The 69,862-nt window shown below is 35.9% G+C and overlaps 8 protein-coding genes and 1 long non-coding RNA gene across 13 annotated transcripts in view; 6 read left to right on the top strand and 3 right to left on the bottom strand.

Annotated features, from left to right (window-relative positions):
• The first annotated feature begins 4,122 nt into the window (after positions 1-4,122).
• Positions 4,123-11,638, top strand: LOC111791045 (methionine aminopeptidase 2B). Its single transcript, XM_023672227.2, has 12 exons — positions 4,123-4,283; positions 4,377-4,532; positions 6,093-6,129; positions 6,240-6,347; positions 7,618-7,717; positions 7,815-7,960; positions 8,036-8,127; positions 8,219-8,313; positions 9,805-9,901; positions 10,171-10,314; positions 10,401-10,618; positions 11,231-11,638. The coding sequence occupies exons 2-12, from the start codon at positions 4,406-4,408 to the stop codon at positions 11,339-11,341; spliced, it is 1,275 nt and encodes a 424-aa protein (XP_023527995.1). The 5' UTR covers positions 4,123-4,283; positions 4,377-4,405; the 3' UTR covers positions 11,342-11,638.
• A 695-nt stretch (positions 11,639-12,333) lies between these two features.
• On the top strand, positions 12,334-19,235 carry LOC111790466 (NADH dehydrogenase [ubiquinone] iron-sulfur protein 1, mitochondrial). Its single transcript, XM_087122554.1, has 5 exons — positions 12,334-12,949; positions 13,564-13,810; positions 15,111-15,405; positions 17,323-17,697; positions 18,061-19,235. Exons 1-5 carry the CDS (start codon positions 12,526-12,528, stop codon positions 18,958-18,960), a joined length of 2,241 nt encoding a protein of 746 aa, XP_086978680.1. The 5' UTR covers positions 12,334-12,525; the 3' UTR covers positions 18,961-19,235.
• A 10,887-nt stretch (positions 19,236-30,122) lies between these two features.
• Positions 30,123-31,621, top strand: LOC111789896 (aspartic proteinase PCS1). Its single transcript, XM_023670614.2, has one exon. It carries the CDS (start codon positions 30,175-30,177, stop codon positions 31,468-31,470), a length of 1,296 nt encoding a protein of 431 aa, XP_023526382.2. The 5' UTR covers positions 30,123-30,174; the 3' UTR covers positions 31,471-31,621.
• A 2,947-nt stretch (positions 31,622-34,568) lies between these two features.
• Positions 34,569-36,554, bottom strand: LOC111790015 (Pentatricopeptide repeat (PPR) superfamily protein). The gene has a single exon (XM_023670774.2). It carries the CDS (start codon positions 36,487-36,489, stop codon positions 34,624-34,626), a length of 1,866 nt encoding a protein of 621 aa, XP_023526542.2. The 5' UTR covers positions 36,490-36,554; the 3' UTR covers positions 34,569-34,623.
• Positions 36,555-37,478: 924 nt separating this feature from the next.
• LOC111791780 (protein ABA AND ROS SENSITIVE 1) lies at positions 37,479-43,498 on the bottom strand. Its single transcript, XM_023673255.2, has 7 exons — positions 43,258-43,498; positions 42,728-42,827; positions 40,436-40,646; positions 38,843-39,047; positions 38,121-38,196; positions 37,981-38,027; positions 37,479-37,895 (listed from the first exon to the last, which is right to left on the bottom strand). The coding sequence occupies exons 1-7, from the start codon at positions 43,344-43,346 to the stop codon at positions 37,712-37,714; spliced, it is 912 nt and encodes a 303-aa protein (XP_023529023.2). The 5' UTR covers positions 43,347-43,498; the 3' UTR covers positions 37,479-37,711.
• A 1,808-nt stretch (positions 43,499-45,306) lies between these two features.
• Positions 45,307-51,539, top strand: LOC111790077 (uncharacterized). 2 transcript variants are annotated; one of them, XR_002814437.2, is made up of 5 exons: positions 45,307-45,478; positions 49,664-49,968; positions 50,100-50,167; positions 50,413-50,537; positions 51,195-51,539. It is a non-coding gene; the product is annotated as an uncharacterized LOC111790077 (long non-coding RNA). The 2 variants fall into 2 exon arrangements; XR_002814438.2 differs by having other exon boundaries at positions 50,277-50,537.
• Positions 51,540-52,749: 1,210 nt separating this feature from the next.
• On the top strand, positions 52,750-57,588 carry LOC111791510 (homeobox-leucine zipper protein HDG11). 4 transcript variants are annotated; one of them, XM_023672888.2, is made up of 11 exons: positions 52,751-53,174; positions 53,628-53,759; positions 54,113-54,230; positions 54,319-54,510; positions 54,643-55,104; positions 55,209-55,310; positions 55,406-55,609; positions 56,083-56,263; positions 56,353-56,621; positions 56,710-56,799; positions 57,022-57,588. In XM_023672888.2, exons 2-11 carry the CDS (start codon positions 53,629-53,631, stop codon positions 57,406-57,408), a joined length of 2,136 nt encoding a protein of 711 aa, XP_023528656.2. In that variant the 5' UTR covers positions 52,751-53,174; position 53,628; the 3' UTR covers positions 57,409-57,588. The 4 variants fall into 4 exon arrangements, with proteins under 4 accessions (XP_023528658.2, XP_023528656.2, XP_023528655.2 ...); XM_023672890.2 differs by having other exon boundaries at positions 52,750-53,759; positions 56,972-57,111; XM_023672887.2 differs by having other exon boundaries at positions 52,751-53,759.
• A 2,397-nt stretch (positions 57,589-59,985) lies between these two features.
• Positions 59,986-67,023, bottom strand: LOC111791723 (elongation factor Ts, mitochondrial). The gene is made up of 10 exons (XM_023673192.2): positions 66,836-67,023; positions 66,324-66,646; positions 66,074-66,246; positions 65,818-65,907; positions 64,521-64,695; positions 63,965-64,149; positions 63,041-63,166; positions 62,583-62,671; positions 60,932-60,983; positions 59,986-60,502 (listed from the first exon to the last, which is right to left on the bottom strand). Exons 2-9 carry the CDS (start codon positions 66,643-66,645, stop codon positions 60,938-60,940), a joined length of 1,206 nt encoding a protein of 401 aa, XP_023528960.2. The 5' UTR covers position 66,646; positions 66,836-67,023; the 3' UTR covers positions 59,986-60,502; positions 60,932-60,937.
• Positions 67,024-67,681: 658 nt separating this feature from the next.
• The window catches only part of LOC111791633 (uncharacterized), a 4,931-nt gene continuing 2,750 nt past the window's right edge, over positions 67,682-69,862 (top strand). The window contains exons 1-4 of the mRNA XM_023673039.2: positions 67,682-68,033; positions 68,810-68,941; positions 69,408-69,608; positions 69,773-69,862. The exon at positions 69,773-69,862 is cut by the window's right edge and continues 7 nt beyond it. Of these exons, the coding sequence (XP_023528807.2) occupies positions 67,831-68,033; positions 68,810-68,941; positions 69,408-69,608; positions 69,773-69,862 (626 nt within the window). The 5' untranslated portion in view covers positions 67,682-67,830. The remainder of the gene's footprint in view (positions 68,034-68,809; positions 68,942-69,407; positions 69,609-69,772) is intronic.

Genomic DNA, 69,862 nt, shown 5'->3' with positions numbered 1-69,862 from the left:
CATGGCTTTCCTTTAGTGTCATTAGCTTTTTCATGTTTTGATCAGCTGGCAATGGGGACGCTGTGGCTGCCTTCTTGCATAGCACAAAGTTTCTTGCATGCTTTGATCCTATGGTTTCCATTGGATTAAGAGCTGCCACAAAACATGAACCCAAACCATATCATTGAGTAATACTTGTGTAGCTACACATCAAACTTTGTTGTGTATGTTTTGATATCATAAAGATCATAAGTAGATTATTTGAAGCGATGTTGTACGGGTCAAGTATTAGGGGTGGACACACGGGAGCTAACAGGAAAAAAAATCTCTCCACCCCTTTTATTGTCTTTTTAAACGGAAATTTTTGGCATGATATGGAGTAGATTCTTGAGGGATTTGGGTCTCGTAGGTTAAATGTAGAGATGCTTATTTGACTTGTAGAGACCCGTCTCAAATGAGAAGGAGATTCTTCGTTTAGACGGAGAATAAAGAGAGAGTGAAGAATTTTTTTTTTTCCCTTAAATAAATGGAGCTGGGGACGAGACTATATTCCTCGTCCCCACCCTACCTAATATAAATATATTTTCATCACACACACGTATCTATATACACACATTTTTTTGGCTATATTAAAAATCTACTTAAGATTTTTTATAATCTTTTTTAAAAAATTATATTGAAAAATAACAACTTTATAACAAACTAGAAAAAATTATCTACTGAACCCAGATCCCCACAAAAATAAATGAAAATTTTGGCATGAAATAGGTGGCGGGAATAGAACGGAGAAGTCTTCCCCTCCCCGACCCATAAACATCTCTAGTAATGATTTGTTATTTAGAAATATTTTTTGGGTTCACTCGTCTTTCTTCTTTCCTTCGGAGCTTAAGCTTCATTTTATTCTAGTCTCCATACGGTCGGAATACGAAAACCAAAACCAAAACGAGAATTTAACCCAAATTTAAAGATGGAAATAAACAATAAAAAAGGAAAGAATATTAGAGAAAGGGTAGCAGAAAGTACAGGCATATGGGTCCTCAGAATTAGAAGAATAGAGAAGAAAGTTGGAAGCATGAGTGCCAAGAAGAGGAAGACGAGCTTGACGAGCATAAGATTTGAGCGCAGCATGAATAACTTCACACACCAAATCTTCCTCCTTCGCCACAAATCTTAATGGACCTGAACTTCCCACAACATTTACACTGATTAGCAACCTCTTACCACCTTCCTCCACCCTTTCCTTCTTCTTCAACCCTAACCCCTTCATCCCTCTCAACAACACCTATGATGCCTCTCCCAGCCACTCAACACAACCGTCCAATATTTATAACACAACAACTTTCAATATTTTATGTCTTCCTTTATCTTATTTTAATATCATCGATTTGGGTACGGTTATAAACTTATTTGGGTTGGGTTAAGTTGGGTTCAAATAAATAAAAATTTTATGAACTGGGTTGGTTCAATTGTAACCGTCCATGCCCACCGCTAGCAGATATTGTCTTCTTTGAGATTTCCCTTTCAGGCTTCCCGCTTCAAAACGCGTCTTCTAGGGAAACATTTTCACACCCTTATAAAGGGAGTTTCATTCTCCTCCCCAACCATGTGGGATATCACAATCCACCCCCTTTAGGGCCCAGGTCCTTTGCTGACATACAAAAACAAAATTTGAATAAATGACCGGAACAACTTGAACCAATCAATTCAAATAATTTTATGAACTGGGTTGATTCAATTGTAACGGCCTTCGCCCACCACTTCCAGATATTGTCCTCTTTGAGATTTCCCTTTCAGGCTTCCCGCTTTAGATTTCCCTTTCAGGCTTCCCGCTTTAAAACCCGTCTTCTAGGGAAACATTTTCACACCCTTATAAAAGGTGTTTCATTCTCCTCCCCAACCATGTGGGATATCACAATCCACCCCCTTTAGGGCCCAGCGTCCTTTGCTGACATACAAAAACAAAATTTGAATAAATTACCGGAACAACTTGAACCAATCAATTCAAATAATTTTATGAACTGGGTTGGTTCAATTGTAACCGCACACGCCCACCACTAGCCGATATTGTCCTCTTTGAGCTTTCTCATTCGGGCTTCCCGCTTTAAAACGCGTCTTCTAGAAAAATCGAGTTCATAATTTACCGTTGGGGTATTGTTATGAACTTATTTGGATTAGATTGAGTTGAGTTGTCAACGTTAATATGAAAAATAAATATTTTGTATAGTTTATATTATAATGTTTTTATAGGCTTGGTGTGAGGTTGAATTTATAATTCGTAATATTAAAAGATAGGGTTGGGTCATGTAAACAAAAGGGCAAGGGTCATGTCTACAATTATTATTCCATTTTATAATGCATTTTATTTTTATTTTTATTTTTTAATGATTTTTAGTCAATTATTGGTTTCAACTATGACGACCATTTTTAATAAACAAAGCCAATAATTATTTTTATTTTTTGAACAATAAAAAATGCCATTATTTCAAACATTATTTCAAACAAATGCAACTAATATCTAACAAACTTAGGATTAAAATGAAACAATATAAATTAATATTTATAAATTGTTAAAATTCTATTTTTTGAACGACACGACGCCGTATCCGGCGAGATGATCTCCATTTTATTTTTTTAAATAATCAAACAAGCGGATTTGAAGTTATCAAAAGTCAAAATCAAGTACAAATTGAAATCCGTACATAAATGGCTATTCCATCCAATCAATCAACTCTTTCGTATATTTATTTTTCTTTTAAATTTAATCTATTATTGACGACACCATTTTATAAATAAAAGGTCTTTTTTTTTTTTTTTTTTTTTTTTTTTTTTTTTTTTTAGTTAGTATTAATTAACTAAGCGGTTGATGTGCCGAGTTGACTTAGCGATAAACGACACGAGAGACCTGCAAAATAGAGATTTTGCTCGGGTGTGGTACTTTGTACAATAAGCTACAGTGTTTGTGTTGATATCAAATATAAAGTGGTGTCAAGTTTAACACAGGTAGCAGAGTCTTGATTGAAGTGGACTACTATATTAGTACTTATTTTATATGATATTGTTGTCGAGCCGATCATAGGTCGGCGGGAGAGATATGTTGGGATCTTTGACTCGATCACAATTTACTTTTCATTTTAAATGAATATTGATACACTGCGAATATACTTTTGATATTACTACTTTAAACATTAAACGGATGAAGCTTTAACTCACCTAAAGCATCGGAAACTTATTTTAAAACTTCATGCACGCTTATTGGAGAGATATTTTGATCAATCATCCGAACACAAATTTCATAACCTATAAACATACAAGCAAAGGGGGAAGAATAAGCGCGGCTACACACATGAATAGCCATGTCTGTCTAGGTAGCGTAGCGGACCTATTGCACGACGCATGGCACGGTGGGGAGAGGAGCTACAGAACCAAATTGGGTCAGGTGGGCGGTTTGGGTCGCATGCAGGTTATCAGGTTGGACTACATTTGCATGTCGGATCAAGTCAACTGCTAATGTCGTGGCGTGTTGTGTTACGGTCCTACATTTTTTACCGTGCGGCATCATGATCTTAACATGCTCATGACCAGCCTTGAGGGAAATTAAGCCCTATATATATTTTTCGCCCCGACTTTATGTCTTCGTCGGACCTTAGGCGAGATTTGTCTTTGCCAATCGAACTAGTCATCGTCCTCAATGACATACTTGGGGGCACAACCATTGTTGGGTTGTGACACGTTGCATATCTCACAGTCTGACGCGTGTCCTCCTTCATCATTGAACGTGCGTTCCACTCTTAGACTTCCATACAAAAGATATATCAAAACCTACATAAAAAAAGAACCACAAATGGAACAAATACAACACAAGATCAAAAGAATTGACTAATATTGAACAAATACAAATAAGAACATAACAAATCTAACAAAGTACAAACAAATCGCAACCTTAACAGATAACCATATCAATGAAATCAAAACCACAAAGAACAAACGACAAATCAAAACCAAAAAAACATTTTAAAAAAAATAGCAAAATAGCTAACTCAAAAGAGGATGATGGAAAAGATTTGTTTTTGAGATGTTCAAGTTGAAGTGGTTTGAGCTAGAGGATCCAACCCAAGAGGGCCAAGGCTCGCACATGTCAATAGACTATATATGTCCCCCTCGTCACAAAAGGGTTTAAGCCTTAAACAAAACCAAATTTTGGTAAGAACCCACCAATTTTCAACTCTTATTTTCCCGGCGCAATAGGGTTCTTTCATTCACAACTTTCCTCTTTTTCATCGTTCAAGCCAAAGGAGAAAAAATCCGTAAGTTGTTACTGCTTCACGTTTTTCTATGTTTCTTTTGATTTACATTCCCTTCTTTTGTTTTGTTGATACTATTATTCCTCTGGTTGATAGCAATCGCCGCCGCTAAGGTTTTTCTTACTATGGCTGACGAAAATCACAAAGAAGTTCCTGTTCATGAAGATGGGGCTTCAGAACCCAGTAATGGGAATGAACAGGATTCCGTCGAACTTGCTCCGGCGTCGCAAAAGGACGGAGATGATGTGAAAGGTGAATTGTTTTGTTTTCATAGCTGGATTCTCGTTTGATTCTGATTGTTGAATGAATACAGAGAATCGTGGGAAAACCCTTATTAGGGTTCCAAATAGATATAATGAAATTCCCTAAGAAAATTTGAAGGTTTCATATCTTTTGGATTGATTAGCTTCAGATTAGGTCCAATCAGTTGTTGCAGTTCCTTCATGTTCAATTTAGAGTTGAGTTCATCATCTTTTTTATTTGTTGTTTGCTTATGACAATACTTCATTATGCTTGATAGCAAGTACTTTGGCTAATTTTCTTGTGTTAAGGAATTTAAGATATCTTTTAAATGACCTAGCTTGAGGCTTTTAGGCATGCTGGGAATAGGAAATTTGAGGCTTAGAAATTTGGGTCGCATAGCTAAATGGTTTGAGAAGTTTCTTTTGTATATTGATGCTTTGTAGCTCAGTGTTTTGCTGTTGTGAGTTAATATGAGTGATATCCTGTTGCTGGTGGGACTTGGCTCTGGTGGAAAGAAGGGATTTTCCACCAGAGCCAAGTCCCCAGAGCTCCCCAATATCGTCGATCATTTAGTCGACGGGCAATTTGTCCTCTTTCGATTTTTGTTTTTGTGAAGGCCTTTTCGGTTGATAGATTGAAATATAAGCTCCCTTTCTTAGTTCGAATTATGGTCGACCTTTTAATTCGTGTACATTGGTCATTTTTTATTTATTGTTCCTTTCAAGTGAAAGTCCAGTTTAATTTATCACTCTCTATCTCTCCATATTTTTTTCTCCAAAGTTGAAAATTTCAAAGAAAATTTGGTTCTTTTTGTACCTTGTTGGTTGTAGGGAAGATTAACACCATAAACGTTACTCAGGTGAGATTTTTCTTTTGTCCTTGGTGTAGTCTTTGTAATTTATGTTTTGAAATATTTAAATCACCGTTGTAGCCTTTTCCTTCTGCTAATGGGTATCAACGTCTGGGGTCTCACTTCTCGCATACTTTTGATTTGTTTTTTGCGATGATGATGGACATTTTATCATTAATTCTCTATTTTGAGGTAAACACGGAGTGAGTTGCTTGTCTGTTTGCCTTTTTCCCTCTCACTATGTTGTGGAATATTTGGTTAGAATGGAGCAGGGGAACTTTTTTGGATTGATGGTTGAAGGCAGATGTTCGGAGTTGGAGTTGGCGCATGTAATTGCTATTCGAACCACCAAACGCTGCACTCCTTTTTGTAGTTTTTCTTGGTTGGCTTTTTTGTTCATGAAGTAGGTTATATCCATATTTAGTCTCTATACTTCGAGATTTGTGTTTATTTGATTCTTAAACTTTCGAAAGTGCCTAATAAGTCCTTAAACTTTTGATTTTGTGTATAGTAGATTTGTAAATTTTAAAAAATCGAAGTTTTACTTGTACTCTTCTGCGCTCCGCTTGTAATATTTTTCGTAATTAATAACTTTTTGATTGGAAGTATTGAAAAGTAATTTTATTATAAGGTTAGACACTAATGGAGATTTTTAATTCCATTTTATAGATGGTTTTACTGATTTTAGTACTAAGCTGATATTTTCCCTCATTTTGCAGAAGGGTCAAAGAAAAAGAAGAAGAAAAATAAAAGCAAGTGAGAATCATTTATTTTTAGTTGAACTGCTTCTTGTGTGCATATGCGTTCCCCTATGTCTTGGGATTGCAAGGCCGTCTTCATATTTAATATTTTTCTTTCATGAATAGGAAAAAGAAAGAGACACCTCAACAGACGGATCCACCATCTATTCCTGTCGTCGATCTTTTCCCGTCTGGGGATTTTCCAGAGGGTGAAATTCAACAGTACAAGGATGAGTGAGTATAAGACTTGGTTTTAATTCTGCACGATAATAATTTTCTTGTCAAATATTATCGTTCAAAACGTATATTGTTTCGTGAGCAATATGTTGAATAGATACCCTTGTAACTTGTAAGTCATCTTTCAAATTGAATGGAAAATATTGCAGGATGGGCTTAGTAGACTGTGATTATGAAATGAGGAATTGTTGGCAAAATCGCTGTTGAAATTCTCCAAAGAATCAAATGTCTCGTGGCATAGAAATATTATGTATAATTGCACCCTTATGAGTGGACTCTTGGTGGTGAGTTGAAAGAGTCCAGATTTTATTGAAACAGCCCAAGCCCACCGCTAGCAGACATTGTCCTCCTTGGGCTTTCCCTTTCGAGTTTCCGCTCAAGGTTTTTAAAATGCGTCTTCTAGGGAGAAGTTTCCACACCCTTATAAAGAATGCTTCGTTCTCCTCCCCACCTGATGTGTGGGATCTCACAACTATTGCCAAATTCTTCCTTTTCTCCTAGTTTGTAAAGTCCTCTTTGGTTGGAAAGTCTTACATGGGAGAGTAAACACCCATGATTGAATCCAATGACATTCTCCCTTGGTTTTGTGTCCGCAATGGAGGTTCTGGATTATCTTTCGTGGGGATGCTTGTTTGTCTACTCCCTCTGAAATCAATGCTTTAGTTTGTTTAGAGTTACCGTGGTGCGTAATTGGGACGGCCACTCTTCAATTGAGAAAATACTGGTGAATCCTCATTTTCGAGACAAGGAGAGGGTTATGGCATGCCTGCTGTTTTGCTACCTTGAGGGGAGTGTGGCTAGGGAGGAATAGTAGACTTTTTAGAACGGTAGAGGTGTCTTTGGAGGTGGTGAGATTTCATGCGTCGTTATGGGCATCCGTTAATTGGTTTTTTAATTATCAACTTGGTTGTATTCTTTTGGATTAAAGTCGTTTCCTGTAGTTGAGGACTCATTTTGTGGGCTTAGTTTTGTATGTCCTTATACATTCTTTCATTTTTTCACAATGAAAGCTCGGTTTCTTACTAAAAAAAAGTTTGCCCTTGTGTACTTTATTGAGTTACAGAACAAGAGGGGATTGGTTGTCCAACCATTCATGAACAGGATAATGGAGAATTCTAAAAGTTCTCCGTTATGCCACGATACGATACAAAAGTTAAAAGGGATATTCATCAAAACCTTGTAGTGTCTGGAAACTTAAATGTAGCTATGCAGATTCTTTATCGAAGTCCTCGATATCTGACTCTATTTTCTTTGTTATCTACATCAGTAACCTGTGGAGGACTACATCTGAAGAGAAGAGGGAGTTGGAGCGCCTTGAAAAGCCAATGTACAATTCTGTTCGACGAGCAGCTGAAGTTCATCGTCAGGTAATGTAACGTGATCATATTAGTGTTCATGTAAATCGAGAGGATCTGCAATGCTTTAGAATTAGCTAACCTTTTTTGTCCCTCTCATTGCTATTAGGTAAGAAAATACATAAGAAGCATAGTGAAGCCAGGGATGTTAATGACTGACCTATGTGAGACATTAGAAGACACGGTTCGAAAGCTAATATCCGAGAATGGCTTGCAAGCAGGCATAGCATTTCCTACAGGATGTTCTTTGAACTGGTAATATTAAAGACGTGGAATCGAATATATTTTTTCTCGAGTATTTATTGATGGTCTGGGATTCTTTTCTTTCAGGGTTGCTGCTCATTGGACTCCGAACACCGGAGATAAGACCGTGCTTCAGTACGATGATGTCATGAAATTGGATTTTGGAACACATATTGACGGTAAATATTGTGTTTCAGTGACTTCGCCGTGTATCTTGTGGATAATAACATATTCCAGGAGTCATTGAAACTGGTTTATTGGTGAGTGCAGGATGCATAATTGATTGTGCATTTACGGTTGCATTCAATCCTATGTTCGATCCTCTACTCGAAGCCTCACGTGAAGCAACGAACACCGGCATCAAGGTAGGATTTGGTAAATGTTTTTCTTATTTATTTATTTTTATAAGAAATTGTGAGATATTTATATTCACTCAAAATCCAAAAGAACAACCTAAGGGGTTGAGGGGACCCCTTCTCAAAGCACTACTATAGGAAGATCTTCCAATTGTTATAATCATGAATTGGCTATAAGTACAATAGATTTTGAGTGTTTTGTGCATCACCAAGAAGCACGATTGAGAATATTAAGACAGATAGAATCAAAAGAAGAAAGCTCATGTTCAAAGGTTCTTAGATTTCTGTCTGTTCAAAGGTTCTTAGATTTCTGTCTGTTCAAAGGTTCCTAGAAAGGGCTCGAGTAACACAACGCCATAAAATTTCCCCTTTTTCTTTTAAAACCTGCCATTGAACACTTCCAAGAGGCAATCATCAATCCTTTTAGGAAGATATGAGGCAACACTGAACTCCTTGAACAGGACCGACCAACTGTTTACAGCAGCTGGACAATGAAGGAAGAGATGGTCGAGTGCCTCTTCATTTCTCAGACAACAAACTAAGGGGGAGTTAGCTGGTAATTATTTAGACACCTTCTGTAACCATCCAAGCCCACCACTACCAGATATTGTCCTCTGTGGGCTTTTCCTTTTAGGCTTTCCCTCGAGGTTTTTAAAACGCGTCTGCTTGGGGGAGGTTTCTACACTCTTGTAAAGAATGCTTCGTTCTCCTCCCCATCCAATGTGGGATCCCAGAATCCACCCCCCTTCGGGGGTTTAGCGTCCTCGTTGGCACGCATTCTCCTCCCAATTGATGTGAGATCTCACAAGCCACCCACCTTTGGGGCCCAGCGTCCTCGTTGGCACTCGTTCTCCTCTCCAATTGATGTGAGATCTCACAATCCACCCACCTTTGGGGCCCAGCGTCCTCGTTGGCACTCGTTCCTCTCTCTAATCGATGTGGGATCTCACAATCCACCCACCTTTGGGGCCCAATGTCCTCACTTACACATTGCTCGGTGTCTGACTTTGATACCATTTGTAACAACCCAAGCCCGCCGCTAGCAGATATTGTCATTTTTGGGCTTTCCCTTTGGGGCTCCCCTCAAGGTTTTTAAAACGCTTCTGCTAGAGGGAGGTTTCTACACTTTTATAAAGAATGTTTCGTTCTCCTCCCCAACTGATGTGGAATCTCACACCTTCTTTGGTGTCTTGGTGTTATCTCTCTCTCTTGCTCGCCAAAAAATTAATCTTAATGAAAGTTCTATTCATTTTTCTTTTTTCTGAATTACACAAAGCCATATTGGATGAAAATATTTGCAGTTAAAACAACTATTTATCAAGTTACTATCAAAGAATGCAATACAACTATGAAAAAAGTTCGATAGATTATACTTATTCTGCGTTTGTTTATTCGCTTAAAGATTGCATTACAAAAGCACTAGACTTCTATTTATTGATGTTTCAAATGAATTTGGTGGCTGCTCGAATCCCCTACTAATAAACTCACTTATTTTTTTAGGAGTCTGGAATCGACGTACGACTTTGTGATGTTGGTGCTGCAATCCAGGAGGTCATGGAGTCATACGAGGTCGAAATTAATGGAAAGGTGTATCAAGGTATTGTATTTCATTTGTCAAGTTAGTCCGAACACTCATAAATATAAAAGGCAAAAAACTAATCCGTAGTGATAACGAATTGGGAAATTGACTTCAAAGTACCTGAAGATACGCTATACAGTTGAATCTCGGCTATTCCAAAATCCTTCCCGTCTTCATACTCGGCAGCTTTGAACATTTTGGTCTCTCATACATCATTAAAGCATGTTAGCTACTGGATTTGTGCATTTTAGAATAGATTTTAATGAACAACCTTTTTTCGTTTTCAGTCAAAAGCATTCGAAACTTGAATGGACATAGCATTGGTCGTTACCAGATCCATGCGGGTAAATCCGTTCCTATTGTGAAAGGGGGGGAGCAAACCAAAATGGAAGAGGGTGAATTCTTTGCAATTGAAACTTTTGGATCAACTGGTATGAATTTATGCAAGTTTGGAAGTAATTGTTATATATTACGGATTGCTCTTGTTGATACTGGGGATCATCTATGCTTTATCCAGGGAAAGGATACGTTAGAGAAGATCTTGAATGTAGCCACTACATGAAGAACTTTGACGTTGGCCATGTTCCACTGAGGTTGCCAAGAGCCAAGCAACTGTTGGCGACCATTAACAATAACTTCTCTACGTTGGCATTCTGCAGACGATATTTGGATCGCCTCGGGGAGACTAAGTATCTTATGGCATTAAAGAATTTGTGTGATTCCGGCATCGTTCAGGTGCTCCTCTTCTACCCTTATTAGCTTTATATCTTTGACATGATATTAAGAGATGAATTAGTGTAAATCAGCTTGTAATTTTCTTGTTTCCCTTTTCATAAAGAGGAAAGTTTAAATCTAGTTAGTGTGCACCGACTCACTGTTAGGAACCTCGACTCTCGACAATGGTATGTTATTGTCCACTTTGAGTTGTTTTTTGTTTCCCCAAAAGACCTCATACCAATGGAGATATATTCCTAAACTCAACAATCTTCCCTCAAACAAAGTGCACCATAGAGCCTCTCCAGGGCCTATGGAGTCCTCAAATAGCCTTTCTCTTAATCGAGACTTGACTCCTTTTATGGAGCCCTCGAACAAAGTACACCATTTGTTCGACACTTGAGTCATTTTTGACTAAGTTAAAGGTATGACTCTGATACCATGTTAGGAACCTCGACTCTCCACAATGGTATGATATTGTTTACTTTGAGCATCAGCTCCTTTTTTCAAAATGCCTCATACTAATGGAGATAGTATTCCTTACTTCTTTGATATGATTTTGATTCTGATTCTGATGGCGGGTGTGTTTCGGGTGCTTTTAGCAAAATTGATGTTCTTAATGATTGTGGACAGGCCTACCCACCATTATGTGATAACAAGGGGAGCTATGTTTCTCAGTTTGAGCATACCATTTTACTGAGGCCAACCTGCAAGGAAGTGATATCCAGAGGAGAAGACTATTGATAATGCTTAGTGCTAATCTGAAGCTTCTGATATAACAATGGCTTCCAAGACAGTGCAATATGTTTGAAATGGAGTCTTCCTCTATACACTTTAAAGGCTATATCATCTATACATAAATGGTCAATTATTAAGTGTTATTCAGTGCTACTCTCGAGTGTATGAGCCTTCTTACATTATTACAGACCATTTTAAGTTGCACCTTTCTTGAATGAACAATATTTATTTTTGTTAAGTTATAGACCAATTATGCTTGTAATCAAACTTTTTAATTTTTCTAGTTGGTTTCTTTTCTCTTTATCTAGGATTAGAGGCTAATTTTTTCGGAGTTTGAGTTAAATGTATTGATGCATACTTTATATTATGATATACTTGGTATAATTTAACAAATATGTCTACAAAATATGAGATAAAAATTTATTCAAACTTTCTAATGTTAAACGAGGTTATAATGCTTTAATTAGCTGAATTTTATTCAAATTAACACTCATCTTCGTTAAAAAAAATATTTTTTTTCTTTTGAGTTCAACCTCGAATTTATGATCATCATTTACCATAGCGAGGATAGAGGAGAAAAAAAAAAATTTACAGTAAATTCTCGATTATTTAAAAAAAAAACATTAGATCTATTATACACCATATTAAATAATTAAGTTATGTTTAATAAGATTTTTTTTTTATTTTTTAATTTTTATCAATTTAAGTTTATGAAAAATATATATATATATTTTTTGTTTGGTTATCTATATTTTTTTTAATATTTTCAAAATAAATCAGGTTTTGATTTTTTTTTTTTTTAAATTTTGATTATGAAATAAAATGTAATTATGGTAAAGAATTTGTAAAAAAATAAGTATAATTTTAAAAAATCGAACATTACCCAATTAAAATTTAAGGTTTTAGGACACAAAATTTAGTAGATTAATTAATTTTTAAAAATTGTGAATATATATAAATAGAATTAATAGTTCATACAATTTCCAAAACCGATACAAATCACTGAACTCGGTAACAAGTTTGTGATCATAAAGATTGGAACTTTAACGAAGATTCCAAAACTCATCGCTTCTACTGCTCTTCTTCGCCAAAAAATTCACGCACCCATTGCTGTTTCTTCTTCCAAAATCACGTATATAAGGGGTTTCTGCAGATCAATCAGGGCCTCCGTCTGCGTTCAATTGCCAACTATGGGGTTGGGTTCCCTTGCTTCCAGAGTTCTCAGGCCTTCTTCCACGCTTCTTGCCTCCCGAAACCCTAGAATTCTCCTCCATTTTCGACCCATTGTCTCCACCACTGAGCTTCACAACGCTGATGCCTCCCCCGCCCAACCCCAGGCTGATCCTGCCCCGCCTCCTCCTCGGACCCCCGTCGGTGGCGCTCGCGTCCATTTTTCCTCTCCTGAGGACGCCATCGAGGTCTTCGTTGATGGGTACCCTGTCAAAGTCCCTAAGGGTATGACGGTTCTTCAGGCCTGTGAGATCGCTGGGGTTGACATTCCTAGATTTTGTTATCACAGTCGTCTCTCGATCGCTGGGAATTGCCGTATGTGTCTTGTTGAAGTCGAGAAATCCCCCAAGCCCGTTGCTTCCTGCGCCATGCCCGCTCTTCCTGGTAATTTTTTTTTTTTTTTTTTTTTTTTTTTTTTTTTTTTTTTTTTTTTTTGCAATTTGTCTTTGTGTTGGATTTCTAACATAGGACGAGTTAATTGACTTAGCTTGATTATAGCTTTCGTAGGTTTCAATTATGTAAATTGATGAAGGATTAATTGACATCTGCCTGTTGTGCATATGATATCCTGTTTGTTTATGTGTACGATTAGAGCAATCGCCGTTTTCTAGCGTTCTTTTCTTGTTTTATCTTGTGCTTGACGTTGTTCTTCCGCTATCAGGATCATTAAGACAGTATCGGTGTTTTTCTTTCTGGATATAACTTTGCTATTGCATACTCCACCTTTTCTGGTTGAGTTTGTTTCATTTCTATGTTTATCGTGTGGGTGATTATTTGCTTATGTGCAGGATACTCTGTTTCATCCATTTAAGGCGATACTGAGATTCTTAAAAGGGTTTAGTTTTCGAATTGTTATATGGCTTATGCGGTGTAATCTTGAGTGATGAATGAGATAATAATTTCAGAATGGTAGCTCTTTGTCTTATCTATCTGAAAGGATGCATGGTTTGTTTTTGTGTGGAAAAGGTAGTAATTTATCTGAGTAATCTCCTTTCTAGGAATGAAAATTAAGACTGATACCCCACTGGCAAAAAAGGCTCGAGAAGGAGTTATGGAATTCTTGTTGATGAATCATCCATTGGATTGCCCAATTTGTGATCAGGGTGGAGAATGTGATCTTCAGGATCAGTCTATGGCATTTGGGTCTGATCGTGGGCGGTTTACTGACGTGAAGAGATCAGTGGTTGACAAGAACCTTGGTCCTCTAGTGAAAACTGTAATGACACGATGTATTCAGTGTACCAGGTCAGATTTTGTAGCTTACACATTCTCTGGAGGAAAATTATTTGATTTAAAGCTTTTTTTTTTTTGGGAACTTCAAATGGAATAATTTCAACGTAAGTAGTTACATGAAAATTGAATTTGGAACATTTGTCTAAGAGTTCTTTGTTTGAATAGCCATACCATGTAAAGTGTCTGGCTTCTAAGAAGGCAATATTTGAATGCTTAGCATTTTGTTTTTCCTTCTATATATCTGAGTAGAACTCTACTAGTTGCTTATCAAGTTATCATAGAACTCCAAATAGATTTATTTACTCTTTCATCAAGTAGCAACTCCTCTCGCTTTTGTTTCTTGAATAATAGTCGCTTGAGATTCATCTTTTGATTGTTTCATCTACTACAAATTTTCTAATCACCCGTAGGTCCTTCCTGGTATTTCCATGAGTATATTACTTGTTACTCTACGAGAGGTTTTAACATGCTCATTGTCTGCATGATTAACTTAGAAATAAGATTTTTAGCCTCTGCAACTTCAGAATTCTTCTGCCATTCATATCCCCCCCCCCCCCCCCCCCCCCCTCTCTTTGCTTCTAAAACTTATAAAAATGTTCACAAAATATCACTCTCTTTTTTAATGATCGTGAGTATTGTCCCGATTTGTTTAGCACACATTTGCCAATCTGAAGAGACAATTTGGAGAATATTTATTTTTTTTACTTGCCCCGATGACCACTAGGACATAGATTTTTCCAGATTTACAAGCTATAAAAAGTGGCTTTCAAGATCAATTTATTTTTTCAAAATTTGGATACGATCTCAATGTATACATATTTTGTAAATTTTATAACTATACAATGATACTATTAGTATAAAAGCTCAATTTTTAAAGATACTAGAAGTAAAAAAGATTAGTAAACAAGCTAGAATTATCTGGGCCAACACTGTGGTGGCCTTACTGTGGAGCATATGGTGCATAAGAAACAAAAAAGTTTTTCAAGTGAAAGACTCACCTTGTGATGTTTTTCTGAACCTTGATGGGGAGGTGGAATTTTGCTTCTACTTGGTCTCTAATCTCAAAAGTTTTTTGTTTATATAATTGATCCTAATCTTTGCCAGTTAGAAATCCTTTCTGTAATCCCCTTGGTTGGTGGGAATGCCTCGTCTCCTTTTTGTACTTTAAAAATAATACTTCTTTTTTAATAAACAGAAAATTATGAACATTAATGTTTATTAACGCTGCTCTAGTTCTGGTTTTTCTGTAACTGGTCTAACATTCTATCATTACTAAAATATCTGATTTGACGAACAATTTTCCTTCCTTCAGGTGTGTGAGATTTGCTACAGAGGTTGCTGGGGTACAAGATCTAGGCATGTTGGGTCGTGGTAGTGGTGAGGAAATTGGGACTTATGTCGAAAAGCTAATGACTAGTGAGCTATCGGGGAATGTCATTGATATTTGTCCAGTGGGAGCATTGACCTCAAAGCCTTTTGCGTTTAAAGCCAGGAATTGGGAATTGAAGGGTACAGAGACTATTGATGTTACTGATGCCGTTGGATCCAACATTCGAATTGACAGCCGTGGTCCAGAGGTTATGCGTATCGTGCCTCGGTTAAATGAGGTAGCTTTTGGATCTTTCATACCTAGTATGCTCACTTACCTGTGCCAATTGTATATCTCTATGAAATGCCCATTTGCTGAAGCTGAAGAATGTATTTTGCATTTTTGTGATTGACTACTAACTTTGTTGTTTGTCTCTTTTTTCTTTCATGTGATCCTGTCTGTAGGAAAGAACTTCTCAGTATAAATAAATGGAAGTTAAGAAAAGCAGGGGCTATGCCCCAAACACCAAGTGGCTCTTTGTGGAGAAGATCTTTTGACGTTTATCCTTGTGAAAAAGAAAATTTTTTCTCTAGGGAGAGAGACTTACTCTAATAGAAACGGTCCTTGGTGGAATCCCAATTTATATCCCATCTTCTTTTAGGATTTGAGTGGTGGTGTGCAAATCCCCGGGAAGACTTGTGAGAAACTTCTTATGGGAAGGGATAGAGGAAGGAAAGGGTTCACATTTGGTGGATTGAGACTTGGTGGCTAGACTGATGGAGTTTGGGAGTTAGGTATAAGGAATTTAAGGGCGTGCAACAATGCCTTGTTGGTTTAATGGTTGCCGTGCTTCCCTTGGGAGCTTGATATTTTATGGCATAAGGTAGTCATGATTAAACAACGGTCCCATTTCTACAAATCGTTTTCAAGGTGGTTTCAAAAGGTACTATCAGAAAGTTGTGAATGCTATTTTTGATGGCCTCCCTTTCTTCTCTCAGTTTTGTTTATTGTTTAGTGGAAATGGGATGAATACTTATCCGGGGAAGATAAGTGGTTGGGGATAGACTTCTTTGCGCTTTATTTCCTCGTCTTTCCCTTCCATCTACCTTAAAATTTCACTCTGTGGCTTCCATCCTTTTTCTGGGCACTCTTCGCCCATTTCCATGGTTGTTGTTGACCTGTCTGATAGGAAGTCATCCATTGTGGCCTTTTTATCTCCTTTGGGTTATTTTTCTCTTTTTGAGGGCAGAAAAGACTCATGCCTGTGGGACCGTAGTCATTTTGAAAGGCTTTGCTATAGCTATTTCTTTTGATGTTGGGTGACTCTTTTCCTTCAAGTCACCCATCTTTTCCTTGCTTTGGATGGTCAAAATCTCGAAGAAGGTAAATTTTTTGTAAGACAGTTGCTCTATGGCAAAGTTCATGCCTTAGATCGTGTTCAGAGGAAGACCCCCAATCGATTGGGCTCCTATGATGTATCCTTTGTAGGGAGCAGCCGAGAATCTAATTCTAGATCACCTTGTATGATCTTGTGAATTCGGTAGATCAGTGTGAGCGGTTTTTTTGAAACGTTAACTAGAGTGAGTAGTTCTTTGGTGAAGAAGTTCTTCCTCCCCATTCTGTGAAAAGGGTCACTTGTTGTGGTGTGCTTGTTTTTGTGCTATTTTATGGTGTCTTTTTTTCTTGTTTAGGGGGAAGTGAACAATATAACTTTTAGAGGGATTGAGAGGCCTGGGGTGATGTATGGTCCCTCGTTAGATATCACATATTCCTTGAGTCTCTGTTTTTTACAGTTTTTTAGAACTACAATAGGTTTTATTTTGATTGATTGGAGACCATTTTTGGGGTAACTAGGTTCCTCTTTTGGTTTATTATTTCTTTCAATCGATCTATGAAAGTGTGGCTCTGTTTAAATGATCATTATTAATTTAGAACAGCGATTACTCCCAATACGAGATATAATTTACAAATCTTGAAAATCCCCCATCATAGTAACGTCATCAAAACTTTGACCAAGGAAATTGAGTAGATTCATATTAAAGGAACAAAAGGACAGTTTGCTTTTCCTTTTGATTGATGGCTGTTTGAACCTCTTGGGGAGGCTTGCAAGATTTTGAACATCAAGTTTGCATTAATTCACCAATTACTTTCCACTAGACTCGCAATATTTGAACACATCAAATTGATGCATAACTTCCCCAATTACGATTTGCAGGATATTAATGAAGAATGGATATCAGACAAGACTCGCTTTTGTTATGATGGTCTCAAGAGGCAGAGATTAAACGATCCCATGATCCGTGGTGCTGATGGACGCTTTAAGGCTGTCAGCTGGCGTGATGCCCTTGCCATCGTTGCTGAAGCTGCCCATCAGGTTAAGCCTGAGGAAATTGTTGGAATTGCTGGAAAACTATCTGATGCAGAGTCTATGATTGCTCTGAAAGATCTCTTAAATAGGTTGGGATCCAATAATGTATGGTGTGAAGGAAATGGACCACAACCAAATGCGGACCTGCGTTCAGGGTATATGATGAATTCTGGTATTGCTGGTCTTGAGAAAGCAGATGTCTTTCTTTTGATTGGCACTCAGGTACTTTTATAACCTTATCAACTTCTTCTGGTGACTTACTATATTCAGCTTGTGTTTGATATAGTTGCTTTATAATATTGTTATTTTTAGAACTTCAAAGGTGTAACTAGTTTATTTTGATCTATTAACTTACAATCCGCATCACTATCACTAGTCTGTTAGTATATTGTTCTATTGATCTGTGGCAATGAAAATCACATTAATCTTCTTTCTGGTCTCCTGAACTCTCTCAATATATTTCTGATAACGTGCGTAGATCACGTATGCTTGTGGATTATTGTGAGATAAGATCTAGTTGGGTTGATGTTATTATGTGTTTAAGTATCATCCTTTGTGCCTCACTATTTCAAACTAAACTGCCAGCCAAGGGTTGAAGCTGCTATGGTGAATGCAAGAATTCGAAAGACTGTAAGAGCAACTCATGCTAAAGTTGGTTATGTTGGCCCATCTACTGAATTCAACTATGATCATGAGCACCTTGGAACAGGACCTCAGGCACTTATTGACATAGCTGAGGGTCGCCATCCCTTCTGCTCGATCCTAAAAAATGCCAAAAATCCAGCTATCATTGTTGGTGCTGGTCTTTTTGAAAGAAAGGACAAAGATGCAATCTTTTCTGTAGTTGAAAACATTGCCAAACTAAATAATGTGGTCAGACCTGACTGGAATGGTTACAATGTATTGCTTTTGAATGCTTCCCAGGCTGCAGCCCTTGACCTTGGACTCGTGCCAGAATCAGTAAATAGCATTGAGTCTGCAAAGTTTTTGTATTTGATGGGAGCCGATGATGTGGACTTGGAGAAGGTTCCAAAGGATGCTTTTGTGGTTTATCAAGGACACCATGGGGACCGAGGTGTCTATCGAGCGAATGTCATTCTCCCTGCAGCAGCATTTAGCGAGAAGGAAGGAACCTATGAAAATACCGAAGGCTGTGCCCAACAAACATTGCCAGCTGTACCAACAGTTGGTGATGCACGAGATGATTGGAAGATAATTCGTGCTCTTTCTGAGGTTGCTGGTCTGCAGTTGCCATATGATTCCCTCGGGGCTATAAGGTCCCGGATAAGGACTGTGGCGCCAAACCTCTTGCAGGTGGATGAGAGAGAGCCAGCTACATTTTCTGCTACAATTAAGCCTGAAAGCACCCAGAAGATGGACATGGCTGATTTTGGCAGTACCATCGAAAACTTCTACATGACCGACGCCATTACAAGGGCATCGAAAATCATGGCACAATGCAGCGCGTTGCTGACTAAAAAGTGAGATTTTCTTCATTATTTAGTGTTGTAAGATTTACTCTTCTGCCCCTTTCCCCATGTTTTTTGGGATTTTTTGTTTAATCGAAGTCTGTGCAAGGCTTCTCTTCTTAGACCAGATGTCTGGAACGCCCTCTAGTGCTGCTAATAATGGTGACCAGGCTTTATTTGTTTCGCTGTAACATGTTTTTGCAATGGGAAACCATTTCTGTGAACAATGGCATTTGAAGTTTGGTTCTTCAGCATTGTTTTCTTATAAAGAGATAACTGTCTTCATGCTTACACTTTTTGTATTTAGGATTCAGTGGCATTAGAGTCAACTGTGGAAAGAAAAACTAACCGATACTTCGATTTAGTCTTTATATCGTTTGCAGATGGGCCGACTCGTGCGACATCATGTGAGAGATATTGAAATGGTAAGAATGAGAGTTTTTTGTTGCATTATACAGTACTAGGACAAGTTTGATGATATTGCAATCTATCAATGTATCATACTTGATACATGGTGGTATCTATGGGGTTAGCTATTCGATTACTGATATGGTAATCCTAGAGGTAAAGTTATTCCTTTCCGAGGTATTCGACGAGGTGATCATTTCTCGTTATTCCTTCCTAAGGTATTCGACGAGGTGATCCCCTCTCACCCTTTCGATTCATCTTGGTATCTGACTGCCTTTGTCAACTATTGTCTCATGGTGCTTGTCTGCTTAAATCATTAGTATTCTTGAGTTGGCTTTGGGTCTGAATATTAATCTTTCGAAGAGTGAGTTGGTAGTCTATTTCTTTCTCGCATGATTCATGGCTTAGTTATGGAGTCATCTCCTTGTGTAGTATGTGTGCTGCAAGCTCAGAGACATCTGAACACCTTTTTGCTCACTGAAGATGATTATCAAACCAAACCCGTATTTTTTACGATCATACCATCAATGGTGATACGAGAATGATCGTGATGATGTTGTTTTTGTGGAGGTGGACGATCTAAACGATGAGCTTCATACACAGGTGCATGCCCAGTTATTCAACTACTCATACTTTGATTTGAAACATTGGTACAAAAAGTATTCTTGCATTTGAAGTTTTGGTTGTTTGAATACATGTTGAAAGTGGAATTGGTGAACAAACCTTTGATTACAATTTAGAATGGGCATAAAGTTTTCAAACCAAGTTGGTGGAACAAAATGTGTCGGATTCTATATTTTGTATTTCTCTTTAAGTAAAAGTAACATCAAAGTGATACAAATGTTGGTATAGTGATAATATCGGCTTACTCGATGGACCAGATATTACCAGAAAAAAGTTCAATTGGACCAGATATTACCAGAAAAAAGTTCAATTATGTAGTGCCAATTATCATCTCAAATGTCGATGGTCCTAGCGAAGAAGATCTTTGAATCCTTTATATTACAAATAATTCATTATCACAATAATAGAAATAAGAATGTATGATAAACAAAATATGAATGTGATCGTAAACATTGAATCGAGACAAATATATTATTATTCATAGTTTATGTCCATCAAAATTATTGTAACATTTATTGAATCCCAAAAGCATATCACTCACATGAACTAAATATTGAAGACCATAATCTTATGAGACATGATGAGTATCTCTCCTTCCCACCAACACTCCTTTGTGTGTATAATCATGTGAAGCTCCATTCCATTTTGTCTTCCATTTTGTGAACAACTTTAAAGGCCAAGTTACAAACGCCCATTTTGTGTGTTTTGTTCTCAATCTTAACAAAACTTTAATTTGATTATGTTATAAATTCTCGGACCATTAAGATGCTACAAACGAAAACTCTTAAATCGAGGCATTTCAAGTTAAAGTACTAGAAATGCTTGAACGCTGTCTAGCTCTTTCCGGCCTTAAGCCCTAATTCCTTCTTGAATTCCATTGGTTTCATATTTCTTCATCAGATTCACTCGAGTTTCTCGATAATTTCTTTAAAACTTCTATTTGTTCAATCCTATAGTATAAGGATACATGCTTGAAAATAGCAGATAAATTATCAAAACGAACAATAAGTAAGTTCTAAAAATAACTCACAAATTACGCTATCAACCCTTTGAATTGATCTTTTCAATTCACTTCGACTACCTTGAAAGCAACCGTTCCAATCAACACGGTGTAATTAAATGGAGAATTTAAAGATTTATATTCATTTGACACATGAATTGGGCGACCAAAGTGGTCCAAGACAGGTACCTTAAAAAGACAAAGAACAAGTGAAGGTAGGAGCTTATCTACACTATTCATTATGGGTCCAAACTTAGGAACATTATTATCGTTTTAGAGTTTTTTTAAGTGTCTTTTCAAACGCGTTTTTAAGAGTCAAAGGGTATACATGAAAGTGTCTAAAATCATCTAAAACAGGTAGAGTTAGAGAGATTCGATGTCTTACTCTCTTGGTCGAGGCTGTATGTCTTGATCAGTTGAGTTTGTTCATATCGAAAAAATTAAAAGAAAAAAAAAATTAAGCTTGTCCTCTCCCCTTGTAATAGAACAATTCACTGTGAAATCCCACCTCAGTTGAGAGGGAAACAAAACATTTCTTACAAGGATGTAGAAGCTGACGGTGATACGTAACGGGTCATAGCAAGCAATCTCTGCTAGCGGTGGGCTTTGACTATTATAAATGATATCAGAGCCAGTAACTCGACGATGCAAAGCACTAGTCGGAGTAGGACTAAATCCTCTCCATACTAAACACGCTTGAAAATCATGAGGCTAACGGCGATACGTAACGGGTCATAGTGAACAATATCTGCTAGCGGTAAGTTTGCTCTGTTACACATACGTGCTTTTTCCTTTTGTTTAGTAAGGTAATAAGTCGTAAGCGAGATAAGAACGAGTTTTTTCCCGAAAAACCAGCTTTAGGACCACCAACAAATAAGAGGTATTGTCGCGACCTCAAACCGAGTTAGTGAGTCGCTTTCGGTTTAGTTTATAGTCATTGCTAATTTTTCAACAAAACGGAGAATCTGGTGAATAAAGGTGTAGCAAATTAATGCACAAAATAATGTTTTAATTAAGCATAATTGAAGTGATTAAAGTTAAACACGCGTTGATCTATACATTATCTCAGTTTTACAATTAAATAAATAAATAAATAACAAATAAAAGTAATAGCTTTAAAAAATATCTTCCATTTTTTATTTGATGAACTTTTATTATATTCAAATTTTTTTTACGTTTTCCTAAATTCTATTTAAAACCCTAAACTTCCCATTTTTAATATTATTTAAATGAATGTTTCTTTATTTTGTCTTTAAATTTAAATATTTAAATATCTATTTTAATATTTTATTAAATATGAAATTACATGTATATAGATTGGATTAAAAAAATCTTTAAACCAATAAAAAAAAAATTAGATTGATTAGATTAGTTACTGGACCTACTTGAACAGAGTTTATAACCCAAACTAAGCCAACCGTCTATTTTTAAATTGGGTTAGATTTTTTTTTTTAATTATTTACAAAAATCCTACTAATTTACCCTACATATTATAATAATAACTAAAACCTCGTATAATTCAAATATCAAACATTTGCATAATCAAAATTGGTTATAAGCGTTAAATATTCTTAATCTTTTTAAAAATAAGGTAGAGTTGAGTTGGATTATAACCATATTTTTAAGTTGGTCGGGTTGTCCCAACCAAAAAAATGTAAACCTCAAACTAAACTAAATATATACTTTTATAAAAATTCTAACCGAGCCTTTATGGTTTGGATTGAGTAGTTTGAGTTAATCGAATTATCAAGTATATGAACATTCATACTGTAATTTGATAGTTTTTTTTTTTTTTTTTTTTTTTGATAGTTTGATTCTCGAATTAAAAAAATACATATACCCATTAAATAATTTTAAAATGAAAAGTATTTAAATTAAAGTTGGAAAAAAAAAATTATACATAAAGTGAGCTATCAAAATAAATTTGAATATTATATTTATTTCGTTTTATTTGTTTGTTTGGTAAGATATTTCAATCAATGTAGCTAGTTCCAAGCTTTATATATATAATATATATATATAAAGAGAGATTGTTTGTTTAATTTAAAATATAATATTATATAATATGTATGGTTTGTAGTGTTCTAAGTCATCAATAATAGAAGACGTGCATCACATAGATTCCATAAACCATATCATATAATATACTCTTCAATTATGTATTGATCGTAACTATATTCCTCGACATTTTTTAAAGTGTGAAACATCTTCTTAATAGATATGTTTTAAAATTATGAAACTGACACGATACGTAATAGGTCAAAGTAAACAATATCTGCTAACAAACGTCAAACTCCAAGAGTTAAAATAAAAATTTTCAAAGTTCGAGGATATAATTGAAACCAATCCCACCTAACGAGTATTTTTTTAATAATTTAATCTAAATTCAAACCGTCGCTGTTCTAAAAGAGACAAAACATGATGGGTTACTTTAACAAAATTTAATATTAATAAAAAAAACGACAATATTTGAATGTTTAGAAAATTAAGTAAAGATTCTATTCACCAACCTAACTCATATAAGCCTCCCAATTAAACCCAAATTTAATTTTGTTTAAAGTGTAGCCTACTTTAGATTAGGTTCTAACAATATAATATATTTTCAATATATTTCAAAAATGCCAAAGTTCAACCTACCCAAATTTAATTAATAAAACATCCCTCTTAGATAGGGATGTCATAATCTACCCAAAAAAAAAAAAAAAAAAATCATTAAGCATTTAGTCATTACAATTATAATAAAAATCGACTCATTCAACATTTTTCTTTAATTATTACATATTAAAAATCAGATAGACACTATACGTTAGTTTAAAAGAACTCTACCGATAAGGTAGATCTTTCTTTTCATTGACTCAATCATAAGAATTCTAAAGTTAAACGTGCTTCGATTTGAGCAATTCCACGTTAGGTGATCTTTTGAAAAATTTCCTATAAAGGAAACATGTGAGTGAGAACAAAGCATGTTAGAAGAACTCGTGTTACTACGTGGAGACAGTTCTTTTCTCTTAGCTTAGTGTTATATAGTAAAGCTATATATATATATGACATATAAAGTAAATTGTCGTAAATAAAAAGCTATATCTGGTAAAGTTATATAGGGTAGATAGTTATATCTGGTAGAGCTATATATATATATATAGTAAGTTGAACTATATTTTTCTGTACTTTCTTGTATTCTCTCCTCCACATCATCAATACAAATTCCTTAGCCAATATTCTCCTTGTATTTTTGTGTTCATCTAGATCGAGTGTATGAACGGTTGTGCGATCCTAACAATTATAACTCATTACTACTTAAAATAATTTAGGGTGGATTATTATCATAGTTATAATCAATCAAATATCATAACTTTCATTAGCTAAATCGATAACAAAACACAAAAATTAAATGTGACACCCGAGTAAAGGAGTGGTTAATGAATGAACCGATACCACATATGAATGAAAGCAATATTGAGGATAGAATGACTAAGAAAAACTTAATGAAAATGAAAGTTACGACCAATACCAACAAGATGCACCTTCCTTTTCAGTAGATCAATCATAGAAACTTCATGATCCTCTTAGAAATTTGCCGAGATGCATGCGAGTGAAAATAAAGCATGTTGGATGTTGAAAGGACTCGGGTTGGTCTGTTGGGATAGTTTTCACTCTTACGAAGTCGAACCCGAATATATTAATGAAAAAACTTAGGTAATTGAAACTATTTATTGAATTTAAAAGTTTTGAGTTCAATGAACCAAAATCAAATTTCTCAAAAAGAAAATATATGAACATGTGTAGGAGTGTGATTATGGGAAAAAGGGAATAGGGTTTGTTCATAGTATGGGGATGATATTTTAAAACTAATTAAAACAGAAAATTCCAAAACAAAAAACAAAAAAACAATTTCATTTTAAAGTGGACACGACAGTGGTTTTTCACAAACCTTCGAAAATTGTTTGGCATCTTTGGAACATGTCATAAGAGTAATGTGAAGCTTTGGTCTGTTTTTATGTCATCTATTAATTACTCATCCCGTGATCCCTTTGCTCTCGTGATACTTCCTTACTTTCTTTCCAAAACAAAATCTACAATTTGAAATAGTAAAATATTCCACGAGAAGAAGGGTATTTCAGTAAATCGAGATCACGTTCGAATGAGAATCAGAGAGTTCATGATAATATGTAATTATTGTTAAGAAAACCTTAATAAAATTAACGGCGTGCACTTTGAAACAACTCTATGTTGAAAGGATTTTGTGTTGGTTTATTGGGATCGTCTTCGTTTTCAAAAATAATTTAATACAAGTTGGTGGTATGACCAAATTTATGAAGGATGCAAGAGAGTGTCGAAACCGTCAGATGTTGAATTTAGAATCTTGATGTAATTAGTTCGATTTGACTCAATTTGAGTGACAAACCGAAAATTCAACAACCATCTAGCATATCAAACAAACATGAAGAATCGAGTCAAACGGTCACATGGAGCAAATTGAACCACTCCAAACCGACAGTTCAATCAATTCAGTTTGATGATTTGTCGTTTGCTTAATTCTAAGAAGGAAGTGTTTGGATCAGGTCTAGCTTGTTTGCCCACCGAAAATAAACAAGGAAAAATAGGTGAATATGCGAAAGAGATTTCAAATATCAATACCGTGATATGGGTTGAAGAGGAGAACGAAACATTCCTTATAAGTTTAGAAATCTCTCCAATGGATGAGGCTAACAACGATACATAACCGGATAAAGCGAACAATATATGCTAACAGTGGGCTTGGGCTGTTACAAATTTATTAGAGCCAAACATCAGATGGTGTGCCAGTGAGAACGTTGAGCCTCCAAGAAATGGATTTTTGTGAGATCCCGACCTAAAAACCTCTCACTAGTATATATGTTTATACTTTTTAAAACAAGATCAAATATTTATTACTTATTATATTTACATTAATGATTTTTTTTAACTATATAATAGAAATTTCAATTTATTAATCTTCACGTCAATGTCGAATTCATATGAGAATACAGACGAAAATGTCGATAAAGTCACGAAAATATAAACCCGTAATGAAGGTGATATTAAAAAAGCTACTTTATTAATAACTAAAAAAACTAAAAGTAGTAATTAATTTGTGGAAGTACAAAATCCAAAGGAAAGAAATAAAATCGTGCCTTTTCGTTTTCATAGGTAACTTTATTGCATGCAAAAGAAGACGTGTGTGAGGAACCATACAAAAAACAAGTCCTTATCATTTCTCTAGAACCATCCACACGCCTACAAATTGAGAGAGCTCAAACTTTAGCGGACCCCGACTTCCACTTGACCTCAGATGTTTGAATCTTCATACTTCTTTTGTGGTAATAGAAAAAAATCGTTGAGTCAGAAACCATCTATAAAATTAAGAAATTATATGTTAGTATAACGATACGCTTTTTATACTGAAAACAAGATCGTCACTACATGCATGACGTGACTAATACGTGTGGAAAAGACCCATTAAAAATATTTTATAAAACGTGACATGGACTTAACTTTCAAAAATAAATACCTTAGAACAACGTAGTCGTAAATAGGAAAACTGAAAAACTTTGAACTAATCTAAGGGCTACTTAAACGCTTTGGCCCCTATAAAAAATATTTGTTCCCCTCTCCAAATAACGTGGGATCTCACTATCCACCGACGCTGGGCAGGAGAGATTTCCACACCTTTATACATAATGTTTCATTCCTCCCTCCAACTAGTGTGGGATCTCACAATTTACCCCACTTGGAGGCTCAACGTCCTACTAGCACACCGCTTGATGTCTGACTTTGATACTATGAGATCCCACATCGGTTAGAGTGGAGAACAGAGCATTTCTTATAAGGGTGTGGAAACCTCTCCCTAACAGAAACATTTTAAAACTGTGAGACTGATAACGATAGTAACCCCAAGTTCACCGCTAGTAGATATTGTCTGCTTTGACTCCACTGACAGCTTCACAATTCTAAAACACGTCTATATAAAAAAAAAAATATATATATATATATATATATATAATATTTTGATGTTTAAATGGAAGAATGAGGTGTAAAACCCACTAAATTTGTTTATAAAAAATGTGTGAAACAAGGGTTACATCTGTTCAATCTTGAACCACATTAATTTTGATGTTAACATATAATTTGTTTTCTCTCTATCTTAAATTAAACATTTATATTTAACCACAAAAATTTAAAACATCCAACTAATATCTATTTTATCTTCTCCTTTATGACAAAAAAACACGTGGCACTATTTCCTGGTCCGACCTTTTCCAAATATTCTTTTTCTTTTGTTTTTTTTCCTCTAGTTTTATAAAATATATTCTTTTTCAATTATTTATTTTATATTATAATTCAATAAATAATACACTAATTTTAAGTTTTAAAAAATAGTTTAATTTTTCGTTTTTTATATATATTTTACCACAGGTTCACAATTAATTTTTATTTAGTTACTCCTAAAAATTATTTTTAATAAAATCGAGATAATATTTTTAGTCAAATAAATAAATATAAGACGTATTTTTATGTAATTTCGATGCTCAAATTCTAAATATTTAAAATGAAAAAACACAACAATAAGACTTAAATAGTTTTTTTTTTTTTTTTTTTTTTAATGCAAAATTTGAAAAATAAATTTGAAGATTCAAAAAGCTAGAAAATAAATATGAAATTCCACACATAAAAGTAGACTTAAAATGTTATAGAACATAACATAAAGAAATTAATTTTGTGGTTAATATAATTACATAATTTAAATATATGTTGTATAATATAAAGTAATGATTTTGAGTTATCAAGTTTTAATAGGGCCCACCCATGAACACCACTTGGCCCCACAATATTTGTTTCCATAAATAAAAAATAATACAAATATAATCTCAATTTTATTTATAAAAAAAAATAAAAATAATCATATAAACAAATTATTTCAATTAATAAAGAAGGGGCAATGCAGCCAAAAGGGAAAGTAGACAAAAATAATAATTTTAATTCTAATAATAATAATAATAATACAAAAGAAAAAGTGGGAGAGAAATTAAAGGAAAAATTACCTATTTATTTATTTAAAAGAAAAAACATCCCTTCAATAGACTAGCTTTTCTATTTATTTATTTTTTATTTATCATTATTATTATTATTTTAGTATTTGTGTCATTTAATTCAAAGCTTACTAAATGTTTACATCATTATTAGCACAAAAATCAACATATATATTAAGATTAATTTGTGGATATTTATTTGTTGCATACTAAAATAATATTAGTTATCCGAACCAAAATTAGATAAAATTACATTTTTGTCCCTCGATTTTAATCTGACAATTTTATCCTTCATTGATCATCACTACCCGTAGATATTATCCTCTTAGGACTTTCCCTTCCGATTCTTTCCTTAAGGTTCTAAAACGTGTCTACCAGAGAGGTTTCCATACCCTCACAAAAAATATTTAGTTCTCATCTTCAACTAACGTGGGAACTCACAGTGAGAAAAATATATATTTTTATTCTTAAAAACATATAAAATTATTTTTTAATTATAAAATACTAAGTTAACGGTTTACGATAAAATTGACAAAGGAACCAAAATGCTATTGATTATAAACCTCGTGGGTATGCTCCTTAACTATTACAGATAACGAAAAAAATTGGAGTAAATGATATTTAGAATCAAATAAACACATAAATAATCTCGTTCTCGTTTAAGTCACTTTCAATTTATTTTACTTCATCAAATACCAATGCAACAACTTTAGCTAACATATGAATGTAACAAATAAAACGATACATATTAAAATCGTTTTGTTGTACTAAGAGCTTGAGCTCAAAGTTCAACAATAAAGAACACTTATTTTAGCGGTTCGAAGTCTTTAAATTTGTAAATTAATATTAATTGTAATTATAATTTGATTTGATTTTAGTATTTGAAAAATAATTTCGAATTCAAATTTGACGAAGTTAAACAAAATATCAAATCAGTACTGATAGTCTCGGTGGGTCAATTGTCAATTTATAAATTATAAACGATACTCAAACTCAGTTATAATTATTTAATAATATCATTTTTTTTTTTCGATTTCTGACGCACTTAATACTACTTTATATTATTTATGTTTATCATTTAGAAGTTAAGTCAATCATTAAGTCTCTTCTAAGCTAACGAGATAATGAACACAACAGTGAACTCACTTAACACCCGATCATTTTTTTTTAAATACGAATTTTATAATTTAAGTTATTTGATATTTTTATTTAAAACAAAAAAAAATAAAAAAATAAAAAACCCTTATTTTAGTCTTTTCATTAAACAGATGTTTGAATTACTAACTTTTAAAATTGTAACTGATATCTTATTCACCAAACTAGAATCGATTTTATTGTTCGATTTTGTCATGTGAACTTTCGATGTGGAAACTCAACGTTCTACATATTTGCTAAGTTCATTCATTCTTCCATAATCGTTCGTGCTCCCCTTCTATTTAACCAACAAGAAATATCTCGTAAGAGTTTACCTTAATTCAACGCATTTAAATCTTAGCTCGTGCAATTATTCTCCCGATTCTCTATCAATTGAATTATATGTTTGTATGTTAGCACAGCAATAAATTATATATTTACAAAAACAAGGATTAAAAATTACTTTTAGTCTATAAATTTATTTGAAAGTAATAATTTAATTTATAAATTTTGGTTAGTTTTAATAATTGAAAAAAATCTATAAAATTAAATATTAAACTTTAATATATAAAAAAATTAAAAAAGAGTTAAATTTTAAAAGTATTTTATTTTATTTATTTAAATGCTTAAACTTTGAATTTTAATTCAAAATTATTAATCTTAGATACAAATCTATTGAAACTTAGTGGAATAAATTCATAAAATTGAAAAAAGTAAATTAATGGAATTTAATAGAAGAAACATTATTTGTTTTACCAAAAAAAAAAAATAATAATAATAAAATAAAATAAAATAAAAGTATGTGTGTGTGTAAACTAATAGATGTTAACAAGTCTCCAAAGAAAACGCGTCTCTCCTTTTCCCCATTTTTGGCCTTCTTTTTTGGTGCTTTTATGCCCACCCTCTCCTCTGTTCTCTCTCTCTCTCTCTCTCTCTCTATATATATATATATATATAATCCTTCCCCAACCTCTGCACTTCACCAATCCCAGAAAAACCCATAAAAAAACCCACCATGCTTCTCTCTCTCTTCTATCTCTCTCTACTCTCTCTCTCCTTCTCCCACTCCCATTCTCTCTCCCTCTCCTTCCCTCTTTCTCTCTCTAAACGCCCCTCCCCTGTTTCTTCCCCTGTTTCTTCCCCTGTTTCTCCCCCTGTTTCTCCTCTCTTCTCTTCTCTCTCCTCCTACGGCTCCGTCAAGCTCCCCTTCAAATACTCCACCGCCCTTGTCGTTTCTCTTCCTATTGGAACGCCGCCGCAGCCCACGGACTTGGTTTTGGACACCGGCAGCCAGCTTTCTTGGATTCAATGTCACCGGAAACTTCATAAGAAATTGCTCAAGCCCAAAACGGCGTCGTTCGACCCTTCTCTCTCCTCCTCTTTCTCTCTCCTCCCTTGTAATCATCCTCTCTGCAAACCCAGAATTCCTGATTTTACCCTTCCCACTTCTTGTGACCAAAATCGCCTCTGTCATTACTCCTACTTCTACGCTGATGGTACCTTGGCTGAGGGTAATCTCGTAAGAGAAAAATTCACCTTCTCAAATTCCCGTACTACCCCTCCTGTCATCCTTGGCTGTGCTCAAGCCTCCACTGAAAACAGGGGTATTTTGGGAATGAATACTGGACGTCTCTCCTTCGTCTCCCAAGCCAAAATATCCAAATTCTCCTACTGCGTTCCCGGTCGAACTGGACCGGATTCAACCGGCTTGTTCTACCTTGGAGACAACCCCAATTCTGCCCATTTCAAATATATATCCTTGTTGACTTTCCCCAAAAGTCAACGCTCCCCGAATCTCGATCCACTGGCGTACACCCTCCCATTGAAGGGCATAAAAATAGCCGGGAACCGTCTCAATATCTCGTCGGCCGTTTTCAAACCGGATAGGAGCGGGTCCGGTCAAACCATGATTGACTCCGGTTCGGACCTCACTTACCTAGTGGACGAAGCGTACGAGAAGGTTAAAGAAGAGATAGTCAAATTAGTGGGGCCCTTAATGAAGAAAGGGTACGAATACGCCGCCGTGGCCGACATGTGTTTCAACGACGGCGAGACGGCGGAGGTGGGTCGGAGGATTCGCGACATGTCGTTCGAGTTTGAGAATGGGGTGGAGATTTCGGTGGGGAAAGGAGAGGGGGTTTTGACGGAAGTGGAAAAAGGAGTGAAGTGTGTGGGGTTTGGACGGTCGGGAAGGCTTGGAATTGCGAGTAACATAATCGGAACCGTCCATCAGAAGAACACGTGGATAGAATATGATTTGGCCAATAGGAGAATAGGGTTTGGTGGAGCCGACTGTAGCCGATTGAAGTGATGATGGACGATGAAGATTTCTACACGTGTTAGGGTTTGTGGAGGGTTCTAGAAGATGTTTGTATAATCATCATATTTTATTGAGTTGTGTGTATATAAATATGTGTGTATAGTTTCATACTTCATATAATAAAACAAAAATTTGTTCCTCAGACTACTTATAATAAGGTTATAATATAAGGTTTATTAATGAACAATATGATTTAATTAGACATAATAAGGTTATAATATAAGGTTTATTAATGAACAATATGATTTAATTAGACATATAATATAAGGTTTATTAATGAACAATATGATTTAATTTGGGTGGGAAGCAAAAGACATCTTGGTGTTCAAAATTAATTCTGATCCTATCTGCCGACCTAAACAAATCCCACAAAAGAATTAAAAAATAATAAAAATTAATATATATATATATATTTAAAATAATAATAAATAAATAAACCATTAACCTGAATTATTCCCGACACACACATGATTAGATATGTTGGGGTTCTTGCTCCATGTTTACGTTTGACACGTGGCACTTCCTAACATATTTCCTTCCATTCACTTCTTTTTAGGTTTTTTATTTACTTTTTTAAAGTGTTATGTGTTTCTATTTATGCATCAATTTTTTCGTGGATTAAAACAAAAAAAAAAAAAAAAAAAAAATGTAACTTCTTTTTTTTTACTCTTACTTTTACTGTGGTCAAAAGAATTACCATGAGTGAGATGATCGGAGTCGGGACAATATATGAGCAAGATTGAAGCGAGGAAAGTTTATAATTCACTTCAAAATATTTATAAATTTGTTATAGAAATGACGGTAGAGAATATTTTTTTTAATTATTTATATAATGTTTTAATTTGTATTGGATTAAGATCAAGTAATTATTTGTGTCCATGTTCGATACATATGTATAAACTTGTGTTGGAGTTTAGTCGGAAGGAAGATGGTGAATAAAGGTGTATGAAATCGAAAACTCGAACAGTACAAACAACTATTTCTACTTAATAAAATCACGTATCTTATACCTAAAGTAGATACAATATGAAATGGTTCGGTAAAGACCACTCCTTTCTTAACAATATAATGAAACTCGAATCCTTAGTCGATGACAGATTGAGTCACATCATTGCTATATGTATTGACATAGGAACGAGCGCATCTAAACTTTTTATACGAAGTCAAAAGAATAATTAAATGTAAATTTGATGACGAAGTGGAAGAAAATTAAATGGATTGTATAGAAGGGCAGCTGGAAAATGGGTGAGGACGGGTAAGCAGCGACAGCGACAACGACAGGGAAAGTGGTTTTGGAGAACCCAACCAACCAACAAACAACTCGACCAACACTGTATTGCGTTACAGATTAATATTATTCTATGTTCTTTCAAATTTTCACTTTTAATCTTCTCATTTTAATTCACCTTTAAATTTTAATTGAGTGACGAATCTATTAACCTTTTCTTTTTATTCCATTTTGGGCTTTTTTTTTTTTTTTTTTCTCTCTTTATGAAGAATATTCTTGATAATAATTATTTTTGTGTTTGGTTAACCACGAGCGAGCACGAGACAATTGTTCTTCTTGATTTGTCATTGTTCAAAAAGTGAGATAATTGATGATGGGTAGAATATGTTAAGTTAGATATAATGGCCTCTATATTCCTCTGCATCCCCTATGACATAGTCACATTACTTATGTTCTTTGCTTCTTAAGAGTGAATAATATTCCTACCGAACAAAACAAGTCTTTCCAATATTTTTTATCTTCATTCATATGCATCCTAGGAAAAGATCACCCCGTATAGAATTGCTCAAAGTAAAGCACATTAATCATGGAGTTCATATGATTGAATCACCGAAATAGAAAGTGCATCTTGTTGGTACAAGTAATAACTTAGTCATCTTATTCCAAGATGGCTCTCATTTAAATGTGGTATTAGTTCATTCAATGTACCTCTCGTTTACTCGGGTATATATAAATTTAGAGGATATTTTTTAGGATTGCGACACATTCCCGAAAAAGCAAGTAGGGTAAAAAGAGAAGAGGGTTTTTGGGTTGTTTGAAATTGTAGGGTAATGGGTATGAAAATGGGAAGACTTTGCCGTCTTGTTTGAAATATGTCTCTAAACAGTGCATTTCTTTTAGTTTTGGTCCCCAAATGAGTGTCATGACAGCCTGTTTCTTGCCTCTTCCTTTCGGCTTTGCCCTTTAGTGCTCGCCCACTTTATTTCCTTGCACAAATGGACAGGTTTTGGAGGGAAGCTGCAATGACTTTTCCCCCTCTTCTTCCATATTAGAGCTGCAAACCCAAAGTCAAACCGATCGAACCAAACCCGCTTCATATCTCTAAACTATCTTTGCCAACTAAGTCGGATCGGCTTTGGGTAGGAAGCCAATATCGAAAAAACCGAACTAGTCGAACTAAATCGACTTCATATCTCCAAACTATCTTTGCCAACTGATTTGGATCGATTTTGGTTGAGTTGTAAGTTTAAAAACGAAAGAAGTAAAATGTATTTTTTAAGTTTCGACGAGGTCTTCAAAAACATTCCTAAAAGGTAGACAGGAGAACAAAGAAATCATGTGTAGAGATAGTGTTTAGAAGCTTGATTTTCAAAAATTAAAAACTAGAACGACTTTTGAAAAATGATTCTATATTATCCTCGAGATTTGTTTAAGAGAAAAATGACATGACATATAAGTGTCATAACTTAGCGATTAGATTGGTGAAATTATTTTTATGTTAAAGACACTCAATATCATTTATTCTTAATGATTGTCTGGAACCATTTTTCAAAAGTTGTGGACTAGAATATGATTTTTAAACATATAAATACAATAAAGCTGATAGGACCCATAGAATTGTATGTTCATTTAATTAGTTCTTAAATTAGTTATATAGACATATGTATTTAATTATTTATGCGGTTGAATTTGATTCATATTCTTAAGTGCCTATTAGGGTACGATGCAGATGCAATTTGATAACATACTGTTTAACTAATCTATACTTGAAAGAGAAAGATGCAGGCACATAACGTGTTTGATTCTAGTCAAGCAGACACATTTAGATATCTTCATCGTGCTAACTTTCTATATAGAGAAGTAAGTAATGCAATGATCAACCAAAAGACAAGTTTGAATTCCACAACATACCTTCATCACCTCTTTCGACGATCCTTTAACGATTTATCGTATTCACCGACTAAAGTAGTATAATACGCGTAGTCTACTACGACCCCCTTCTCATTTCTGAGGTGAAGGAAATCTTCAGCTCTTCCACTCTTACAGTGCCCTTCCAACAGAATATTGTATGTAATGTCATCAGGAGTTACTCCTAAGTTAAGCATTGCTTCCAACAGCATATTGGCATTCTTCATCTGTCCTTGCTTGCAAAGTCCATTCATAAGCACATTGTAAGTTATCACACCAGGATTATGGCCATTTCTCTGCATCTCTTTCAGCAGCTTAAACCCCGTCTTAACATCGCCGTTCTTGCAATACCCGTCGATCACCATAGTATACGTCGCGTCGTCGGGTTTCATCCCAGCTTCCTTCATCTCCCTCAACGTCCTCTCTGCATCCATCACCCTTCCATCTCTACACAAACCTGAAATAATGGCTGTGAATGCTACATTATCAAGAACAACCCCTTCTTCATTCATACCTTTCCTAATCTCCATGGCTGATTCTAAATCTCCCTCTTTGCAGTAACCATCTATGAGCGTTGTGTAAGTGATTTTATCTGGTTTCATCCCCACCATTTTCATTTCATCAACTAGCTTCCTAGCTTTACTAACATCCCCCACTTTGCAAAGGCCATTCAAGAGTGTGTTATACATAACTAAATCTGGTTTCACTCCCATGGCTAACATTTGCTGATAAGTGTTCATGGCTGAGTCAATTCGTCCGCTCCTGCATTGCCCATCAATCAAAGCAGTGAATGTAACGTCGTTTGCCCTCAATCCTCTCTGACGCATTTCATCGAACAGTTGTTCTGCATCATCTACCTTACCTTCCTTGCATAACCCATGAATCAGAACACTGTAAGTGTAAACATCAGGATATATTCTACTCTCTTCCATGACTTTCTTCAACCTAAAACACTCATCTAAATTTCGGGATTTACAGAGACCATTAATCAAGGTATTGAAACTAACAGCTGTGGGACGAAAACCCCTCTTCCCAATTTCATCGAAGATCAACCTGGCATCTCTAATGCTTCCCTGTTTACAGAACTTATTAATCAAAATGTTGAAATACTTTACTTTAGGTGGGAATCCAGAATCCAAAATTTCCAGATAAAACGTCCAAATCGTAACAGGGGAGTTTGAATTCATCATTTTATCAAGTAAGTACTCACATCCACGAAACGGGATTTGAAAATTTCTCTTCCTGACCAACCTAAAGCACTGAATCGCATCGGAGATGAACCCAGAATCCGAATACGCAATCATCAAAGCATCAAATACAAAATTCGAACAACGCGTATCTGTAATTTCAAGAATCGCGGCGAAGATCGAAGCCGCCGAGTCCTTACCTTTGCGGGAGACGAGAAATCGGACGATCGATTGTGATTCTTCGAACATTTGATGGGCGCAGAGGAAATTAGCCATAGCGCAGTAGGATTGGAGAGTGTGGCGAAAGGTGGGGACAGAAGAGAGCCAATTGAAGAAGGAGAAGAGAGAGACAGGGGAGAGAGAGAAGGGGTTATGGTTAATGAGGTCGATGAAATGGTGGGGTTTGAAGGAAGGGAGGAGCCGCCGAAGAGAAGAGGCGAGAGGCTTTGTTTCGACGTTGTTGATGGCTGTGGAGACGGCGGCGAGTACAGGATCGGCTGCCGCCGGCGGAGGCAGTGGGGAGTGCCATGTGGAGTAGCGGAAGGAAGGTTTGGAGGGGAGGGAATTGGAGAAATTGGAGAGTTTGAATGTGGAATTGGCGGCCATGGATGTGATTCGATGAGGCCTGCGAGCGCCATTAGAGGAAGAACATAATTTCACCAGCGAGCAGTGACTGAAAAGTGGCATACTTCTATTCTCTCATTTTATACTCTCATACTTTCAAATTTCCCACCATATTTTCTTTCCCCAAAAACACTTTTTTTTCTTCCCTTCCTAATAAAAGTGTTCTTCAAGCCCACATGACTAATTTCACAATGAATAAATGGCAACCCGAGCTTAGTTTCAAAAGTCAGTGGTTCGATCTCCTGTTCTACAATTATTGAACTTAAAAGATAAAACATATAACCTAAAATGTATCAGTAAGTTCATTAAGTTCATTAAGTTCATTAAGTTCATCAAGTTCATCAGATAGAAGTTGGTTTCTTATTAATGTTTTGTGCTCGAAATTGGTTCTTCCTATCCCTATTTCATTGATGCATATCCACAAACCAATATTTGAAGTACACTAATATATAATAATAATAAGAGTTAGGAGTTCAATTGTTAGTTCGATAATGAAATCTTAAAAACAATTCACCTAAATGAAGTTGTACTAAAATGTGAGTGCACAACAATGAAGGGAAAATTGTACTAAAATGTGAGTGCACAACAATCAAGGGACAGTTTACCACTGATTAAGAATAATTAATACGATGTTAAAATATTAGGGGGGAAATGAGAAGGGGCAGTTTACCACTGATTAAGAATAATTAATACGATGTTAAAATATTAGGGGGGAAATGAGAAGGAGACAAAATCATATATCTAACCTTCCAATAGCAATCCAAAATAGCTACTCAATTTTCTAGTTCAACTTTTGATTACATGAGAGATTGACAAATCATATGCAAATTGGGTAGAAGCCTTCTCAATCGATACTCATCATAAACCAACCAATCGAATTACAAAAAGAACAAAATTTGAAGAATCAATCACTTAGAAAGCTATCAACCTAAGCGCCGTTCGACTGATTGAGACATAGATGCCAACTGACCCAAATAATAATCGACAGAGAGGCATTGCTAAATGAATCAAATGAATCAAACAAGTAGTAACTCTTAAATACCAAAGGAAGAGAGATGCAAACTCTTATTCCCATTGATAGGCCACTTTCAAAAATCCTAAAACATCACTAGAAATTTTAGGCTTTAAGCCTTCCTTCAATATGCAACAAGAGTTGATAACTCATTCCAAGCTACAATGTGGTTGAACAGCAAATCAATATCTACATTATCACATGATTCACTTCCTTCTCTCCTTTTCCTTGTCCCATCTTATAGGATATCAAAAATTTAGAATCGACTTACTATCACAAGTGTTGAGCTCTCCAATCTACTGTATAATTTGTGTCACTATCATCATCACTCAAAGAATCGTCAAGGCTAGACTCTTTAGTAGGAATTTCAGGCTCCGCTCTACTTTGTTCTACTGATTTTTTGGTCTTTAACTCCATTTTCTTCCTCTTCAACCTTTCTACTCTCTCCCTGTACGCCCTGTCAACAGAAATCCAGAAAGTTTGGTGCAATCAGGGATGAAGATTAGAAGAACAAGGCACGGGAATTAACGTGCTTCACTTACTTCTGCTCTAAGGTTTCGGCTTCCTCTATCATTTCGGCAGCATCAATCTGTAGTACATTAAGCAACAAAATGTATAATAACTCCAAGCTAATACCCTCAATCAACTAATTGACAGAGAAAGGATACAAGTTTGGTATTACCTCCTCCTCTTCCAAACGGTTATCCACCTCTTGCAAATCTTCTTGGATCAACTTTTCAAATTCCTTGTATTCATCTCTGATAATGAAGCACACACAGTCAAGCTCCTATGGAATCCCATGCCATAGATTATAAGGAGTAAAAGAGCATGCACAACAACAATATATTAATGCTGAACAAGAAGGTTGCTCATTTTTTCCATAGGTTCATATAAGATCATTTCTTAGACAATCAACAGGCAAAACCCCATTTGCAGTTTTCATCACTATCGTTGCTGTCAGTTCTCTGATATATGTGGACGTAGAGATACATATATTTAAGGAAAAGTAGTAAGAATTAAATGGGAGTCAACATAAATGATACACCATGCAATTCTGCGACCTAGTCAACAATATTAAGTGGCACAATCAATGGTCAGAGAGTCCACAGCAATATTGAAGAAAAATAGATGTTTATTGGAATATGCAAAATCAGTGCGAACACCAGGAAATGTCTAACAGAAGCAAGATAGAGAATTTCTAACGACACAGCATCATCAGTTAGCAATTTCCCAATATTCTCTCTGGTTGGCATTTACAGCCAAATAAATATAGGAACAAATAAGAAATAAAACCAAATTCAAGCAAGGAAACATGATAGAATTGTTACATGTGATAAAAGGATTAGAAACACTTGAGATACCGAATTAAAAACACAAAGTTCATAACAAGTGGGAAGAACCTACTTGACATCAGGCTTAACAAGTTTTATGCCATGTGCACGCAAATCAGCCTCTTTGTCATCAAAGAAACCTTCGGGCAGAGCTCCCTTTATTTGCTTCCCCTCTGAACCAACATTCACAGAAGATTTCTTACCAAGGTCACTGGCCTTTGCAATCACCTCTGACTGTGCAATGCTACCACTGCGTAAATCAGGTTCAGCATCCTTTCCTGGAAGAACACAAATCAAATTAGACATGTTGAAAAGTGAGACAATGCTAGACCACATCGATATGGATGACTAATGGAGATGAATTTCTGGTTATTTCCATAGAATCATAGCTGCTAAGAAAAGAAAGAACACCATAGTAGAAGTTATTTCTAAAGATGGGATTAGCCTATTGAACAATAGAGACATAGAAGACAGCATTTGTGAGTTTCTACCAACAGCTTCTTAACAAAAGAGGGGGCAACAGAAAGCTCCCTCACCTCACGAACTGGGATAGTTTTGTATGTTTGCTTCAAGACCTCTTTTATGGGGTTTATGTCTGGAATTGGAAGGTCTTTTTGTAAGTAGTCTTCTTGGGAGGGGATGTCTCATCCCTAGTCCTTATGTTATCTCTTTTAACAAATTTTCGATACTGAAGAATAAATAGTTGGAATATTATTACAAAAATTAATTTGTTCGAAGGAGAGGAGTTTGAGTTGCAGGTGGTTTTAGTATTGGTCATTGGAGCCAGATGGAAGCTTCTCTGTTTTGAACAAGAAACAATTTCTCAATGATATAATGAAAATGAAAAAATGTTCAAGGAATACAGACTATCAAATGGAGTGAAAGAAAAAGCAAAATACAAAATAGCAAGCACATCCACAAAGAAACTTTTTACTGAAAATTTGTCTAGGTGAAAATAAGCTTTATGTAAGGGTTTAGTTGGATTATATTGGGAGAGTGTGATTGTATTTGGGAAGTTCATGAGGTTTCAGACTTTGGTTTAGGATGGCCACTGGATTTGTATCAAAAAGAAGTTCGTGCTTTTGGTTGGATCTTCTGTTGGAACGGAACGGACTAGCTTTTTGCTGTATCAATACAACGATTGTCTACATTCAAAACAAAAAGGGATAGTTATGACAAATAAAATTACAACTACAATGGAAAACTAAATTCAATAAAGGGTGAAACGAAGTTAAGAAGTCATCACTTTCTTCCCTTGAGGCGCACAAGGTACTGCTAAAGTCAATGATGACACAACCATGTCACCAAGTCAAAAGCCAATTTGCTTGTATCTCACCCAACCACTACAGTCCAAGTAACGTCAGAGTAACTCTTATCCCACATATGTTTCATACCATGTGTCATTCCCATCTCATTACACGTTGAGATGGATCCCAACTCAGCAAGTTTTATTTTTAACCATGATAAAAGTGACACCTATACTATCACATGCATACATAAAAATATATATTGTAGCCGCACATAAATAAATAAAATTTATGCACAACCATGCATCTTATAGATGATTATATAATAATATATGTTCATACATCTAAAGTTTTCAGAATACCATATCTAAACTCAGATACATGCATAATAAGAATCTCGAGCATGCCTATTTCCTTACCAGTTTTAAGCCATTTGACATTCTGGTCAAAAAAATCTGAAGGAAGCACAGATGATGATTGACGTTTTGGGAACTCTGTCGACGTCCCAGTCACTGCTTTCTGCTCTTTCAAATCTATTGGTCTGCTGTTAGGGAGTTCAGCAGGAGCCGCAGCTTTAATATCGTTAACTCCAGACCTGCCTGCTGCATTAGCTTTGAGATTATTTATTGCCTGTTATTTACAATAACTTCCCATCAGTAATAAGTCAACCAGAAATCGGCTCAAATTTGGTTGGATTAGGATTTAAAACTTTATGTTCCCGATCAAGATCTAGTAGAGAAAACAAAATGAAAACAAGGGTAAGCAAAAATAAATAAATAAACAAGTAAAAGAGAAAACATCCATATGAGCATGGACTCTTGTATACTTCTACGTTCTAACAGCACAAAAAAACAACAGTCTGGTAGAAGAACAATATTCCACCCTCAATTATTTTTTAAAGAAACCTGATGGATTAGAACAGAAAAGATCATAGTCACTTTTTGTACAAACATTCCGTTTTTATCTTCTTGGTGGTGTCGCAGCAGCAGCAAATTCATTTGTAACTTCCCCTTATCTATGATTCTTCTTGATCGGAAAGCTTTTTGTCATTAGTCTCTTGGGAGACGGCAATCTCTTCCCTTGCCCTTAGTTTTTTCACTTGGAGAATGCTCAATCCCTCTAAAAACTCTATTGTTTCTCACATCCTAAATACCACATAAACAGCACATGCCCTGACCAACTACAAAAAAAAAAAAAAAAAAAAAAAAAAAAAAAAAAAAAAAAAAAAAAAAAAGGATCTTTCTTGTGAAAAGTGAGTGGAGAAGGAACTTATCAATAATTTATCTACAGCCCCTAAAAAAATGGACTCCAAACTATAGAAGCGAGACCACAACTTCAAAGAATAAAGTTGAGATTATTTGCCTTCCTCCAATGGGAAATCAAGCTATCATTGAGAAATATGAAAGAAAATATAAAGTGCATACCAAAAAAACAAACAAACAAAAGAATTCCCACAAACTACAAAGGGAAGTCCCGTCTAAAAGAAAACACTTTGTCTTCAAACGCTTTCTAGTGCCTTTCCAACCATACGCATTACAAATGCCGCCTAGCTACACAATTACATAAGATCTTAGCCTTTCCCTTCGAGAACCAACCATTTAGCACCTTGAGAAGCCAATCAGCATACAAACTGACAATCGAACTCCTTAAGAAGGAAGGTCGGGCCTTTGGAGGAAAAAGAGCAATGGAAAATAAGTGGTCTAAAGATTTACCTTCTTTGAGATAGAGATAACATGCATACAGAGAACGTGCCCAGTGCAGACCTTTTCTAGAGCTTCTCATGGGTGTTCTAAACAATGAACCCTTAAGAACCGTGATCACCTTATTGTGATTTCTCTTGTTCCCAACTTTCAACAAAGCAAGCTCCTTTTAATTCCTCCATCATCAAAACTATTTGGAAGGCGAAAGTTTTCCTCCACATTTCCTCTACTTTTTCCGTAGCAGGCCATCATGTGTAAAAGACATTTGGAGAACTATTTCCACCTGATCTACCAATCTCCTCATTGGTCTAGGCTTTATAGCATCAGCAAGGCTGCATTCATCCAGCTCAGAATAGGATCTCCTTTCAACAGGCTATATGGAGTTGTGTGGTCTGAAGTAATGACTGTTTCATCTTCCAAACCTCAACACACGACTGCTACACCTATCTAAAAATCTTATCGTTTCTCTCCAACCAAACGCACCATAAAATAGCAAATAAGCTAGCTTGCCATAAAAAAATTGTCTTTCTCCCAAAAGGGTTTACCACAAAATATTTAACAAAATATCTATCTTTGAAAGAAATATAGGATTTTCAAAGGGCTAGAATCTCATTTGGTGCTCACTCTCAGAATATTCGGTTATTATGAGGTTATGCATATCTCCGGTAACTAGGAATCCCTTATATACCCCATTTGCCTTGTGGGGATACCTCAACTTCGTCCGTAAAAACATTTCTCAGTTACCAATATTTGTTTAAAAAGAAAAAAAGAAAAAGAAAAAAAGAAAAAAAAAAGAAAAAAAAAAGGTAGGTGAAGCGATCATTCATCGACTTGAGAGTTGAGTCAACTAAATATCCAATCATTCATCATTAAAATCCGAAATAAAAGTTTACCTGTTAAACGTTGTTTTTCAAATAACAAGCGAGAGAAACTCATTTTTTTCAATGTAGAAAAACCAGTGTGCCCATGCATAATATATTTTAATAAAGATTTGATCCGGTAAAGCATCACCTCATGATGTCTGCGAGAAGACTGGTGAGCATCCCAGTAAGCCTCTGATTTCAATACAATGTCGCAAACCCTACACACAGGTTGGTCCAATTCATTGTACCTGTTCGTGCATTTTAAAATATTAAATGATGAATGTTAAACTCTATAATTTTCGAAGGGGAAAAACAGCTGAATAAGCCATGACGATTAACAATCATACAATCTTCCCCAATATCAATCGGTTAAATTATAGCTGGAGTTATGTGCCACTGCTATACATTCCTACGACACCCTTATGTAAAGAAAATAGAGAGAAAAATAGTCCGATCTACTAACGGAAAAAGAAAACTACACGCGTACTGAGCTAAATGCAAAATTAATGCGAACTATTCCATGAGAGCATAATTTCCTATTGATAACTTCCTCCTGCGAATAACCGAATAGTCTACTGCAGAACACAAATCAAAATCGGAAATAGGAGCAAAGAAAAACGAGGTAGATAGGAGAAATTCGTGAAGAACCTTGAAGCTCCCATATTCATCGATATGTACCTGACAAGAGGAGAATCGATGCGCTTTTCCTTCTTCTGGGCGTTCAATTTAGCACGAAACAATGCTTTCCTCTTGGCTTGAGCCTCCATTTGGTCTTCTTTCTTCCTCCTTGCAGACCTAGTTGAGATCGAAATATGCCTCAAACCTCATGCCCCATTCTTTGTTCTTCTTTTTTGATTCAGTAAATCACCTGACAAAAAATTTGAACTCGAAACTCGTTTACCAATAATTTTAGAGAGAGAAACTCGAGGCGGGGCTTTTATATATATATGTATATGTATGTATGTGTATGTATATATGTATGTATGTATATATGTATATGTGTATGTATGTAAATGAATAAATATTTGTAATATCGAAATTTAGTTTTTTTTTTATAAATTATTTCCCTACCAAATATTATTAAAATTATTAAGATGGTTGCATTTTCTCAATAGAAATTATTTAAAATTTCTTTAAATTTAGTAGATTTTTTAAAATAAATATATATAGAAAAAAATTTATAAAGAATTCCATCCTCCTAAATTTTTAAGGTTAATCCTTGTTCTGATTTCAATGGTGTCGTCGTTATGATCTCAATTGGGGACAATGAAATTTCACATTCCTCTTCGTGTTGTAGTCGTACATTTTCAATTATGTGCCTTGACACACTCACAACAAACATTAACACAAACTCAAATCATGTTTACATTTTTCGTCGAGCGTTGTGTCTTTGTCGGACTTTAGGCAAGGTTTTCTCCATCAGCCAAACGCAACTCATACATAATCTAAGTGTGTTCAGCCACACATGTCCGTGCATGTATGTTCAATTGTCGTTTTTTATAAGTTAAGTTCTTCTGTTTGACCTTGTCTGTATTACAGCCCAAAATCTTTCGTATGCAGCATCGCATCGCATCTCATATCATTGTCATTTTGTCACCTAGGTTCCTAGCAACATGGGGCACATATCATAATGTCATCTCAAGTCTTGGAATGTCATTGGTCGCTTGTTCGGGCATGCATATCAAGAACCAACCTCATGAGTTGACTATATTGTCAAGGCATCGAACATCCATTCATCCTAGTTCTACTTAGGCATAAATCCATTCAATGTTCATGGCGAGTCACTTATGGCTACCATATCAAATAGTAAGTGCATTTATCAACCTTCGACATATAGGTTGGGGCGCAATGTTGGCATAACCTGTGCAATCCGATGCCGTCTTTGAAAAATCTATTTTCGAAGAAAGACGCCTAAGACACTTGTCGACAACGCTCATCCATATTATGGCACATATATGTGTCATATGGTAGCTAACTTAGATAACAAAACTGGTTACACACGTTTATAATTTCTTTGTTAAGATTAAAGCTAATATTGAAACTAAAAGTATTTTTTATTAATTAATCATTGAAATTAACTCTCTAATTTGAGAGACTAAAATGTTCCCTCGGTCCCCTTCTCACCCCTTGCGGAAGGCCAATTTTCAGTTCAATTTCCCAATTCGACGTCGGATTTTTAGTGTAACGACCCAAATCTACCGCCACCAGATATTGTCTTCTTTGAGCTTTCCCTTTCGGGCTTCCCCTCAAAGCTTTAAAACGCGTTTGCTATAGGAAGGTTTCCACACCCTTCTAAAAGAGCATTTTGTTCTCCTCACTAACCAATGTGGGGCATCGTTGCTTGCACTAAGTCGGGGCCCAACAACTTGCTTTCTCCTACTTCATCCCAACACTGGGGATCGACACTTCTTTCTGTATAAGCCCTCAAAAAGTGTCATACCCAACGTCGCTTGATAACTGTGGTTATAAGTGAACTCTATGAGATGCAAGTGTGTGTCCCAGCTATCGATAAAGTCCAACATATAGGTCTTAACATGTTCTCCAGATTAAGGGTTCAATTTGCCCAACAGTTGGGTGGAATGCTGTAATAAACTTTTTAAAGCATTGAGGAAAGCCCGAAAGAGAAAGCGCAAAGAAGACTAAACTTTTTAAAGCCACGAGGAGCTCGAAAGGAAAAGCTGAAAGAGGACCATATGTATTAGCCGTGGATTTGGATCGTTACATTTTAGTCCATTTTAGGGATGAGGGACCTATTCACCTTCACTCTGCGCAGAGTTGAAATCCCCAAGAACGCTCGGACGGACTGCGATTTGAGAGAGAAGAGCCAAATCCGCATCCATGTCTTCCCATATTCTTTACCTCCATCTGTTCGTTAATTCTCGTCGTCTCTCTTCATCAGGTATGTTAAAAGAGAAGGGGCTATCAAATTTTTGTTTCAATGGTTTCTTATTGCTCGTTGAATATGAATGCCGATCAGTCTTGACGTGTTTAAGTAATGTTACTAATGCATTTGGATTACTTCCGATTTCTTATTCTGCATGGTTTATTGGTAGCGGGTACATTGTTTGAAGCAATTAGACGCCGTTTTGCTACTTTATGTTCAATTTTTTTTTCAGCACCGAATGTTTTGTTGTACGTGCTGTGTATGCTTGGATGTTGGTTTGTTTTTGCCTCCCCTAAACTTCTTATTGCATATACGTAATTCGTTTTTAACCAATGGAGACACTGGTCCGTCCCCGCGAAGCTTATTCTCTGTTTCATACGACATTCCCTTTTGAAGCCTCTCTCCCGAGCTCCCCAAACTCCCTATTAAGAGGCAGAAGGTTGGAAGCACATTTCTAGATGTTGCTATTCCCATTGTTTGATTGATAGTTTCAGTAATGCCATCCATGTAATAACTTTTTATTTTATTAATTCATTTGCATAAACGGTTTGAAAAACATCTTATACATGGAGATCCCACATTGGTTGGAGAGGAGAACAAAATATTCCTTACAAGGGTGTAGAACCCTCTCTCTAGAAGATGCAATTTAAAATCTTGAGGGGAAACTCGGAAGGGAAAGTCCAAAGAGGGCAATATCTGTTAGCGGTAGGTTTGAGTTGTTACAAATGGTTTCAGAGCTAGACATCAAGCAGTGTGCCAACGAGGATGTTGGGCCCCAAGAGGGGTGGATTGTGAGATTTCACATCGGTTGAGAGTAGAACGAAGCATTTCTTATAAGGGTGTGGAAACCTCTCCCTGCTAGCCCAAGGGGGTGGATTGTGAGATCCCACATCAGTGGGAGAGTGGAACAAAGTATTTCTTATAAGGGTGTGGAAACCTCCCTGTTGGGACCCCAAGGGGGTGGATAGTGAGATCCCACATTGATTGGAGAGCGGAACGAACATTCCTTATAAATGTATGGAAACCTCTCCCTTCTGGGACCCCAAGGGGGGTGGATCGTGAGATACCACATCGGTTGGAGAGGGGAACGAAACGTTCCTTATAAAGGTGTGGAAATCTTTCCCTCCTGGGACCTCAAGGGGGGTGACTTGTGAGATCCCACAATGGTTGGAGAGCCCTAAGGTGTGGAGACCACATCGGTTGGAGAAGGGAACGAAACATTTCTTATAAAGATGTGGAAATCTCTCCCTGCTGAGACCCCACGAGGCTGGATTGTGAAATTCCAGATCGGTTGGAGAGGGGAACAAAGCATTCCTTATAAAGGTGTGGAAACCTCTCCCTGTTGGGACCCCAAGGGGGGTGGATTGTGAGATCCCACAACGGTTGGAGAGTGGAACGAAATATTTCTTATAAAGATGTGGAAACCTCTCCCTACTTGGACCCAAGGGGGTGAATCGTGAGATCCCACAACATTTAGAGAGCCCACATCGGTTGGAGAGGGGAACAAAATATTTCAGTCACGTAGAGATTTTGAAAGATTGACTTGGATAAGCTTAGTTGTGATGGGAAGAAGTGGAAAACAAAGAATCTGAAATATATTGCCACAAACATCTTCACCAAAAACATATCTTACATAGAAAGTAGAGAATGAAGAAAACCAGCAAATCTTGAGAAAGGATGCCGAGAGAAGATATAAATTTGATTTTTGAAAGCTGCAAACACAAAGGGCAAAAAGAAGGAGATAAAGCCATGAGTGGAATCTTCTGTTGGAATGGGGGAAAAAATAAAGAAGATTGGAATGGAATAATAATTAAGAAAATCAGTCTCTATCACCACGTGTGATGGCTTTCAGATAAAAAATCCTCAATTGCGCTTTTCTTGCATAGTTTGTAAAGCTAAGCACCGAACTATTAATCGTTGGTTGATATCATATCAGCTATATGATAGTTTTGACTTAATCTCAAGCCTTTTTGATTAGAAACTGGTAAGAGTTTGGTCACCCAAGCAATTGTTAGGGCAGATCTGTTGTGTAATTTAGAGCTACTACCGACTTCCGGGGTTTGTCCCAACTGAGTTTGAATTCTAAAATAGTTTAAAACCAGCCATGGTCGCATTACCTTGAAGAAGCTGCTTTTGCCACTAAATGTGCAAGAAATTTTGGCCTTTTGAAAAGCTTCTCTTTCTTTCACAAAACTTGCTCGACTAGAATTGTGAGATCCCACATCGGTGGGAGAGGAGAACGAAACGTTCCTTATAAGAGTGTGGAAACCGCTCTCTAATAGATATGTTTTAAAACTGTGAGGCTAACAACGATACGCGGCCAAAGCAGACAATATCCGCTTGTGGTGGGCTTGGGCTATTACAAATGGTATTAGAGCTAGTCACCGGACGATGTGAGGCACTGGTCGGAGTAGAGCTAAACCCTCTCCATAGTAGACGCATTTTAAAACCGTGAGGTTGACGACGATACGTAACGGGCCAAAGCAAACAATATCTGCTAGCGGTGGCCTCGAGTTATTACAAATGGTAAGCCAGATATTGAGAGGTATGCCAACGAGGATGCTGGCCCCAAGGGGAGTGGATCATGAAATCCCACGTCGGTTGAAGAGAATGAAACATTTCTGATAAAGGTGTGGAAACCTCTCCCTAACAAACGCGTTTTAAAATCGTGAGGCTGACAACGATACATGACAGACCAAAACAGACAATATCTGCTAGTAGTGGACTTGAGAAGTTTAATCTGGGAAGGTTTTGCATTTGTCTTTAACAATCAAATTAAAATAATATCGGTATTATACTCAAACTTCTTAAAATGGCTCGCTCTCTTGTTTCTCTCTCCAGAAAATTTCTCTCCCCACGATCTTTTCTCCCTTGCCCTTCCCCTCCCCACCCATCCAAGCATAGCCTACCTCTTCCTCACAATGAATCAAACTTTCAATCGTACACCATAGATCGAAATACCTTCTCCATTGCCATAGATCCAAACCACAGAAGAAGAGAGTATGTCTAACTGAATCAACAATATCCATTGGAGTACGCTCAGACCTGTATAAAATATCGGCCAAGGTACTCGCTAATAGACTCGAACTTGATCTCCCTTACACCATTGGAAAGAGTTAATTGGCCTTCATTGCCAAAAGGCAGCTTGCCAATGTCATATCACGAGGTTGTTGACCATTGTAGATGTACAAAGTGGAAAGGGTTCCTCTTGAAATTAGATGTTAAGAAAGCCTTCTTCAAATTGGTTGGGTTTCATTGAATAAAACTCTTTAAATTCACAGGCTTTGATAAAAGATGAAGAAACTGGATCTTTAATTGCATGTCAAGTGTTTCTTACTCTATTTTCTATAATGTTAAGCCTTGGGAAAACAAATTAAGCACAAAGGAGTATTTGTCTTGGATTGGCTATATATCTTTTGGTCAATAAAATAATATTTGGATTTGCTTGCAAATGCACATGAAAATTTCTTGTTATAAGATGGGTTGGGAGGTTGCTAGGCTGAATGCACCTCTATGGGTGTCCAGTAATTGGGTTTTTTCTAATTACTAGTACGGTCTCATTCTTTTGGATTGAAGCCCGTTTATGCAGTTAGTGGTGGAACTTGAGACACTTTTTGTGGGCATTCTTTTTGTATGAACTTATACATTCTTTCATTTTTCTGCTCGATTTCTTATAAATAATTTTTCTTGTTTTATATCACTCGATTTCGTTCTTATTTATCTCTATTTTCAAATTGGTGCCCTTTATGCCAGAAGTCAATGCAGTGTACATATGCTTATAATTTTCAAATGACACCTCACTTTTTTCTAGGGAAGTAAAGAAGTTATTGGACATTATATACCGTCACTTCAATAACCCAAAAAATCTTCTATAGATAAATCTCATTATGACTTTTTTTTGGAATCTATCCAAAAAAAAAAGACAGTATTCACAGTGAAGACACATACTCATACTACGCTCTTCAAAAATGTTGTTTACCTTTACCACACTATTTATTGGTATAAATTGTCCAACATTTTTGCTTTCTATAGTTATACTTCCTCCTTATAAATCTATATACTTCCTCCTTATAAATTGGAAGGTCCGTTGGTATTTTGTTTTATAATTTAGGATGCATAGAGTAACTACACAATCATGTTGGATGTTGGATGAAAGTTTTTATTTGAACCTATTATTGTAGTAAGATATTGCTTCCGTAGGTTTCATCTACCAAGAATGACACATGGAACGCCTTGAAGCTTGCTCGAGAGTCACTTTCATTTGAGAACATAAATATGAGATTCCACATCGGTTGGAGAGGAGAATGAAGCATTCTTTATAAGGGTGTGGAAACCTTTTCCTAACGGATGTGTTTTAAAAACCTTGAGAGGAACCTCGAAAAGAAAAGCTGAAAAAAGACAATATCTACTAGCAGTGAACTTGAGCGGTTACAATAAAAGTATTACCAGCTAGTACTACAAATCCAGGGATACCACCATCTTCGTTGATGGCATTTTTAACAAAGGTTTTCAACATACTTGATGATACTATTATTTGCTCTCTAATATTTTTTAAAGAACACAAAATAAGAAACGAAAGTATCTCAATTTATGATTTGAGACCAGATTATTTGACAAGTTTGTTTGGTCCATACAGAACTCGCTGGTATCTGGGTGGTATTAGAAGACTTCGATACAGAACTCGCAGATATCTTGATGATTTTCGTAAGTTGGCTGTGTTCTTTTCTTTTCTTCCTTTTCCATTTTTGTTCATTGCAATTGTTGTATAGCTGGTTCTGCCTTTTCTTATTATTTGTATATTTTTTTAAACCAGATAATTTAAACTCGTCGTCTATTGAAGCAGCTGCTTTGCTTTACTCATCGTTTATCCTTGATGAACCTTCCTCTACTCCTTATTCTGGTTATGTTCATGACGATTCAAGATTTGTTTGGAATTTTTTGGATGACAGAACATCTATTCCTAAAGAGAATACTAGCTCAGTCTGTTCACATAATTGTGATGACAAAAGTGAGGTGTGCATTACAGTGGAGACTGGAAAGGGAACTTGTATTATATCTACTACCAGCCTACCAGGTACCGCTACGTGTATTGTTGAACACATGGCATACTTAGATATTGCATCAAAACTAGAGTGGATGTCTTTTTTGGGCTTTTCTTTTGAATTCCTCTCAAGGTTTTTAAAACACGTCTGCTAGGGAGAGGTTTTCACACCCTTACAAAGAATGTTTTGTTCTCCTCCCCAACCGATATGAGATCTCACAATCCACCCTCTTCTGGGGCCTAGCGTCCTCGCTGATACTTGTTCTCTTCTCCAATCAATGTGGGACTCCCCCTCGGGGCCTAGTGTTCTTTCTGGCACACTGCCTCTTGTCCACTCCCCTTCGAGGCTCAGCGTCCTCGCTAGCACATTTTCTGGTGTTCGGCTCTGATACCATTTATAACGAGTTTCTTTTTTTTTTTTCACTAGAGAATAAAAAGAACTCCAATTAAACTAAATTCAATAATGTTAAAACCTGTAAATGTGTCAAACTTATATGTAATTTTTTCCATGGATGGTCATATGGAGAAGCTCGGTTTGTTTCATGGCTGATTGCTTCCACATCCAATCCGAGCAACCCCATACTATACTCTTAGGTTTTTTTCTTATTAAACTTGCATAGTAGGTACACTGCAAACAATACCCTGTAAAATGGCGTCCTCTTTTTAAATATCTGTAGTTATTTGCTGCAGGTACGTTCCAGCATACTCAACAAGATTGAAGTTTGAATCTGGATCTTGGAATGTGTTTCCTCCAAATTCATCAGACCCGCTGGGGGCTGTCGATTCTGTTTGGACAGAGCAATTGGAATACCACAAGGCTCCGAATGTATACCGTCCAAGCTACTGCTTATGATCCTTTTGTTTTACTTGTTGGCATTACTCCCACAATCTTAGCTTATTTTGCAATAGTAGTAGTCGTCCAAAGTGTCACAATTGCACTTTTCTTGGCAGCGTACTTTGCAATTGTGCGGTACTCACTTCCCAACAACAAGTGAGTCAAGTCAATACACGGGTCGCCTACGGCCGAGTAACCTATGCTCAAGCCTCTGGCCTTAATTTAAAAAGAAGGATTTAGAAAACGGAGTAGAGAGAGTTTGAAATAGAGTTTGAAAGCAAAGATTGAGAGAGACGGAAAGCAATGTTATATGACATACAAGCAAAAGGCAACACATTGACTCACACTGACTTAAGTAGCATTTAACTTTTTACAGTCATACTTGTCTAGGGTTGTCCGTGGCCACATGCCACAATATTTTTAAACACAAACTTAAAAAGTAGAAACATTCTCTGTTACCCTTGAAAAACATTCTGCCTTCCAACCTTAAAGTCTCACCTCTTGTAGTTCAAATAAGGTAGGTGTGGTGAGGATTAGACTGAGTGTAGCAGCTTGTAAAATCTCTCACATGTAAAGTTCATGTTTTCTTAACGTCTCTAGTGCATTTTGGACCATTACAAGCTGTTAAATCATTTTGATACACTAAGCTCCAAAGCAAACAAGAAAAGTAAAACATAATAAGTATAGGTTCACGCTTAGCACAAGGCAAACACTACGAGTTAATTTGAGCTCAAAACTCAATTTGTTGTTATTTTATATTCACGAGCTTTGCTAAGCTCGAGCCAGCCTGTATGCACCTCGATGCCTACCTGTACAGACAATTGTCGGATTATACTAAATTTAGATGTTCACCTTGAAGATAGTATAATATTAGTCTACTATCGAGAAATCAAAAAATTGGAATAAACGGTAGTAAATGTTTACGTAGTTGTAAGTAGTTTATTGAAAGTAATATGAAGTAATATAACTATTATTTTATATAATCAGTTACTTCGGACAGTTTTAAAGTAATTTATATTTATACTCTGTAACTCTTTATTATTCATTTCATAAATCGAAAAGTATCAATTTTTATAGTAATGATTTGTTATACATCAATACTAAAAAAAAAAAAAATCTATGACCGATGTTCTATTGGGTCGCTCATTTTGGATGTAATTTAATTCTATTGTCGTCTTGTACATAAATAACGTAAAAAAACGTATTAAATCGTTGATCATAAGTCAGAATTGCATTCATTTGAGTATAAATTTAAAGGAGAATTATGTTAAATTCATAGCTAAAGAATAGTTGTCAAATGCTTATATTTTTTTATTTTAGGTTAAAATTTTGAATGATTGAATTAAAGGTTTAAGAAAGAAAATGAATGAAAGTTGAATAATTTGCATTAGAAATGGTGAATGATTGATGCAACAAAAAAGCAAATTGAAGGAAACAGGAAGAAAAGGGAAAAGGCGAAGATTTGAATATCAAAATTTTCCATTTCAACCATTTCAAGCATTTCAAGCATTTCAAACGTCTGACGCTGAATTGAATAAGCTCCTATTTCCCACCGAGACCAAAATTCCAGTTGTGATTCGTGTTGGTGAAGAATTTCTTAGTTTTCTGACACAATCCGGAGCTTGAAAGAGCAAAAGAAAAGAATCATTGATCTTTTTCTTTACTATTTTGGATTGCTCAATTCGTTTTCGTCATTATCTTCTCTTCAATTGTTGTTTTTAGCAGTGCGATACGAAATGATTCACATGAAATTGAAGTTCAACAACGTAGCATGGGGAATCAACCTCAGATTCTTCGTCCTTCCTCTCATTCCATTGGCTCCCTCTCTGCATTTGGTACTTTCTCTCTCTGGAATTCAATTTCTCTCTCCCGTACCCTCTTTTTCGCCGCTTTTTGGATGTTTTCTTCTGTCGAGTGAACAAGTGGACTTCATTGGTTTCACTTTTTCTCGCTGAAATCTGCAAGAACTTTGCCAGAGGAAAAGAGAGAGAGAGAGAGTGTGTTGCACATACCAATTAACCCCGAAAAATACCAAATCCAATACCCAACTCAGGGATATCTCTCCATTTATTGCGTTTGTTTTGGTGTTGATTTGGTATCCTTATTTGGAAATTGGACTCGACCCTCACTGGATGGATGCTATGCATTCTATTTATCCTGTCTGTGATTTTCAATGTTGTTTACAAACGAGTACAGGCTGCGCTACTAAAAGTTTTCGCGGCTCCCGTTTGTGGGAATTTCAAGTTCTAGTTCTTCCGTTTAGTGTATATCTCTTACTGGTTGGTCAGGATGGATTTTATGATGGAAGGTCGTGGGAGTTATGGCGGTGGGTCAGGTGATGAACAAGAAGCTTCTAATGATCGCAAGGGGAAAAAGACTTACCATCGTCATAATCCTTACCAGATTCAGCAACTTGAATCGTAAGACCTCTCTCACCTTCTTTTCTGTGTATGTTCTTTGTGATTCCTTTGTCGTTTGTCTGCTCATTTCACAGACTGGGAAGAATTTTGTTGCCTCCCTTGTGTTTATGTGTTCTTGTGGGCCTGTCCTTGTATCCTGTTGGTGTTTTCTAAAGCTGCATGTTGAATCTGTTTAACTCTTTTGGACATTCCCTTAGAACTATACAAAACTTCACATGTTTGATCCTTCTCTCAAGTCTTACTAATGATGTCTGCAGGGATCTTGGTTTCAACGATCTGATGTCTCCTTGTTTGCCTATGCATGCATGTGTGTCCTTCTAAGACAAATCGAATTGTTTCTGTCTGTTTCCCAGATTTTTCAGGGCATGCCCACACCCTGATGAAAATCAGCGGCGCCAGCTGAGTCGAGAGCTTGGTCTTGAGACCAAACAGATCAAATTTTGGTTTCAAAACAAGAGGACTCAAACGAAGGTAGAATGAATCTTCTCAGGCTTGTAAGGAAGTTGTTTGTTTGTTCTTATTTTCCCATCAATTGAGACTCGTTCTTCCCCTCTTACAGACTCAGAATGAGCGAGCAGACAACTCTTCACTTCGGACGGAGAATGAAAAGATTCAATGTGAAAATCTTGCAATTAGAGAAGCGTTGAGGAATGTCATCTGTCCATCCTGTGGCGGTCCACCGTTTGGCGAAGAAGAACGGCAGCGCAATCTCCATAAACTGCGTCTTGAAAATGCTCACTTGAAAGAAGAGGTAATTTCATGTTTGGAAGTTGAAAGTCTGTTTATGTTTTCTCCTAACAATGTTGAATTGTCAATGATTTAGTATCTTTTTCGTAATATGGATCCATCAACTTCAATGGTTTCGATTATGATCGTTTTGCAGCATGAAAAGGTGTCTAACCTTCTTGCCAAGTACATTGGAAAACCGATATCACAACTTGAATCACTATTGCCTGTTCTTGGATCTTCACTCGATTTGTCACCGAGAAGTTCCCTTACCCAAATAGTTCCAAGTCCTGCAGTGAATCTTATGTCTGATCCTGTAATATTAGATAGAACAGCAACACCCTACCAATCAAGAGGTATTAATGATTTGGAAAACGCTCTCATGATGGAAACTGCTGCAACAGCCTTGGAAGAGTTAATCAGACTTTTGAGGATCGATGAGCCTTTGTGGATGAAGATCCTCAATGACGGGAGGTGTGTTCTTCATCGTGACAGCTATGAAAAAATATTTCCTAGACCCAATCACTTCAAATCTTCTAATGCTCGTACTGAATCCTCGAAAGCTTCAGGAGTGGTGACAATGAGTGCAATGCAATTGGTTGATGCTTTTTTAGATGCGGTCAGTGTTGATAGCTATTTATTTCTGTTATACCTAGTAAAAAGTTGACTGTTGTTTCCACTCTTGGAGAGATATTTACTTTGGCAATTGATTCGATCACATAGGATAAATGGGCGGATCTTTTTCCAACTGTCATTATAAATGCAGAGACGTTTCATATTATTGACCCCGGGATGCCTGGAAATCGCAGTGGCGCTTTGCAGTTGGTACGAAAATCATGTTCCACATCTTTTTTTTCTTTGTTTATGTTTGGCGTTTTATTTCTGCACACTTGGTAGATGATGAAAGTTAATAAATGCAGATGTATCAACAAATGCACATATTTTCACCGCTCGTGTCGCCTCGAGATTTCTGCTTCCTTCGACATTGTCAGCAGATCGAGCATGGTGTCTGGGTAATAGTGGATGTTTCATATGAACTTTTAAAGGACTGTGTCACATCTGCACGCTGCTGGAGGCTTCCTTCTGGGTGCATGATTCAAGAAATGCCCAATGGTTGCTCTAAGGTTCGTAACTCGTTTAATTAATAATTGATCTCTTCCCTTCTTTCATGGATCTTGGGGCTTTAATTAATGCTGCTGGACCTTAGTGACCGCAAAATTGCATATGAAAGATCATTAGATGCCACTGTCAACATTAATATCCATGAAATCCCAGCCTTGGCATTAACTTCATTGTTCCCCTTGTGTTCTACGCTAATTATTTTCCTTGGAAGGTACTCTATTGAATGAGGCATGAATATGTGCCATGTCAACGTCCTTCTATTACGACATAATTGTTATGCCATGGAAGAAATATCCATGCATTTGATGTGTATTAGAGACCGTTATGAATTATTTATGCACTACTTTATCGTCACTTATATAGGTCACTCGAGGTTGGCTGTTTTATAAATATTGAATTTAGTTTATTGCAGTAGCAGCCATTTTTTCCTTCAACAATGCACTTGTATCTTGTTATCATACATCTTCGTTGACAGGTTACCTGGGTTGAGCATGTGGAAGTGGATGATAAAACACAAACCCACCGGCTTTATCGGGATCTTGTGTTCAATACTACGGCATATGGAGCTGAACGATGGGTTTTCACTCTTCAAAGGATGTGTGAGAGATTGGCTTACACATTCAGGGATTGTGCACCTAGCCATGAACTTGGAGGAGGTAGAAGTTCACCTTTCGCTTGTGATAAAAATGATATTTCCTTTTCATCAAACTCGATCTCTAACGAAAACGTTTGTTTGTTTTTTCAGTGTTAACTTCTAATGAAGGTAGGAGGAGCATCATGAAGCTGTCACATAGAATGGTAAAAAATTTCTGTGGCGTACTGAGCATGTCAGGTAAATTAGATTTCCCCCAGCTATCCGAAGTTAACAACAGCGGTGTTCGAATCTCTGTTCGGATTAGCTCCGAGCTGGGGCAGCCCAGCGGGACAATCGTTAGTGCAGCGACATCCCTTTGGCTTCCTCTACAACCTGAAAGCATCTTCAATTTCTTCAAGGATGAAAAGGCCAGAGTTCAGGTTTGTAATACCACACACTTCTTTTTCTTGATTGTTTCTTGTTCCCTTGATAGATAAAGTGAAAACTTATCAACATTTCATGTTCCAGTGGGATGTTCTGTCTAATGGAAGCCCAGTACATGAAATTGCACACATCTTAACAGGAGTTCATCCCGGAAACTCGATATTGATAATTCGGGTACTTTCCTTTTAACTTCCGCTATTCGCAAACCATAGACAAACTAATTCAAATGTTCTAGAGTTTCAGTTTCATACTACTTGAAAAAGTGAGTTTTTCAGGGAAGATGTCAATGAAATTAGCTAGAAATCTTTGGATTATCATAACCATCTATTTCATTTTTTATCATTAGATTTGAAGTTATTAAGGTTTGAGGGTTGTTCATGTGAATGATTTATGAAGCAGCCGTTCGTCCCTACTGAGAACAACATGCTGATTCTTCAAGAAAGCTGCATAGATCCACTAGGATCCTTGGTCATCTATGCACCCATCGACATGCCTGCTATGAACATTGCGACAAGTGGTCAGGACCCATCGGAGATACCGATACTTCCATCAGGGTTCGTAATCACGGGGGATGGCCGTTCTCATTCAGGAGTCGGAGCTTCAACCAGCGCAACCTCGGGGAGGCCGAGCGGGTCTCTGTTAACGGTAGCGTTCCAGATATTGGTGTCGAGTGTATCGTCTTCAAAACAGTTGAATGTGGAGTCTGTAGCAACAGTGAATACTCTTATCAGTGCCACAGTTCAGAGGATAAAGGCTGCGTTGAATTGCTCTGGCTTGGATTGATTCTTTTTTTGTGTTGTAGACTCGGAATGAAAATGGTTAGAACTTGTTGGGCCATTTTACAAGCAGATCTTAGTTGCTTCTTTAAGTTTAGAACGTTCACTGTTTCATTAGAGGGATTCTTTTCTTTGTATTGTGACAAATATTATAATCATTTTATTAACATTATAATTTGAATGTTTATTTGTTTCTAAGTTAATCATAGATTATGCACTTAAATAAGTTGGTGTAAATCTAATTTCAATCATTAAATTCTCCGTGACAAAAACTCACGAAAAATATGAAGAAATAAGATGATCGTCCATAACAAAATACAAGGACGAAATAGACGTTTTAAAAGTAAAAAACTAAAATGGAAAAAAAATATAAGAATAAAAGTGAGTATGTAACAGCATATTGCTAATAAATATTGTCCATTTTAGTTTGTTACGTATCGCATTGATCTCCCAATTTTAAAACATATCGATTAGGGAAAGGTTTCCACACCATAGTAAAGAATGTTTCATTCCCCTCTCTAGAGACACATTAGCTCACTGCTATTAGATATTGTCCACTTTGACCCGTTACGTATAATCGTCAACCTCATGATTTTAAAACGCTTTATTAAAGAGAGGTTTTCACACTTTTATAAAGAATGTTTCGTTCTTCTCTCTATATGCACGTTTTAAAATCTTGAGGGAAAGTCCAAAAGAAAAACTTCAAAAAGAATAATATATGCTCACGGTTACCTTCAATATTTTCTACAAAATTGATATTCTAAAAGTACAAAGACTAACCGAAAAGAATATACGAGGATAAAAGTGAATATTTGAAAGTAAAAAAAGGGCAAAGAAGCAAAAATGATAAGTAGAAGGATCCGTAAATAAATGAAAAAAATAAAAGGGAATATTTTTGGTTTGGAAGGTAAAGGTGAAAAATGGCTGTCCCTTCCTTTAATATGGAAAATATTTGGAACCCTAATTGACCAAAGCTTCATACAAATGCTTCACTCTCACATTATATTTTTGGGAAAATTCAATAACATTGTTTCCTTAATAATGAAATGCACAAAACAGATACCTAACCCTTTCTTTGGTAATGTCTTCAAACCATTTTCTATCTTTTGACCAAGAGAAACTCACTCCCTTTTTTTGGAATATTCTATCTTTTTATGGGACAAGAAAAAGAAAAAAAAAAAAAAAAAATATTCCGACACGCACACAAGATTAAATCGTACCGACCCAGAGAAGATAAAGATGAGATGTAATAATGTCGTCTAATGCTTTAACATCAAAGAATCATCACCTCGTTGGATAGTTTACTGGTTAAGGTATTCATACGTTTAAACAGTCATAAACTTAAATTTTTATTGTGACCAATGTCTCACCTAAGTTCCTACCATGTTGCGATATTAAATTTTTTTATCTTAGTTTTTTTTTAATAGAATATTGTGAACAAAAGGGAAAATTGTTAAGGATTTTTGAAGAAACGCAATTCTATGTTTGCATAAACTTTAGAGTATCTATAAACTTTAGTAGAGATATCTACAAGATAGTGTGGGGACGAGAAAAACTTTCCCTATATCCATCTCTCCTCCTATTTTACTTTTCATCCCTATAAAAATTTTCATTTTTTTTTCTGTAGAAATTAGAGTAGAGTTTATGTATAAGATTTGTAAGGTTTTGCAAGGTTCTCCTCAGAAGTTTTTTCCTCATTTTCTATATATATATATTATATAGAAAACAGATTCATATAAAAAAAAAATTAATGGTCAATTAAAAAATGGGTAAACTCCAATATTTTATAAGCAAAAATATAATATAATTTCCAACTTAAGTAAGATGGGGATTAGGACAGAGATGAAGAATATAATCCTTGTCCCGACCCCATTAAGTTAATAAAGAGAATCTCTTTCCACTTTCTTCCATTCACATTTAAACGAAGATTCTCCAACTCCATTAAGTTAATAAAGAAAAATCTCTTTCCACTTTCTCCCATTCATATTTAAATGAAGATTCTCCAACGTGTTCGTAACTCAACTTTAAAATTAAAAACTTTCATGACTCCAAGTTTAGTAGCGTTTGACGTCCTTCAATGACAGTTCATTAACGAAGTTTAATTTTGTTTGATATTGCATAATTGATAGACAATTACTCAATGCGCTAAACCAAATCTAATCTCCATCCTCAATAGAATGTCGAGACACGTGACACCCCATTTTATTTTGTAGGCAAGGAATTTGCATCATTGTTCTTTCAATTTCTGCTTCATAGGTGCCTAGAAAAGTAGTTTTATTAATGGATTATTAGGCCATAACTCCCTAGTAAAGTTAGCCAACCCTTGGTTCAACACAAATAAAAGGACATTTTTCTCTTTACAAACATAACATCCCTTGCTGTCTGTGGGGTTAAAAAGAACCTGACCCTCAAATCATCTAAGAACACAATCAAAACAAGAGTAACTGTTGAGTACCATAAGATTCAAACTCTTCCCCCTAAATGAACTAATAAATAGCTCTTGAATCTTACTCCCAACTCGCAAAAATCCACCTGAAAGTACCACAAATTTTCTTGTGAACTTAGTTTCTAGAGGACAGCAGAGAAAAAACCAAAGAACTTAAGAAAAACTTTCATAATGGAGTTCCCGGAGATCATCAAAATCTCTAACATATCAAAAGCACAAACTAAACATACAATTAATAGCAACAGGCCTCCCAAGCTCAAAGTGGTAATGTGATAATAACCTCAATAGCCACAACTTATAGCATCTATTCCCTTATAAATTTCATAAGAACAACCTCAGGATATTGTGGGGTTGTTATTTGTAAGAGAATCTAGTTTCATGAATAAATAAGAAGCACAGTTTGTGTGAAGTAACACAAACTCTCAACTGACCCTGATTTCAAAATTTATTGGTCAGTCGATCTTGTAATCAGGCACGAATGATAAACAAAAATGCAGCGTGGCGTTACGCAAAGTGTTTCTAGGCAATACATACAATCCTTGTAATGCTAAAAGCAAGGGGGAGGCAATTTCTGCTAGATGCTTGCTCCTGAAAATTTCTGCAGCGACTGAGGATGCTATGGAACTTGATAAATTGTAGAGCTAGTACCAGACCTCTGCAATATACAAACAATATTACAAACGTGACAATTTGAAAATTTAATAACAAGTATCATAAAATGTAAAACACAAATCAACTAGTGATTATTACAGTTGTAGTTCAATAACTACTCTTCCTCTCCCCCTAATTACAAAAATGGTAAAACGTACAATGTTCATCAATTAGTGTTATTACAATTATCTTAGATTAGAACACCCACAAGAACTTATTAACAAAAATGCAAAACAAATAATATCGAGCTTGCAACATTAAAGAGGATCTTTGACAAGCTTGGTCAGTGAAGTCCGAGAAGCCAAAAAGGACAATTTAGACTAAACGTCCATTGTACCATCAAACTTCTTCAAAGATAAGGGAAAAAATTAAGGGGAAAAAACTATCTAGGCCACTTTAAAACTACACTATAACATCCCTGCAAAAGCATTACCTATATTTATGCAGCTTGAGCCACAGGCTCAGATGAATCCAACGTTTCCAGCCTGCAATTTACAGTGAAAATAATGAAGATTAGACCCATCAGGTTGACACACTGTCCGTAAAGCATTTCATTAAATTAAAATTCATTTAAAAAGAGAAAAGTTCTTTTAACACATCAAAGACAAGGAAATTATACAAGAACTAATGCTCCAAGTATTTGGACAAGGCACGAATCTTTAAACACGAGTGATGCATCCTCTTACGATCATAGGAAACCTATGCCCCTGATGACAATGCACTAAGGCTTGGAGCCTTTACATCTTGACTCCAAGCTTAGGATTCAAAATTGCTCTAATGCCATTAATAAACACAATCACGAAGGTTTCAAAGAACTCTCTACACACTATATTCATCAAGTCCATGAAAACTGCAAAGCATTAGTTAGCCCAAAAGTCATTAAAGAAAATTCGTAATGTCCATACCTAGACATGAAAGTTGTCTTGGAAATATCCTTGTCTCTTATCCTCAACTAGTAGCAGTCTAACTGCAGGGCAATTGTAAAATTTACAATTGCTCCCTATAATTGATCGAAAAGATCATCAACGATAGGAGGTGAGTGCTTGTTCTTTATTGTTACCTTCTCTGCATCCCCAAGACCAAGATTAGGCACCTTACTTGTCTTGATCGACTCCCATGTGTGAAAACCGTTTTTATAGACCAACAACACAAGTCATTTCAGCATGTTTGATCCTTACTCACATGCTTTCTAAAACTTTTTTAGGATCATCCAACAGAGAATTGCTTCAAGCCAAACACTATAATTAGAATTATGTGATTGAGCCACCAAAAAAGGAAGATGCGCCTTGTTGATATAGGTAGTTCTATCAATTATTTTAAGTATTTCTTAACCATAGTTACATATCCTCAGGATCCCTCTCATTTAAATGTGATCTCAGTTCATTCATGTACCCCTCTTCTACTTGAGGTTCACATGCCCACCAACTTGTCTCGGCTTCCTCGAACCACATCCTATCCAGAGAGAATCCACTTTGATACCATTTGTAATATCCTTGACCTACGATTAGGAATTCAGATTTGGTATACGACCCCAACATTCACTTGTCTACGATTAGGAATTCAGATTTGTAATATCCTTGTCTGGTTCAAAAATATGATGAAGTTTTAACAGTTTTTTCCCTTTATACTTCTATATACTTATTATATTTTATAATACATGTTTTTTATTTTTATTTAAATTGAGGCTTCATGTTACCCTTCTCCTTAAGAGGAAAAAGAGCCTCGGCTCACATCTTCCAAAACATTGCTTGAAACTTTACATCAAATAAAGACGCCAAACAATGGTGAAGAGCTACTTTTGTACTGAAATTTTGGATCTACAGGCAAGAGCAACAATCAAAGTCTCTTCCACCACCATAGCCAACTCGGAAGTCCATTTGTTACCTAAATAACTTTAGGTTTGGAATTCTTATTTTTAGAGAAGTTAACTAGACCTTTGACGTTACTCATACAAATAATGAGTATGACACGTTAAACTGAACTAGGCAAAGTAAATGAAGAGGAGCGTAACTAGTTAGTGAAACCCTTCCATTCAAAAAGAATGATACATCATAAGACCACTATGACATATAAGTAGTGTGTACCTATCAATTCCTTCCCCGACTCCAACTCTTAGAAAGTTTCCAATCTTCACTGGCGAACCCACTTCCTTGGACAGGTTATCCAGCAACGTCTGAAAAATAGTTCCAACGTATCACAATTAAACCAGAGATCTAAAAGATGCTGCACACCTAAACTACGGTGGCTAACACAAAATAAATGTTGAATAACTTCAAAATATACAACTAAACTAATATGCCATTATGCTTGGACATTAAATGTACTAATACATCAAATATTTAAAGGCAATACATTAAAAATAATAATAATAAAAAAAAAAAAAAAAAAGGAAGAAGAAGATTTGTAACCTTAAATAAAAGCATCAGAATTCAATATAATAAACCAAAGACACTTCCACCATTCATTAGCATTATTCAATTTTATCAGCATACTTAATTGATTGTTGAGAAGATATAAATTGAGAATATGATTGGCACCTCACCTTGACATTTACACTATCATTAACAATAAACTTCTGCTCCATCAGGACAACTTCTTCCATGTACTTCCGCAAACGACCTTCAACCATCTTTTCTATAGCCATTTGAGATTTGCCAGTTGTTTCAGCCTGACATATGAAAGGTTTATATAAATATTACATTAAACTATCATAAAATATGATATAACTAAAATAAGATATCAAATACCATAAAGTAATCAACGTCACAATTCATAGTGGAAAATAATAATATTTAAAAAAAAAAAAAATGAATGTAACTATGACAAGTCCAGGAAATAACAACAGACGTGCCACTGTGCATTTAACAAAAAAAAAAAAAAAAAAAAGAAGTCTTGTCATAATTAACGGTAAGGACAACAAGATTGAAGGTCTAGGTGCCTATTAGAATTTTTTAAATTATGGAGACTTCAATACACACTAAGTCTAATAGTTCATAAACCTATAATTTATAATTTAATATTTTCTTTAAAATATTTAACTTTCTATTTCGAGGATTGTTAACTACAATGTTTTTAAAATTTTTCTGCCCCTTTCGTCCACAGGCTTGAATTCATTTTGAATTCCCATCATGCCCCACCCACCTTGTCTGAATTCATAAATAAATAGACATAACAAATAGACAAAAGTTTGGCGTATCTCTGTGTTTAGTGCCAAACTCTCTGTCCTCAAGAGATGGTTTTCAATACCCTTTTGTGTGTGCACACTCGTGTGTCATTTAGCTCCATTCTTAAGCAACAAACTGACCCAGATAAAAATTCAATACAAATGACAATCAACCAATACGTAAGGCAATATTGAAATCGAAAAGGGTGTGGAGAAGAAAATAATAGTGGAAAAAAAAAACGACCTTGCAATAATTTCCAGTGAAAAACCAAAGTTCCATAAAATTGTACATCTTACACAGACCTGAGACTTGAGAACTTCACGTTCATTCTCTAATGCGTCAGAAGCAACGAGTTCCTTTGTCAAGAACAACGGCTTTGCAGCCACTACATGCATTGCTAATTCTGATCCAACACGTTGAAGAGCATCTGACTTTGAATTACCACCCTCAACTTCAAGAGACAAAATTCCAGCAATACGACCCAAACCTGAAAAATACATAAAATGAAGGTTAAGAATATATATATATAAAGGCACCAGACTTAATCGACTCTAATTTTGGCATTTGTGGAATGTCATTTATTAGACATAAAGAGAAAATTTTGGTCTTAATTCCGAAGTTCACTACGCACAAAATTCATAAGCATTCAGCAAATATCTAAGGAAAGTAGGGTAGAACAACTACAAGCATCCATGAAATAGTCGCCATGGGGATTAAATACAAAAGCATGCACCATTCAGGATAAGTTGAATGCTCTTCAAAGTTCAAAGTTCAAAGCCCGAACACCTGAATGTCAGCCACCCAAGGAAAAATATATCCCATCCCTAAAACAGGACAAGGCAGTTTGAATCAGAATACCTGGCTGAGGACTTGTGTGGAGGTATGTAGAAATAATACCACTTGAAGAAGCAGACATCGAAAAACCTCGTCTTAGCTTAATATTCTCCCCCATTATGGCTGCTACTTCAGTAACTGCATTAAGAGCTGTTGTTTCTCCATTAATTTTTGGGTGTTCGAGATTTAGTTTCATTCCCTGACAAGTGGCAAGAATTCCATTATATACAAATATTGATTCGATATGCCAAATAGGATTTGTTATAATATAATTACAATTAGAAATGATGAATAATAATAGGAAAATATCTATTTACATCTGATTTTAATCAAAATTATGAGAATATTATCCAAGTTTTTCAACAATACACGGCCCAAATTATGAGAATGTCCATTAACACCTGGTTTTCAGCAATTAAGGGGAAATGATTATTTATGAGGACAACGAATAAATTGAGACAACGTCTGAGGAATGCTTTCAGCCCTCCATACCACTTCTATACAAGGTATTACCAGTGAAATTACAGAAGTTCACAACTTCATAGCATTGCCATCAAAAGCATTCTCACCACACGGATTTGGAAATCAATCATCAAGTGGCATTACAAGCAGAATTTTGACATATTACGTTCAATAAGAAAAAAGATTCTTCAAGTCATCAGATTGTTGTCGTTATTTGTACATATTATATTAAAACAAGCAAAAAGATTCAAGTAAGAAGAATGAGAGTGCAGAGTTTAGCCCACCCAGAATTGGTAGCCCAAAACCAAGAAAAGGGGTACATGAAAAGAAAATTGCATGAAAAAGCCCCAATTGTTGGTTACGGAAACAGGTGAAAATAACTAAAAGACTAAGTAGTACACTCAGAAAGAAATATTAAAATGAATCATACTCTTAACCCAAGTCCCAATGACACACTAACTGATACACTAAAGAATAATTCAGCAGAGAGGAAAAACAATAATTCTTGCCACAAGGCTATCCCAAAGCAACGGTACCCCATCCCCTTGGGAAGATGAAAAAACCAAGGCATGGGATCATTGTTAGAAGAATAAAAAACTTGAAGATTAGAGAAAAGAGGCCTGAGTAGACAGGACCATCTCCAATGAATTGATCCTCCCCAAATCATCTTATATTCATTGATGAATTTTTCATTTCTTAAAAAGAAATGGTCCTCCTACTATCGAATGTAAACCATTCGATAACCAACTGATACCACCCATATTTGCTAGTTTCACCCATCATTACTTGCATCCGTAAAATATGAGACTAAGTAACAAAAGTTCAAGAAGAAAGCAGTCATTTTTTACAAAAATCTAACCTCCAATTGCTCTAGTCCAACAGGAAAAGTCCCGGAAACGTCATGAGACAAACTCTCAGACAACAATGCTTGCCTTGCTAAAGATAGAGCCTGGGATCAAAATAAAACGACATCTTATGAGCAAAAGAACAAGGTTTCCTGAAGAAGAAAGCTACAGCAATTCGTACGATCTACACGTGATCATTTACAAGCATAGTAATTCACCCTATTGAAATGGAAATGTTGCATAAAAATGAATAAGACTCAAAAAACTTACCAAGTATTGAAAAATCTCATTCCTAGCAACAAAGTCAGTCTCGCAGTTAAGTTCAATAACAACAGCTTTGGTTTCATTTTGGGCCAAGGCAAGGAGGCCCTCAGCAGCAGTTCGAGAAGACTTTTTCAGGGCCAGCACCTTTCCTCTTTTTCGCAGTTCTGTCTGTGCTGCTTCTGCACTTCAAACATTATATATAAGCCAATGAAACCGAAAGCAAAAGAAAGCTTCAGAAACTATCACGATGTCTTACCAATATCCCAATTGCAATCAATAAGAGCAGCCTTGACGTCTTTAATTGGTGCACTAGTCCTTTCTCTCAGCTGCCTTATGAGACTCATCTGGTCCGACCCGGCGGGGGTTTCCACACTAAATCTTCTCAGCAGACTAAGTCTCGAATAAAGAACAGAATTGGCATCGCAAGCGTAGGGAACTGAACTTCCATATTGAACACCTTCACCAACAAAGATCCTACTGCTTGCGCAACCGGAAAATCCACGTCGACTAGCATTGTTCAGCAGCCTGTTAGCAATCATAATTCCAAGGGAACGTTTTGCAGCTCTAGAAAACGCCATGCTAGCATTCAAAAAAAACAATTACAGAGGATAAAACTTAGCATCAATATATCGAAATAATCGACAAAGAACACCGAAATGGTTACCAATGAGCAAAATCAACGAAAAATGTAAATAAGGGGTTAGTGACAGAGAGGTTTAAGCTTTGAATTGAATACGAATGCTCCAAAGAATGACGCGGAAACCATACCAGGCCGTTTCACAGGACGGGAAGACGAATGAAGATGGTGAACGACTGGTTAATTCAACATACAATGATACAAACCGAACTTTTCCAGTTTTCTGCTTGTTTGGAGCGATGAACAAAGCTTGACGGAGTGATTTTCTTCAAGCAAATAGAAATGGAGTCGTGGTGTTACAGTATTGGTAACTAGGGGAACACGGTGGCTGCGATTGGGCTTTGAAATTGATGAAACCCCACGTTTTGGGCCTGCAAGATTTCAATTCAGAGTTTTTTTTTTTTTTTTTTTTTTTTTTTTTTTTCCATTTTTATCTTAAATAAACTTCAAATATTATTTTATTTTTGTTTTTAAAAATTATATTTATTTCCTCATATTTTTTTAATATTATTTTTATTTTATTTTTTTACACGTTTGCAAAAAAAAAAAAAAAAAAACAAAAAAAAAAAAATTAATATCTATTCCTTTTAATTTTCAAAACTTGGAGATTAATTTTTAAAAATTAAATAATTATCAAATGAGATCTAAATTTTTATATTTATTTTATTTTAGTCCTCAAATTTTTAGTAAAAGCTAAAAAATAATTATTTTTTTTAGAGTTCTTTAGTTAAAATAAATATTTAAAAATTAAAAAAAAAAAAAAAAAAATTTAGAGGTTTGAAGCTAAAATAAATATTTAAAAGCTAAAAAACTAAAATGAATCCTCGAACTAAAAAAAAAATCAAAAGCATTAAATAATACTTTCAAACTTATCTAATTAAATGTAAATTTAAAATAAAGTTATTATTGATATTAGTCTCATGTTTTTTTTTTTAATAACAAAAACAACCTCAATATTGTTTTATATTTGCAGAAGAAAGCCCAAATTTGACGTCTTATTACAAGCTTGACCCACCGTCCGCTGCGATCGCCTCCGTGTCGTACCAAGTTTTTTCCGGTTCAACTCCATTCCTCAGATTCCTTCTAGGGTTTTTTTGTTTTCTTCCTTTCTTCCATTTTTTTGCTCATGGCTGCAATGCGATTGACGCCGGATGATGCTCGGGGTGCTCCGTCCGCCGTTGATTTGGTCTCTGACGACGATCGCTCAGTGGCCGCTGATTCTTGGTCCATCAAGAGTGAGTATGGTAGCACCCTCGACGATGACCAGCGTAATGCCGACGCTGCCGAGGCTCTATCTGCTGGAAATTTGCGTGCCGCTTCGGATTACAGGTCTAGCGTAGTTTCTTCTTTCGAATTGTGTGAATCTAACTGGAAATAGTTGAAACCGCGCTGTTTTAAAACTCTGTTTTTGTTTGACTGTTGGGAACTTGGCGTGTTGTTTTTTTTTTTTTTTTTTCTTTTGGTTAGACTGATTCCTAAAGCATTCAATGATCATGTTATTCTCGTTGATTTCTGGAATAGATGAATACAGTTCCGCGGTGCAGTTCATGTAGTTTATCTTTCTCGTACACTTGAATTCCTGAAGGTGTGAGGAGAGTCCCGTTTCCCCATCTCTTGCTATTTCTTTCCTCAGTCTAATGGACTTCGTGTGGACTTCCTATACTGTTTTTCCCTTTAGCTCTTCAATCTGGAGGAATGGGAGAACCTTTGTAATTGTGTCCTTTTTTATTTGCCCAGAGATTAGATCCTTGTTTCGCAACTTTTAGCTTTAACTATTGTCACAATATCAGTTGATTAGAAGCCATCATGGGTTGGCCGGACTAATGAAGAAGTAGGTTTAAAGGTAGCTACTTACTGGGATCTAATATTCTATGAGTGTCTTCAGCAACAAAATGTAGTAGAGTTTGATGGCTATCCTGCGAGATTAGTCGAGATACATATAAATAGACTTATGCACTCATGGAAATCAAAGAAACCTTTGCTTAGAATTTTTGTGACCAGGAAGTTGAATATTCCATTTTTAACTGCATGACCATATTAATCTGGTATAATGGTTTTGGTAATGAGCGTATTTTCATTCTAAACAAGGTTTGTTACATTTTCAGTTCTGACAAGGATGAAACAGAACCAGATGCTGAAGCTGTGACATCAATGCTAGGTCTCCAAAGTTATTGGGATTCTCAATATGCGGATGAATTGACAAACTTCCATGAACATGGTCATGTTGGTGAAGTCTGGTACGTAAGAATTGCTTAAGGTATCTTGTTTTCTTATATTCTTGTAATGTTATTATGTTTTCTGGCCTTCTGTGCTATTCAACTATAGATCATTTTCTCTAATCACTTTTGCCTGTCAATGTACTATATGTTGGTGCTGTTCTACTGTTAATTCCATCAAGAAATTAAAGAACTATTCTTAGACTCTTAACTTTTTTAACATGATGTTGGGTATTGTTCATTCAAAGGATTATTGTACCTGATAATTCTTCTCAATAATACATCTCGAGGACTATGGTTCTTTTAAATGCAATTTGTGTTGTTAAACTGTGATCGAAAAGATAAAGTAGATTTTCTAGATTGACCGGGCAAGAATTTTTTTTGGCTAAGAAACAAGCACAACTGCATTGACGGTTAGAATCAAAGAGAGACTTGACTTGTATTTGTTCATCTAGCTTTCTATTTTTATACTTTCTTCATTCTTCAGGTTTGGACCTGAAGTTATGGAAACTGTTGCTTCTTGGACAAAAAGTTTGTGTTCTGATGTTTCGCAAGGTCGGTTTCCCAATCAAGCTGATAATGTTAAGTCACTGAATGGTGATCAGGGTTCCAAATTCTTGTCTAGTTGGAGTGTACTTGATATTGGGACGGGAAATGGTTTGCTGCTTCAAGAACTTGCTAAGGAGGGGTATGTTTCGAAATTTTGTTTTTTGATTCTTGCTAACATTTCAGAAAGGTTTTCTTTTTGACTTATATCTTATTTCAATTGGATAAACTTTTTCGTAATAGATTTACCGATTGAAGGCATAAGCTTTCGGTGCTTACTGTTTGTCATCTTGAACTTGCTTGCAGATTCCATAATTTGACAGGAACTGATTATAGTGAAGGGGCAATAGATCTTGCTAGAAGCCTTGCAGAGCGAGATGGTTTTTCCAAGATTAA

This window comes from Cucurbita pepo, chromosome 3 (genome assembly GCF_057944985.1).
Source record: "Cucurbita pepo subsp. pepo isolate OVF chromosome 3, ASM5794498v1, whole genome shotgun sequence".
Taxonomy (NCBI): Eukaryota; Viridiplantae; Streptophyta; class Magnoliopsida; order Cucurbitales; family Cucurbitaceae; genus Cucurbita; species Cucurbita pepo.
The sequence above is the reverse complement of the archived record's forward strand: the minus strand, read 5'-3'. Positions and strand labels throughout refer to the sequence as shown.

Bases quoted from the DNA above. Each gene is read 5' to 3' on its own strand.
- LOC111790015 (XM_023670774.2), bottom strand. From the start codon at position 36,489: ATGCCACTTTTCAGTCACTGCTCGCTGGTGAAATTATGTTCTTCCTCT.
- LOC111789896 (XM_023670614.2), top strand. From the start codon at position 30,175: ATGCTTCTCTCTCTCTTCTATCTCTCTCTACTCTCTCTCTCCTTCTCC.
- LOC111790466 (XM_087122554.1), top strand. From the start codon at position 12,526: ATGGGGTTGGGTTCCCTTGCTTCCAGAGTTCTCAGGCCTTCTTCCACG. The intron at 12,950-13,563 runs GTAATTTTTTTT...TCTCCTTTCTAG, and splicing joins CGCCATGCCCGCTCTTCCTG to GAATGAAAATTAAGACTGAT. The intron at 13,811-15,110 runs GTCAGATTTTGT...TCCTTCCTTCAG, and splicing joins CGATGTATTCAGTGTACCAG to GTGTGTGAGATTTGCTACAG.
- LOC111791723 (XM_023673192.2), bottom strand. From the start codon at position 66,645: ATGGCGTTTTCTAGAGCTGCAAAACGTTCCCTTGGAATTATGATTGCT. The intron at 65,908-66,073 runs GTAAGTTTTTTG...TTTTGATCCCAG, and splicing joins ATGAGATTTTTCAATACTTG to GCTCTATCTTTAGCAAGGCA. The intron at 64,150-64,520 runs GTATTCTGATTC...TGTATTTTTCAG, and splicing joins CCACACAAGTCCTCAGCCAG to GTTTGGGTCGTATTGCTGGA.
- LOC111791045 (XM_023672227.2), top strand. From the start codon at position 4,406: ATGGCTGACGAAAATCACAAAGAAGTTCCTGTTCATGAAGATGGGGCT. The intron at 7,718-7,814 runs GTAATGTAACGT...CATTGCTATTAG, and splicing joins CAGCTGAAGTTCATCGTCAG to GTAAGAAAATACATAAGAAG. The intron at 8,128-8,218 runs GTAAATATTGTG...TGGTGAGTGCAG, and splicing joins TTTTGGAACACATATTGACG to GATGCATAATTGATTGTGCA.
- LOC111791510 (XM_023672888.2), top strand. From the start codon at position 53,629: ATGGATTTTATGATGGAAGGTCGTGGGAGTTATGGCGGTGGGTCAGGT. The intron at 54,231-54,318 runs GTAGAATGAATC...CCCCTCTTACAG, and splicing joins ACAAGAGGACTCAAACGAAG to ACTCAGAATGAGCGAGCAGA. The intron at 55,311-55,405 runs GTACGAAAATCA...TAATAAATGCAG, and splicing joins GCAGTGGCGCTTTGCAGTTG to ATGTATCAACAAATGCACAT.
- LOC111791780 (XM_023673255.2), bottom strand. From the start codon at position 43,346: ATGGAGGCTCAAGCCAAGAGGAAAGCATTGTTTCGTGCTAAATTGAAC. The intron at 39,048-40,435 runs GTAAGGAAATAG...GTGTTCTTCCAG, and splicing joins TGTCAAATGGCTTAAAACTG to GAAAGGATGCTGAACCTGAT. The intron at 38,197-38,842 runs GTAGGTTCTTCC...CTTCATTATCAG, and splicing joins CTTGTTAAGCCTGATGTCAA to AGATGAATACAAGGAATTTG.